General features: G+C 44.8%; 2 protein-coding genes across 2 annotated transcripts in view; one reads left to right on the forward strand and one right to left on the reverse strand.

Moving 5' to 3' along the window:
* Window positions 1-609, forward strand: part of LOC115322412 — a gene marked incomplete at its 5' end in the record, with an annotated part of 735 nt that extends 126 nt beyond the window's left edge. Inside the window, one exon of the mRNA XM_042291666.1 lies at window positions 1-609. This exon is cut by the window's left edge and continues 126 nt beyond it. Within this exon, the coding sequence (XP_042147600.1) occupies window positions 1-609 (609 nt within the window).
* A 19,455-nt stretch (window positions 610-20,064) lies between these two features.
* Window positions 20,065-24,279, reverse strand: LOC121046183. The gene is made up of 4 exons (XM_042291667.1): window positions 23,859-24,279; window positions 23,531-23,536; window positions 22,473-22,670; window positions 20,065-20,117 (listed from the first exon to the last, which is right to left on the reverse strand). Exons 1-4 carry the CDS (start codon window positions 24,277-24,279, stop codon window positions 20,065-20,067), a joined length of 678 nt encoding a protein of 225 aa, XP_042147601.1.
* Window positions 24,280-72,089: the final 47,810 nt, after the last annotated feature.

Raw genomic sequence — 72,089 nt, forward strand, 5'->3', positions numbered from 1 at the left:
TTTGTCCCCGGAAGAGCGCCCCTCTGCCTTCGATGTAAGAGAACAGGCCACATCCGCCGAGCATGTCGCATCCCTCGCTGTGATAAGTGCCATCGTTTTGGTCACGAACAAGAGGACTGCATCCGGACGTACGTTACTGTAATGCGACCGGCTCCCGAGGAAGACAACTCGGAATTCCTCATCGATGAAGAAAAAGCCTCGAAAATCGAAGACGGCACTGGGCACCCAACCACCACCCATACCCAAACACCTTCAGGTGCTGACAAACGGGGTACATCACAAGATGATGACATCACCGCATTAATTCTCGAAGCCGACAAGACAGCTGCCTGCGTCGGATATGGCGCAGACACCGACAGAGCCGCTCCAGGCTCCTCAAAAAGCCAGCGACAGAAGTCAGTCGACGGGAACGACCGCTCTGTAGACGATGCCTCCGAAGTTGACCCGGAAATGGACGACAGCTCCGATCCCTTCAAGCGACCGCTAGATCTTGTCGAAGAGGAAGACCCCGACCTCGAAGGGCCTGACTGGAGCAAGCCCCAAGGAAGAAAGAAACGCAAGTCCCGAGCTCCGCCCGAGGAGAGACGAGAGCAAACCTCGCTGCAGTAGGTGGATGGGTTCACATAAAGAACAGTTACCGTCAGTTTTTTTTTCCTTTATTCGAATGTTTATTCGTGGTTGTCGCCACAGCTATGAATTATGTAAGTTTTGCCTGAAGTTGTTGTAAACCGCTTTTCATTACAAACCTCTTTCTCCGCCCCAATAATGTCTGCATACAAAATTTCTAATTTCCCCACTATTGGCTTAACGCTGGTACACTCAATATCAGAGGTTTAAATTCTACTCGCAAACAGCTATTACGTTTGCTTCACTAAGAGCAACTAGACTTTCTAGACATACAAGAAACAAAAATGTCGGAGGAAGAGCAAGTTACGAAAGCTCTACAACCCTCTCTTACTTCGTATGAGGTGTGTGTAACGCATGCAATTGGCACGGGAGGAGGCTGTTTTTTGTTCCTTAAAAAATCTGACCCTCTCTTTGATGTAGATTTTATCACTGATGATCATGAACGCTTTATATTATGCGACTTTAATTTGTTTGACGCTCAATGGCGAATCATTTGTGTCTATGCCCCGTGTAAAGCCAATGAGCGAACCCTGTTTTTCCACGATATGTCGCATTACATCAAATCAAATCGGACCACTATATTTCTAGGAGACTATAATTGTGTATGCGATGCAGGTGATAGATTTCCAATAACGCGTAACACAGATGTTATTGCAAATCTGCTGAGTGAAATAATAGCAGAAAATAGCATGGAAGATGTTTTTCACATTTCGAGCGGAACTAAAAAAATTCAGTTTACACACTTTCAAGAATCTTCGCACGCACGCCTTGATCGTGTTTATGTTTCTGCTGACATTGTACATAACATCAACTCTTATTGTGTAAAACCAGTGTTTTTTAGTGACCACTACCTCGTAAAGGCCACAATTGGAGAAAATCAAACTCCCTAAACAAAGTTCAATTGGCGGCTGTGGAAGTTGAACAGCAGTCTGCTTAAAGACGAAACATTCGTAGCTACAGTAGATGACGTGCTGAAAAAAATGGCAGAGCACTATGAGACATTTCAATTGAAACGATGGGAGCGGTACAAGGAGCAAGTACAAATGTCAGCAATCGAAAGATCGAGCAGGCTGAAGTTTTACGCTCGGGCAGAAGAGCGAAAACTGCAGCAGGATTTACGTACTTTGTGTGAGGCTGAATGCGAATTCCCTGGTTGGGGAGCAAAGGACATCGCGAATGTCAAATCACGCCTCGAGAAATTCCAGAAAGAGCGATACGAAGGCGCTGCGGTACGTCCAAGAGCACAGCGGTTTGTCTGGGGTGAGAAACCCACCAAACACGCCTTGATAGCGGAAAGAAAGTATGCTTTGTCCAAAGAAATTCTCGAAATAGAGAGAAATGGTAACATAGCTACAGACAAAACAAGCATTGAGGAAGCCTTCGTGGAACATTATCGACAACTTTTTGAACTCCCATCAGAACGACAAGATGATAAAATTGACGAACTCTTGTCTATCATGCCGAAAATAGATGACGAAACAAAGGAATGGCTGGAGGGACCCATAAACCTAGAGGAAGTCGAAAAGACAATAGGCGACCTGCCCGGTAATAAAACGCCCGGCCTAGACGGGCTTTGCTCAAGTTTTTACAAGAAATTCAGAGAAGCACTCGCTCCCATTCTTCTCGCTGTCATAGAGGAATCTTATAAAAGAAAATCATTGCCACTGTCTTTTTCTAGAACCCACACTGTGTTAATTCCAAAATCAGAGGACGCCGACAAGTTAGGACGTGTAGACATTATCGACCAATAAGTCTATGTAATGTAGATTATAAGATATTAGCAAAAATGCTCAATGGAAGGCTACAGCACGTAATTTGCCAATTGGTGGGTGACCATCAAACGTGTGGCATAAACGGCAGGACGATCCAAACAAACGTTCACGTAGCCAGAAGCATTTTACAATGTTGTAGAGAAGAAGATCAGATTGCCATGCTTCAGATTGATTTAGAAAAAAACATTTGATCGCGTACGTCACAAATTTCTTTGGGCCATGCTGCGGCACATCAACATTGGAGATGTTATTTATGAAGGCATACGAATGGCATATAGTGGCTGTTCTACGCGACTAATTGTAAATCGTAGCGTAACTGTAAATCGTAGCGTAACGTCTGGGTTGCCCGCTCTCGCCGTTATTATTCGCTCTTTATCTTGAGCCTTTATGCTTGAGCGTTGCTAACAAAATACACGTCCATGGGTTTTCGCTGAACTCAATAGAAGTGAAGGTATTGGCGTATGCTGATAATGTAGCAGTTTTTTTGTAGAAACAAAACAAAAAGTGTAAGCAACGTTATTGATTTAGTTAAGCACTTTTGCGACATTACCGGTGCGGCTGTAAATTTAGAAAAATGTTCAGGTTTTTGGCATGGTACATGGGCCACAAAGCCCTCAGAGTTTGAAGGGGTCCCCAGTGGGGTTCAACACCTACGAAACACATCGGCGTACCACTTCAGCACATGCGTAATCCAAGTGTTTACTGGTCCGAAGCCACCACTGAAATGAAAAAATGGGTATCACGGTGACCAAACCGCGACTTATCAATTTTCGCTAGAGCAACGGCTTGCAACATATTTCTTGTTGCTAGGCTCATGTATGTGCTTCAAGTATTACATTGCGCTCAAAGTGTTATGAGGAAAGGTCATAGGATACGTGCTACATTCATCTGGAAATCAAACTGGGAGCCAATGAGAAGAAAATAACCTCTTCCGCCGTATTCCTTTGGGGTGATTAGGTTTATCGGATTTGTTTGTCCGGCAGCTTTTGTCGCGATTCATTTTCCTGCGGGATACTGAACAGCCTTTCGTACGCGCGGTATTTCAAACAAAACTGGCCGGGCACTGGCCTTTGTTTTTGGTCTCGAGTCATGGCGAGCAGCCAACAAGAATTGTTGGATCGCTAAAGGAGGTCGTTGAAGCATACCATTTTCTGGCGTTGCGCTATTCCAGAGAATATTTGTCTTGCATAACTAGAAAATATTTGTCCAGCGCCCTGTATGACCGGAGCCTTTTTATCGTGCATTGTACAACCAGGAAACCGGTCAGGATGTTCTTTGTCGCGTCAAGAGAATGGCAATCCAGCCACGTGCGAAAAGCTTTTTTTTCAAACTTCATACCTCGACGCTCCCCGTGAAGTGTGGCTTCACGAGAAAGGTATTTTTGTTCCTTGGACCACCAATTGCTTGCTGTGTAAAGCCCCCGAAAATATAGAGCACGTGTTTATTTTCTGTTGGGATGCCCTGTTGTTTTGCGATGTGTTGCTGAGAACTTTGAAAAAAGACCTACAAATTACAGCACATTCTATCCGTTTTCTTCCAATCAATTCCCAGGAACTTGTACCGTACGACCTTATAATGTTAGTAGGAGTATACGGCATCTGGTGTTCGCGGATGGCGGTGAGGCATGCGGACCTTAACCCGCTACCGGTTGAGGCATACTTTATAGAATTTGTGACTCAAATACGTAGTACATATGCACATCAGGATACTGTTCCTCAGTGGGTTGGGAAGTGTGAGAAACTCCTAAAGAGCCCCCAATATGTTTATTGAGACGTGCTAATCAAAAGACTGTACGTTTAGCCTGAACGTATCTCCGTTGTGTATGATGTAATAAAGATTAAAAAAAAAAGTCTTCTAGCGCACACCAGCTCGAAGCCCGTTGGGCGGAAGCTCGAGCTGCAGAACCCAGGGATCCTGGGTTCAATCCCCACTCCTTCCTGTTTTGATCTGGATGAGCATTGTACCGGCGTGTATCACTACTGCGTGGTGCGTGTTAAAGACCCCAGTCCAAGGGTTGTATTACACTGGCTAAATTTATACAGCTGGGAGACAAGTCGCCCGTTGAGGCAGACTAAGTTCTAGGTGGTACAAACATACACACAACCTAATTTCTTTTTTTTTTCTCCTTTAGAACACCAGTTCAGCCAACGCGAAATTAATTGTAAATGCGGTAAGCCAGAAAACTTCCGTGCGAAACCCCCAAACACAGCAATGAATGCGCCCTGAGACGCTTTTCATGCAGATGTTTCAGAATCCAGCAGAAGCCCATGCCGTCGTCTTCTGTTGTATTATTTTGACTTCGTGTAAGCCCAGGGTTATCTGCTGTAGAGAGCTCGCGTCGGAGCTTCGTCTCCAGAACTTAACCTGTCCTTCTTCAAAACGTACACGTACCAGAGAAAGAAGACAAGACCCTTCTTCGGGACGGAAAACTAGCTGTGCGAAGTCAGTGCCACCATCTTTATAGGTTCTCCATGCATTAAAACACTAAGAAGAATTGTTAAAAAATATAAATAAATGTGTTATTGTTGGTCTTCTGCGAAGGACGACGGTCTGGCGTCTTATGTAGAGCATAAAACATTGTTGAGCGGACATGGGCCGAAAAATTCAGGAAGACGAGGAGACGAGAGGGCGCGGGATGTCAGAACACCCAGCTCTGGTTGGAAGGATCAGTGTTTGAATCTCTAAAGCTAACAGCGTTCGTTTCCACCGCACCCGTTGAACGCATTAGAACGTGGAACGCCGGCGTCTGTCGTTTGACTCTCGCATTTGAACGCATTCGACGAGTGCTGTGGCACAAAGCCCGGCAGATCGCCACAAGAAGCGGCCGCCGAAATGGAAAAGGTGGAGCGGCAGACAACGGATGAGAGGGATGGATGGATGGATGAATCCGGCTGAGCCCTTTGGATCGGGCGGTAGCTTACGCCACCTAGCCATTTTGTTTTACCACTTAAGCTTAGAATATTTAAATGTGAAATCTATATTCACTCCGCACTGCAAAGAAAGTGGGGCTATAAACCCCCCTTGCCATCAGTTAATGAGAAAATACTTTGTTTTCTCTCGTTTTCTGCCACCATTCACTTAATCTTTGCTTGGTAATCTCTACAGTGTTGAAATCCACTCTCCCTTCGCTGTCTCTAAAACCCAATGACATTATTAAAAAAATGAAAGCCGTTTAACGCCGAATTAGAGCGCAGCTCTTGAGGAGGCGGAGGGAAGGGTATACTGGGGGTGGGGGGAAGAAGTCAGTTGACCTCGCAAGGGGGTGGGAGTGGGGTCACGTGACCTTGGGGGGGTCACGTGACCTGGGAGATCACCTGACCCACCCCAGGTCACGTGACGATGACGTCATTAGTGATGATGACGATGACGTCATCGGCATCCGCATCGGCATCGTCATAATCACTGATGACGTCACTGATGACGTCATCGTCACGTGACCCCCAGGTCACGTGACCCCCCCTAGGTCCTCCCGAAGGAACCCGAGGTCCTCCCGAGGTCCTCCCGAGGTCCTCCCGAAGGAGCCCGGGGTCCACCCGAGGTCCTCCCGAAGGAACCCGAAGTCCTCCCGAGGTCCTCCCGAAGGAACCCGAGGTCCTTCGAGAGGACCTCGGGTTCCTTCGGGAAAATTTATCCATAATGCACCGCGCGGTTACGCCGACAGCGACGGCGACGGCGACGCCGACGCCGACGCCGCTCAAGCCGGAAACGGGCGCCTAAGACCTGCGCTCTAAAAGGAGAGCCACGTGACTGGCGCTCGGCTGCGGCGAGACGCCGAAACACACTTCTCCCGAGCGAACAAGCGTGTTTCGGGTCCTCGCTGCTGCTAAAGCTGTGCGTTGACGTCCAGGTTCCCCAATAAATAGCACGTTGATGCTCCGTTCTACCAAATCTTCGCACTCCCAATCTGCGACAGGGCACTCTATGGCTTCGTCGACAAACTGCCAGGCTTTGTGAGTATAGCGGAGGCTATGGCAAAGAGATCTGACCTCACGGATAGATGTGACGTCACGGGTAAAGTATTGCCTATACCTGTTTTGTTGACCCGGTAATTGACATTTAACAAAAACCTAAACATATCAGCTAAAGAAAAAGCTAGTGTTGACCTAATAATTTCCATTTCACCAAAAGCTAAACATTTCTTCTGAGAAAAACGAAACAGAAAAGAAAAACAAACGTTTATATGTCTTTTTTTTTAATAAAAAAAAAAGGAAGAGCGGGACAACAGAAGATCCTTGCCAACCACAATGACGGTGCTTACGAGGTGCTTCAAGCACCTCAGTGACCAAGTTCACCGGGGATGTCCGGAGTATCACCTAGCTTACGTTCTGTGGTATTTGCACGAGAGCTTTTCGAAGAGGCTTACTCCACGTTGCGGATCCAGAGCCGCACTAAACCTTCGGGACTTAAACTGGATGCTCGGTCGTTGTTGGAGACCTGTCTTTGTGCGGAGTTATCAAAGTGCTTCCCGAAACATGTCCAGGGCGCGAAGGGAACCTCACCGCGCTTTTTGCAAACCTCACCGCAAGGTCCCACCAATCGACGCGTTCACTCTGTCATCAGTCCAGTTCGCTCGCCATATGCGTCTTTTTGTATAAATACACTTTGCTTTTAATCCCTCAGCAACCTATTTTCAACGAGTCCCAAACGTATACCCACACCGTTCCCCGCCGGACGCCCCCCGCCCCCCCCCCAACGTCGCGTAATTAGTCTCGTAGAACTGGTCTGACCTAGTTTGGGACTAATTGAGTATATTCTGTTCTTCCGGTTGGTTCGACCGAACTGCGCCAGAGCTATTCGCATATAGCGCCCGGCTTTGGCACGTCGCAGGATTATGTTTGTCAATATTGGGGCTCGGTGGGACCCCGAGACACGTCCGCTGGACGTTATAAACCTCGCCGGCGCCGCGTCCGCGCAGCCTTTTTTCCGCTGCCCTGAAGCCTGTGCTCGGTGAGGCAGATTTATGGTGTTTGCCATCTCGGCGATCCATGTCGCCTCACGAAGTCAGTCCTGGCGTTGTGCATGCTGTCCGAACAAACCGCTTTACTTATGCTATTTGTTTGCTACGGTCCGAACTTCGGCAGGGACGAGTGTCGGTGCTGTTCGAGTGTCGGTGAAGGTTTTTTTTTTTTTTTTTTCCACTCGTAGACTTTACGGTGCTATATCGATCTGTCTGGTCTGCCAAATGGATCATTCATTTTCATTCGAACTAATGTTCTGGAGAAAAATACCGGTCAGGTCCTTTTAATAATGGCAAGTGCTGTTATTACCGGTCTTGTTAATCAGGAGTTTAGTTCTAGGTTAAAGAACGAGCCTATTTCTAGGGTTTTATGAGGAGAACAGTTACGATAGGAGAGAACCGACCACTTCGATATGAAAATCTTATTCATGAATTGCTTTGTGCATTATTTGGTTTATTCAGTACTTTGTGCTGATTCATTCGTTAATTCATTTAAACCACACCCGATCCTTTTCGCAAATGCATCAAATAAATAAAAATTATGCCTTCCGTCTTGCCTTTGCTGCGGGTGCTCACAGTACACCAAAATGTTCTCGGCGGAACTTTTGCTCCATTCGTAATCTGTTATCGGCCTTAATGTGTTGTATTAATCGAAAGCTATGGCGTCGTTTGTGCATGCAGGATTGTTTTCATTTTCGATTGACACAATCGTTAATTTATATAAGTAATATCCACGATTCTTCGCAGCATAGCTTACTCTGAAAAAGAAAATTAATCTAAGCAGTCAGTGACCAGAGTTTCCCATGGGAATAGCTGCCACAATAATGACAGTGTGCGCAGCGCACCTCAGTCGAAACGACAAAAAACGATCGCAATACAAAAAACGCAAAAATATTTAATCGGAGGTTTTTTTATGTGTGTGCGTGGTTAACTTATTTGCAAATGCGCATGTAAGAATGGTAAGAAACTGAAGAAGAGAAAATGATACTTACCGGGAGCACTTCGAACGACAGACCCAACGAAAGGACCAGAAAAGCTCGCGCGCGTTTTTAGCTGATTAAAACGGAAACTGGATGGCGCAGCGTTGGCGGCGTCTTTTGCGTCCTAGCCTAGAGTTCCCACGAATTGTGACCCTCTGAACTCAACGTCATGCGCTCACCATTAACAACTGCCCTTTCACCGTTTCCATGAATCGGACGATCGAATCGAGGTGAGCGTTGGCATGGTAGACCAAAAGCCTCGGCTTTTGGGTCTACCATGCCAATGCTCACCTCGACTATTTAATTGGTCCATCATGATCACGGTCACGCTGCACACTATTTAATTGGTCGATCATGATCACGGCCACGCTGGATTGCTTCAAGAGATAATGGCCAAGAGCACAAACACGCTCAGGTCACGCACGCTCGACCGAGACGCCAATGTCGTTCTACATGCATGCAGCTGTGCTTTTACAGGGCTAAATAGATATCTTAAATCACGGGATGTTCGCTGCTAGGGGTCTGTTAAGCGAGACACTTTTTTCGCCAAGATATATTTAATAAAAGGAAACTAAATAAAAAAAGTAACTAAAAAGTGATTAGTCGTTTTAGTTGTTTATACAGAGGAAGGTCAGTCTGACTAACCATGGTGACATTGCTAACCCCGAGGATGAGAAATTTAGACAGTACAGTACAACTGCTATCCTAGGGTTTTTAACGTGCAACACACAGTAGCGATACGTGACCGCAAGCCCTGTTCGATGCTCGTTCAGCACGAAACGGGCAGGGGTGGGGATTGAACCCAGGATCCCTGGGTTCTGCAGCGCGAGCTTTCGCTCCAGCCAATGCAGCAATCACGAGAACAAGGGATCACGACATTGAAACATTCTTTCGCAGAACGCGCTCTCGCGCTAGAAAGGCATGTTTGAAAACCAGGAGTATGGGCTAGCTCGCGCTTGTAGATTTGGCTACTGCCTGACCAGGAAATGATTTTTAGAGCGCACCTCTTAAAGGGCCCGTTTCCGGCTTGAGCGGCGTCGGCGTCGCCGTCGGCGTAACCGCGAAGTCACGTGACCCCCCCGAGGTCACGTGACTCACCCAGGTGACGAGACCCCCTTAGGTAACGTTACCCCCTCAGGTCACGTGACCCCCAGAAGTCACGTGACCCCCTGAGGTCACGTGACCCCCTTGAGGTCACGTGACCTCAAGGAGTCACCTATCCCTCAGTACGCTTCCATCTTCCTCCTCAAGAGCTGCGCTCTAACCGGCGTTACAGGGAATTGTAAACGGCTTTCATTTTTTTTTCAACTTCTTCCTCCTTAGGTTTGATTCTCAACTCAAAAGTGAAATGATAAATCACGTGGTTGTGACGTGCTTTGGCACCAGAGGCGAGGACTCCAAGCTTCCACCGTGCTTCTTTAGCACACTCTGAGACTTGTCCTTCTCAAATGATGATAAGTTTCGTCAGGGCAGTCATCGGCCACGAACGCCAATTCAAATATTCGTCGACGGATCGATCGTTGGCGAGCGCATACGTCCGAGTGACGCAGTGCTCTTGTTTATTGCGTGAGCTGCGTTCGGTTGACATGTTTGGGCACCACATATGCACTACCGTGAAAAGGCGGAGAATTTTCGAGGGAAAGAGTGTACGAAATAGTCCCCTATATTTTCAAAGTTTCGTACCGAAAGCATTCTTTAGGTTTTGTAAGCTCGTGGACTAGTTTTATTTTGGCGCACTGAACGATTTGCGATTAGTAAAATCCCAATTTATTCCAGCCGGAAACTAATTTCATGGTCCCTCGAAAGGGATTGGAGGTACACAAGTAAACAGTGCTGGCACAATTTCTAGCGACATTAGTAATCATACTCCATTTTTTTTTCTGTCTGTAATTTAAACATAAAAACTAAAATAAAAAAGTTCTTCTTTCGAACACGTATCTGAACAAAATTTACTGTCGTTTAGAAACGAGATTGCAGACATAGATTCGACGTCAGTTACGTTACAAGCAAACATTGGTGACTCCTACAATAAGTTCCTTAGCACTTAAAAAAAAAAAAAAGTCTCTCACGGATGCTTTTCTTATAAAACAATTACTGCGTCAAAAAATCTGAAAAACTTGGAAACCTTAAAAAAGTCAAGCATAAAAATCGATTGCTCAGAATTTTCGTTTCTACAAGGGACCCCAATAAATTGATAGCATTTAAAAAATACCGTAATGCTCTGACATCGGAACTCAAAAAGGTCAAATATAATTACTACAAAACTTTATTCAGTGAATGTTCAAAAAAAGTCCAGATGTAGTCTGGAAATCAATAAATGATATTCTCCAGCGGGGTAGACAACATATTATTTTAGGGGAACTCTAGGTAAATGGTTGTTTACTGTCTGGAGCCTGGCTGGCTGAGTGTTTTAACTCTCACTTTGTGAATCTGGCTCCGAGTTCATACTGCGGTGCTGCAGTAAATGGCATTTTTCAAACGATTAGTGAATCCCTGTTTTTTAATCCAACAAGCGAACATGAAATGTTTCACGTATTTATGGGCCTAAAAAATTGCAAAACTTGTGATATTGACGATCTTCCAATAAAACCGATTAAATTATTCTTGATATAATTACACGATGCCTGGTAAATGTTTTTAATTTGTGTTTTTCGTGCGGAAAATAATCACAAAAATTGAAACTTGCCAAAGTGTCTGTGATATATAAGGGTGGCGATAAAAATGTCCTTTCCAAATTATAGACCAATATCCGTTTTGCCTGTTTTTTCAAGTGGACTTGAAAATATTTTTTTTGTCGTCTTTATAGTTTTCTCAAGAAACATTTTGTAATTACAAAATCCCAGTTTGGCTTCAGAAAAAGAAAATCTACTAAATCCACACTTCTTTTACAGAAAGAGATTATATTAGAGAATATAGAAAGCAAACTTTTGACACTTCTCATTTTTCTTGATTTCAGTAAAACGTTTGATTGTCTCAATTATAACATACTTATTGACAAACTAAGCAGATATGGTACACGTGGTACATCACTTTCACTTTCATCCTCATACTTAAATGAACATAGGCAATCTGTAATAATCGATGGTCATTTCTCATCACTGTTACAGATAAAGTACGGCGTGCCACAAGCTAGCATTTTGGGTCTATTGATTTTATATTTATATCAATGATCTGGTGAATATTTCCGAAAATGTCCTTTTTGTCTTGTATTCCGACGACACAAGTCTGTTCCTCACTGACGCGAATGCGGATAACCTGATAACCAAAGCAAATTTTATACTGTTTAGAGTTTTTTGTGGTCGCAGACAAATGGCTTGTATATTAGTGGCGCAAAAACAAAGGCAATTTTAGTCAAACCTTTCAGTAAACACGTAAATATAAATGAAACTCTTCATTTTCAATTCATTCGGATTGAATTAGTGAAATAACATGAAACATTAGGAATTATATATTCAGAAAACTTACAATGGGATAAACACGTAAACCCGGTCGTCAATAAATTATGCAGAATTGTTGGTGTACTTGCACGCTGTAGAGCCATTCTCCCCCCCCCCCCCTCAAAAAAAAAAAAAAAAAATAAAAAAATAAAACTACAAATATATCGTGCGTTATTTAAATTCCAAATAGCTTATTGTTTTTTTCTTTTGGGGAACGACCACAGGGACAAATCTGTCCCTGTGGACAGATTATTAGTACAAAAAGAGTTTTGCGCTTTGTTGGAAACGTCAATTTCTTAGCCCACAGAGAAGCTCCATTTTCACGATGTAAAATTATAAATGTACACCAATTTTATGAGTACCTTTTGTTTCGGTCATTTCGTTTTTCTTCCCCCCAATTTATTAGTTTTCTAAAACAAACATCAGGATTGGTCAAAAACATGCCCGCCATCCGCACCCGCGCTACTCCGAGGAATGGAACGTGTTTGCGTTTCGTACGAACTATAGTTACTAGTCTTTAGAACATTATTGTCATAAACCAAGACTCCGGAGCCAACAAGACAAAATGGAAACGTGTAGCGGTTTCAGAACACCGCAGTCTTCTTCTTTATTTTTCACGCGGATCCATCTGTCGCGAGGACCCACTCCGTAAATATTATAGATCTCGCGACATCGACTAGTATATAACATTCCTTTCTCCTTAACATTGAAAGCGCTGTACCGGCTTCCGCACGCGAGTGGAGTGTCGTTGGGGTGCACTTTCACAGACTTCACTCGAGGTCTCCGGTGGTTGTTGTGGGCTGCAGTCACCATGCACCTTCGACTTGGCTGATGGGCCTGGTGACGATCGTGCCGGGATGACCTCGTTGTTGTTTGGCGGCAGTTTACGTAGTTGGTCCGCATGGCGTGTTATCACTTTGGACGGAGTTTCGACGGTTGCCATGCGTGCTCCCGTTGTCGCCGTGGCTTTTCCAGGAATCCACTTGTTTCCAGTCCCATAGCGTCTGGCGTACACCGGGTCCCAAGGTTGGATCGTCCAGTCTGTGTCTTGGGCAGATGCTGTGGAGTGTGATGGGAAACATGAATCAAGTCGCGAGCGAATTTGATATCCTAGCAGCAGTTCAGATGGCGACTTCCCCGAGCTTGATGGTGACCATCTATAAATAAAAAGAAGCCTTGCCAGGCTGGTTGTAATGTCATCATTCTGTATTTTCTTCAACCCATCTTTTATATTGAATTAAAACTTGTGTTTGGGCGAGTTGGTTCATACGGATTTAAAAGGTTAAAAAGCGCAACACAACAAGGACAATAAAGACACGAAGACGACAGGACTGGCGCTAACTCACAACTGATTTTATTAGAAACAACACTGTCACTTTTATACACAAGATCGTATGCCAAACCCACACTGCAACCAATCACCGCTCTCACATGCAACTATCTAGAAACATTACTTTTTTCTGAAGCAAAAAGAGAGAAGGCGCGCTAACGCATTTGTCATCTTTCTTTTTGATATAAAACGCCTATATAATCTCTCTCTCGGTCTTATCTTTTTATTTCTTTAAAAATTTTGTTTCGGCCAAAATAGGCTTACAGTCAGCACATCACCTGCAGTGGTCTGCCAGGTGTCCCCCCGCGTTGTTCTGCACAGAAAGATTATGCTCGCGTGCCCTATCGTTAAAACAGCGCCCGGTTTGTCCAATATAAACTTTTCCACATCTTAATGGAATCTCATAGACAACATTGGTCACACATTCAGTGTACTGTACAGCGTGCTTTTTTGAACAAAGTGCTTTTTTCTGCCGTGTAAGCATCGGACAGATTTTTGAGAGCTTGCAAGGGGCTGAAAAAACAACATTTACTTCGTATCTACTAGCTATCTTTTTAATGTTGTGAGACACTTTATGCCAATAAGGAATCACATGTACACGTCTTTTAACTTTATTTGTCTGGCCGCCCCCTTGTAAGTTAGTTCTTTTTATTTTTTGAAGTAGGCTCTCACAGCAGCTCGAAATTAGGTTAGGTGGGTACCCTACGTTTTTTAGCCTTTTTACTTGCTGAGCAAAACTGATGTCCATCTGATGTTTGCAACTTTTTGCAAGGGCTGCCTGAAGACATGTTAACGCGATTCCTCCTTTTGACCAGTTTGGAATGTGCACTTTTGTAAGAAACAAGGCCATTGTGTCTGAGAGGAACAGGTGGCAGTTTATGGTTAGCCGCTATCTACAGCGCAGCCTGGCAACCTTGGCTTTGAGGGACCCTTTTCTTGTACGAAACTCGGATGAAGTGATTGACGTGTTTAGAGAGGGGTGTAAAAATGCCCTCTCGGCTTTCTCTGTAGATGTTGAGGACCTCTATTATTCTGTGCCTCACGACGGGTTACTCCGAGCTGTTCGGGATAAGATAGACGATTCGGGAGAGGTAAACTTTCAAAGTGTCGCGGGCGTTAGTAGCGAACATTTTTTAGAGTTGTTGATCTTTTACCTCCAGTCCACTGCTGTCAGTTACAATGAGCGTTTCTTTGTACAGAAATCTGGTGTTTGCATTGGCTCGTCGGTTGCCCCTGTTTTATGTAACATATTTTTAGCGTCATTGGACAGACGCATTTTGGAATGCCTACCTGAATTGCATGTAGTTAAAGTCTTTAGATATGTTGACGATTGTCTTGTAATTTTAGACACAAATTTGGGTTTGGATGAGGTTGTTGCGGGGATCGTTAAAGCTTTTAAAGAAGCGTCAGGTGGACTTAAGTTTACATGGGAAATGCCCGTGCTGAACTGCATTCGGTTTTTGGACCTTATGGTCATGTTTTCCAACGACCATGTTTCTTGGAGGTATAGCCCGCGTTCTAAGAAAAGCCTTGTTTCTTACAAAAGTGCACATTCCAAACTGGTCAAAAGAGGAATCGCGTTAACATGTCTTCAGGCAGCCCTTGCAAAAAGTTGCAAACATCAGATGGACATCAGTTTTGCTCAGCAAGTAAAAAGGCTAAAAAAAACGTAGGGTACCCACCTAACCTAATTTCGAGCTGCTGTGAGAGCCTACTTCAAAAAATAAAAAGAACTAACTTACATGGGGGCGGCCAGACAAATAAAGTTAAAAGACGTGTACATGTGATTCCTTATTGGCATAAAGTGTCTCACAACATTAAAAAAATAGCTAGTAGATACGATGTAAATGTTGTTTTTTCAGCCCCTTGCAAGCTCTCAAAAATCTGTCCGATGCTTACACGGCAGAAAAAAGCACTTTGTTCAAAAAAGCACGCTGTACAGTACACTGAATGTGTGACCAATGTTGTCTATGAGATTCCATTAAGATGTGGAAAAGTTTATATTGGACAAACCGGACGCTGTTTTAACGATAGGGCACGCGAGCATAATCTTTCTGTGCAGAACAACGCGGGGGGACACCTGGCAGACCACTGCAGGCGATGTGCTGACTGTAAGCCTCTTTTGGCTAAACAAACTTTTTAAAGAAATCAAAAGATAAGACCGAGAGAGAGATTATAGAGGCGTTTTATATCAAAAAGAAAGATGACAAATGCGTTAGCGCGCCTTCTCTCTTTTTGCTTCAGAAAGAAGTAATGTTTCTAGATAGTTGCTTGTGAGAGCGGTGATTGGTTGCAGTGTGGGTTTGGCATACGATCTGGTGTATAAAAGTGACAGTGTTGTTTCTAATAAAATCAGTTGTGAGTTAACGCCCGTCCTGTCGTCTTCGTGTCTTTATTGTCCTTGTTGTGTTGCGCTTTTTAACCTTTCAAATCATCTTTTATAGTTCTCACCGCGCGTTCCGCCAAACCATTTGACTGAGGGTGAAATGGTGCGGTCCTGATGTGTGTTATGTTGTTTTTCGACGTGAACTTCAAGAGCTCGGTACTGGTGAATGGTGTACCATTATCAGAGACCAATGTGCGGGGTATCCCCGAAGTGGCTAAACACATCTCGCAAACACGACACAGTATTTGCGCTTGTGGCCTGTTTCATAGGAACGGCCTCGATCCACTTACTGTGTGCGTCGACCACTACCAAGATCATTTTTTCTCTAAAACTTTCTACAAAAAAAAAGTACAAGGTTTTAGGGTTTATCTAATAAACGTCCACGTCATCTACATGATATTTGTTGAGCAATGTGGGTAGATAATTGTTATATACTAGTCGATGTCGCGAGGTCTATAATATTTCACGCGGCTCCATCTGTCGCGAGGACCCACTCCGTAAATATTATGGATCTCGCGACATCGACTAGTATATAACAATTATCTATCCACATTGCTCAACAAATATCATGTAGATGACGTGGACATTTAAAATATAAACCCTAAATCATTGTACTTATTTTTTTTTGTAGAATTTTTTGTGTAGACTTGTGAAACCTAGCTTTTTTTATGTATGCATTTTACTTGTTGCCGGTTGCCATAATCTCTGCAGTTATTTTTTGTATCTCCGTAGCTGTCTGCCAAAGTTCACGGGGCCCGGACCTCGCCAAGTCAAGATTAGTTGACTTTTTGTCCGTGGCTTCGGCGTCTCTAACCTGTACACATGCAAAAATAAAAATTATTATATTATTAGTATGTATTCGGAGTGCTCCGTCGGCTGCCATATTCCCATTGAAAAATAAAAAAAAAGGATATTTTACTTTTTCTTAAACTGTTAGTTTTAAAACTTTGGCATCTGTTTCGGGCCTCTAGAGCTACATTTGGGCGGAGAATAAGCGTGCAGCGTTCCGTAATTCCTTTTGCGCTAAAAAAACAAACAAACAAACATGTAATTTTTTTTTGCTTTGTTTTCTTTAGGGGGAGGGGAATATTTATAATATTTGACCATATTCAGTTCTGTAAAAAAAATTGTTTCATGACGCTTCAGTAAAGTCAGAGTGCAGCCGATGCCACAAACTGATGGGACGAATCAAGCGGTGCTGAAAAGAAAACGTAACGACACTCGTAAATTTTTTTTTGTGCATGTCAGTGCGCGTGACCTTGTGTTTTTAATCTACGCGTATGCATATTCGTAGTGACTTCTAGGCGTCATCTTTGTACAGTACTCTGACTTGGAATAGAAGCCATAAATCCGAGACAGAACAATAATAAAAATTGAATGAACTTCTGGGCTCCTTTAGTTGTTTACTAAAATACATCAGGAAAGAATGAATACACTCAAATTATGGATTACATGTTCAGAGTTGCGGTTTAAAAAAAACTCCCAAGAGTGTCCAAAATGTCAAGCAATCACTTGGAACTATTCAGTCCGGTTTCAATTTGGAACCATTTTGTCCAGGGCCATTTCGTCCGGGGCCATTTTGTCCAGGACCATTACTGTCCAACAGCCTTTGGCTACACAAGCGTTAAACGAGGGAGTGACAAAAACGCCTATCTTTGTTCCGTCGCCCACTTATTCTCGGGTATGTTAGCATCGGACACCATAAGCTGTATTATGGTTACAAAATTTCCATTATTCCCCACTTTCGTATGAGACATCAAACCATTTATTCGTGTTTGAATTTGAACACACAAACAAAAATATCATGTAGTCAATTGTTTCGTGCTGTTGATACTCCAGTTGCCATTCGGAGCCCGAAAACCAACAAGCCTGTGGTTTTTAAAGCTGCTCCCATTGTGCGTCCTTGCACGCAGCATAAACATCTTGTTTGGGTATTGAGATCGCGCTAGTAAACTTGGTACTGCTCTGCAGTAAAAAGAAAAAAGGAAGCTTCAACGAAAAAAATAAAATAAAATAAAAAAGGAAGTAAAGCAAGAGCAAGCGAGCTGGTTCAATATTGACATGGTGACCTCGGGGAGATAACGGAACGGACAACAGAAAGCTTCAAAGCGCTGTGCCTGATCAATGTAGCAGTTGTTACAGGGGGGGAGTTACGGTGGCCGAGTGGGCTAGCGCAACGGGCTAGCGCACACCAGCTCAGAGCACGTGGGGTGAAAGCTCGCGCTGCAGAACCCAGGGCATAGAGTAATAAAGTAACCGTAAAGAGACGAGTCGCGACCCAGATAGCGCGTTTATTGCCCTCCGCTACGTGGCGCTTTTTTGTAATTTGATTAAAATTAATTAGAGCTCTTTCCGTGAGGAGTGTTTGCTTTAAATTGTTTTGCTTTATAACTATTTAAAGTACTTAAAACGACTAATTAGTTCTAATCTAATACGTCACACAAACAACGTTATGAATGGTGTCTGGTTGAAGTTGAAGACGACAAAGATGCAGTTGAAGACGATAAATGACAGGCATAGAATTTCGGAAAAAAAGTTGCGAGACGCGGTATTAAATTTAGACTTTTAATAAAGTTCCCAAGCAGCATATAGATCCTATGGACGTCCAAGGGGCATCCAGGACATCCATTAAACTTGTGGTCCCAGAGCTCGCGCTGCCTGTATTTATTTATTTATTTATACAGTACCTACATCGCCCAGAGGGCATTACAGTAGGGGGGTTAAATACATAAAAGATGGTTGCATCACACTTGTTAAACGCAAGTAAAACATAGTGTTTGAAAGCACCAATACACACAAAAAAAAATGCAAAAAACATCAAAGATCTGTTGCAAGAAAAAAGGAATACAATTAGCAAGCACATTACAAATCAATAACCTAACAGAAAACACGATACAAGTATAACTAATAAACACAATAAAGGATATTGCATACTGAGGGAGTTTTATAGGTCCGATAGGAGAGAAGAAAAGCTGGCATCTGAGGTTTCTGTCACCACAAGTTCAGGAAGGGCATTCCACTCATGAATGCTCTTTGGAAAAAAGGAATGTTTAAACAGTTCTGTTCTACATCTAATTTCTTTTATTTTAAGCGAATGATCTACCGTTGAGGAAACGTAATCAGGACTATGAAGATACTTATCCTTGTTAATGCGTGTGTTTTGTAGGAAAATACTTCTAAAAAGCTTTAATCCCAAACACTTTCGTCGTGAAGATAGCAAGTGCCAGCCAAGTTGCTCTTTATGTTTGGTGACGCTTGACCGAAAGGCGTAGGTATTTGTAACAAATTCCTAACTGTAACCGGAGGCAGGAAAAGAAAACTCAAGAAAATGCACGTCATAGACTCCAGAAAACTAATTTTACTACACCACCGCACGCAGTGAATTCCTCGGGCGCAGTAAAACAGCGCTACGCGGACTCATTCACCACTGTCACGTGGAGTTGAGCGAGCTCGACTATGGGATGGCGCCACTGCTTAGAGCCCCCCAAAAAGCGCAAACTTCTTCAATTTATTTCGTAAGAGGAAATCCCGAGGAAATCGATTAGCAGATATAGATTCACAAATACATTTTACACTGCAACGCGGTACTACCCATTGTATTTATTCTTTAATTTCATTTCTGGGATGCTTAAAAGTAGAAGCTGAAAACATTGTTTTTTTTTTTTCTTCCAGAATTCGAGGCCCCGTAAAACAATAATTAAGAAAAAGAAAGTGATATCGAGAAGTTGTTAAGTTTTTGTTATCTTTCAAATACAACCGTTCCGATGCCAGCAGGTTCAGTACTTGCTATGAATAAGCAGCGAAATTCGCCATAGGATGTGCATGGGATTTTCTACTGTGATATCCTCTTAAAAAAGCCTCTACATTTACTGCAGCGCCAAACTTTATCCGGTTCATCGATTTTCTGCCGTCAGGAAAATGCCGTCAGGTTGTTTGGAATTCGATGCTCGTCTGTTGTAAAGTTCAAGATGTGCTTTTCCAAGAACTTGCTGGGGCAGAAATCGATCGTGTAAGGGTAGTTTCTTATTATTTTTTAAGTTTATAAAACTAATTAGCGACTTTCTCCCCGAAGTCCATCGGCGTGGACAGATCTAAGAGAGTGACAAGCAACGATCGACATACAGTAAACAAAAACACGAAAACAACGAGTTTGAGACGCTTACTTAGAATTTGCATTAGCTCAATAAGGCCCCGGGAAATCGATGAAAGATAATAAGTATATCAATAAAAAAAAAGAAAGAAGGAAACGTTGTTTATAGTTGTATTAAGAATCTGCGTCTTTAGAGAAGTCGATATAGAGGCTTCTTAACGTCCTTTTCACTTTAGTCCAGCGCTACCTCCTCCGCTCCAATAACCGACCTTAGAATTATCATGACTTCAACAAAAAAAGTTGAATGATTGATTACGTTTGTCAATGACTCAATGCTCCACCGAAGGATTTCCACAACAAAAGCTCTTTGTGGTTCGCTCTACCCCCGAAACACGCTTTAAAATGGTTTATTTTTCTGTGAGTGCAAGAAAGGATCTTAAGAAACATTCTTTTGTGACTGCGGTCGATCACAAAAGAAATGCATCTCAATAAGTATTGTAAAGTAATGCCATTTTTATTTTTGTTTTGACTCTCTTAACTGAAGCCAAATTCTTGTTTTCATTAACCCTTCAGCTCGACTTTTCTGCGCATACAATGAAGACTGCGACGTCGCTTCATTTGAGATATTTTTTGCAGTTATGCTTGTCTGTGAGCAAGATTTACAAAATACCGCCTTAGAAGGCGAAACCACCTCAGTAATTACGTTCGCTTTAAAAGGCACTACACAATGTGAGTATACTATCATTGTACATAGATTGATGTACGTATATGGGTAGAAAACGATACTTCAAGTTACAGTCCGCTCTTAGTTGGCGAAGGTTTCAAGCTTCTGAGTTTGAAAGCAAAAGTTTGAAGTATGTTTAAAATTTAAAAGTCATAGAGGAAGGGTGTTTTAAATACTATATAAATGAAGGAATTGCAGTTTCGTGCCATAATTAAAAACCCAACGACATCATCAAAAAGAAAGAAAACTGCAATATGGTCCGAAATTTCAAATAAAGACAGGTGAAAACGCATTAATAAGCGTGGTTTTTTCAAGATATTCTCTCTAAAATGGCGGCGTTTTTTGCGGGCTTTGAATGTGATTTAGTTGGGAAATGATGTTGGTGATGAATGGGTATTTTTTATGTGTGTGGGTATCGCAGATGGGATGATGTGCACCCGGACTGCGCAATGGACAACGGAGATGTAGGAGTAAGAGCGCCAGGTGAAGATTTCGAATCGATATATGCGGTTTACTTACGTACGTTCACAAACTGAGTTGCCGATTTCAAGTTACTGTGTCGCAGAAGCCACCGCGTGCGGCGTGATGAAACCAGAAGAACAGTTGGTGGTAGCGTATCAACGTCTTTTTTCGGTTGCGTCCGCAATATACAGTTTTCTGAGTGGGAGGAAGGATACTGAAAGGGTGAGGCAGAAAGGGGGGGGGGGGGGGGTGGAGGAGGAACGACGGGTACCGACTATCTCTTGTGTCGGCGAACAGAATAAACGAAGCCAGCATGCGGGACAATGACAATGCATAAATAAAAAGCTAGTGACAATACAACGATTTCTCTCCCCTTAATAGTGTAACCGATCTACTGGCTTACGAAGTCTCGTCGACCGCCGGGTCGCTGGTTGAGCTCCACCTGCGTCCGTCGTTGTGGTAGAGATTGGGGGCGTAGTCGGGTCATCTAGCCGCTGGTCCCTGTCGGGAGATAGCTGAGCGGAAGGCCCCACAGCCGCTTCGGCGGCTTGGGAAGGCTGTGCTCGACCTGAGGCCTCTGTAGCGTTCGATGCGTGGCTATCTGGCAGACTCTGCAAGCTTGCGTCGTGGCGGGGGCGTATTTGGTCGGTGTGCCGCCGAATAACCGCTGCAGGGGTTTCCAGGGTCGCCGTCCGGGTTCCTGTCGTGGTCTTGACGCGCCCGGGTGTCCATTTTTCACCGGCGCCGTAATTGCGCACATAGACGCTGCTGTCCGGTTGTACCGCCCAGTCATCACGGCCCTGTGGCGGCTTTGCGACAGTTTGAGGAAAACATGCGTCTAAACGAGAACGCATTTGGTAACCCAGCAGCAACTCGGAAGGAGATCTTCCCGTGCGCTGAGGAGTCCTCCTATAGTTGAATAGCAACCTCGACAGTCTGTCTTCCAATGTCCCCTCTTTCATTTTACGAAGGCCTTCTTTTACTGTTCGGACTGCCCTTTCGGCTGCTCCGTTCGACTGAGGGTGAAAAGGGGCTGTGCGGAGGTTAGTGATGAAGTTTCTGTTTACGAATGTGGCAAATTTTTGGCTAGTGAACTGCGTTCCGTTGTCAGAAACTATTGTACGTGGCACGCCGAAATGGCTGAAAATGTTGCGTATTCAGCTCATCGTACTCGCTGTGGTAGCATGTTTCATGGGTACAGCTTCGATCCTTTTTGAATGGCAGTCCACCACTACGAGTACCAGCTTCCCAGCTAGCGGTCCTGCAACATTTATGTGTAGCCGAGACCACTTCTTTAGGGTCTTTGGCTAAGGCGCCGGGGGTGCTGCTGTCGGCATGGGCAAGTTTATTATGCCGTTGTGGCACTTAGCTGATAGTCTTTCGATATCGCGGACTAGTCCTGGCCACCAAAACAACGACCGGGCAACCGACTTCATAGCCGAGGAACCTTGGTGTGTTTCATGCAGGAGCTGCAGCATTCTCGACTCTGCTTTGACCGGTATGATCTCTCGATTACCCTAGTATTCTAATTCGTGTGCCACCGACAACTCTAGCTTGCGGTCATAAAATGGCAGCAAAGAAGGCACACGAGCTAAGGTGGAATCAGCGGCCGTAAGATCTTTTAGCTCACGCGTTGTCACCACGCCGTCATCCAAGGTCTCCAAGGAGAGAACATACTCTGGGGCTCACCGTCATCTTCCGGCTCCATTGACAGCATCGGCAATCTGCTGAGGGCGTCCGAGTTCAGCAACTGCTTTCCTTGTACGTAGTGCAGCTGGTAACGGTAGCTACCCAGGTAAAGCGCCCAGCGTTGAATCCGGGCGGCGGCCATTGCCGGAGTCAGACGGTCAGCTCTCAAATGGCCCAGGAGTGGCTGGTGGTCGGTAACCAAGGTAAACTCTCGACCTAGGAGATAATCCTGAAACTTTGTCACACCAAACACAAGTGCGTGGGCCTCTCGCTCAAGCTGAGAATAGTTCCGTTCTGCTCGTGTTAAGGTCCTAGAGCGGAACCCGATGGGCTTGTGAACGTTGCCCGAGGTGTGGAACAGGACTGCTCCCACGCCATACGGCGATGCGTCGCATTCTAGCTTTAGCTCCTTAAACGGGTTGAAATGCAACAAAACTTTGGCTTCCTTAAGGCATTGCTTGGCCCTGTTGAAAGAAATTTCCTGTGGTTGTTTCCACTGCCATCGTGAATCTTTCACTAATAGTCGATATAGCGGAGCGAGGAGGGTTGACATGCTTGGCAGAAACTTAGCATAAAACGTCAATATTCCCAGGAATGAACGGAGTTCACTTATGTTACGTGGACTGGGTGCCTGTGTGATTGCGTCCACGTTTTTTTCAGTCGGGTGAAGGTCTTGCTTGTCTTTTATTTGTTTATTTTTTTTATTTGAAATATTGTGGGACCTGTCGGTCTACACAGGAGGGTAAAAAAAAAAACATACAGAAAATAAGTAACTCAATCAGTAACTTGTCTCGGTCATCTATGCGATGACCAAGACAAGTGACGGCCGGTTGACGAAAAGTGCACTTGTCATACCTTAGTTTAACGCCGTGTTCGCGAAACCGCTCCAGCGCGCTTTTCAGTCGCTCCCCGTTATCGCCCTTTTTTTCGGACACGAGCACGTCGTCAAGATAGGCTTGCACACCCGGCAGGCCCGCAAGTATCACGTCCATTTTTCTTTGAAAAATTGCCGGGGCAGAGGCAATGCCAAATGGAAGCCTATTATAACAAAACAAGCCTCTGTGAGTGTTGATAACAAAAAGCTTCCGAGCGGCTTCATCCAATGGCAGCTGATTATACGCGTCTCGTAAGTCCAAGGTGCTGAAACTTTCGCCACCATATAAGCGTGCAAGAATATCCTCAATAACAGGCATCAAATGTTGTTCAACTGCGCAGGCGGGGTTCAATGTGGCTTTGAAATCACCACAAATTCGTAAATTGCCGTCTTTCTTAAGTTCTGGGACTATGGGGGTTGCCCATTCCGAGTGCTTTACAGGTGATAGCACACCGAGAAATACTAGCTGGTCAGGCTCTAACGACACCTTATCGCGAAGCGCATAAGGAATGGGTCTCGCCTTAGAGAACTTGGGAAAACTCCGTCCTTCAGTTGTAGGCTGGCTGGAGGTCCCTTGATTACGCCCAGGTCTCTGGAGAAGACATCCTGGTAGTCACTGAAAATGTTATTGACTGATGAGCTGCATTTTTGGTTTGGCGCTGCAGAGTCGTGTCCGGCCCACTGCAGAATAGACATCCCGGCACCCTTCAGCTTGGCGAGCAGGTCCCGGCCGCAGGGGCTTGGTCCCGAACAATCCAATACAGTCAGGGAGTAATCGACGTCCACACCTTTGTAGCACACATGAAGTTGAAGCTCACCCAACAGTGGAATACGACCTGTGTAGCATGACAGCTTAACACGTGACGGCTTCAAGCACGGCCACACCTTGCGATGTTTCTCAAAAATTTGCCGTGATATGACACAAACAGGAGATCCGGTGTCGACTTCCATTAGTAGTTCCACTACCTCTCCCCTTCCCCCCCTCCCCCCCCCCCTCCCCCCGTTAACGTGCGGCGAATCGGCGGTTCGAGAAAGTTCTTTCTGAAACCAAAGTCCAGATGTGTGTTTCATCACTGCCTTCCGCGTCTGACGTAGCTTCAGCAAGAGCCAAGGTCGTTGCGTGAGCCGACTTAGTCACTTGGCTTTTGCGGGCAGCAGCGTTCCGACATTTCTTTGCCAAGTGACCATGCCGTCCACAACGGTAACAACGAAACTTGGCCCAGCCACAACTGTTGTCATCATGCTTTGTGCTCCCGCACCTGCTGCACTCTCGCGGGGCATCGCGCTTGACGTTATCTTGTGCTGAAGAATGACGACGCGCTTGCACTTGCAGTAGTGACGCTGGCTCCGAAGACAATTTTTTGGAGTCGTTTTCGGCTCTTTTCGCCGAAACCGCTAACGCTTCGGCTTCCTCTAGTGTTAGTTTCTCTTTTTGCAAGCAGCTGCTTTTGTAAGGTACTTGAGCGCACTCCGCAAACAATTCTGTCCCTGAGCATGCGGTTCAACATGCTGCCAAAGTTGCAATTGTCTGCTATCCGGCGCATTTCAACCAGAAACGCATGGACAGACTCGCCTTCCATTTGACAATGGTTGAAGAACTTGTAACTTTCCGTTATTTCGTGCCGCTTGGGGTCGTAGTACTCATTCAGGGCTTGTACAACTTGTTCATAAGTCAAAGAATTAGGCGTGCGGGGGGCTACTCTTCCTGTAGTACCTGTACGGTCTTCGTGCTCTGTGCCGCCACTAGCAGCGCTCTTTTTTTTTTTTTTTTGCAGAGTTTGTGACGGTGTTGGCCTCAAAGTAGGCTTCGACCTTAATGAGAAAAGGTTTCCAGTTATCTTTGTCTTCGTCGAATTCAGGTAGCTGCTGGTGGGCCATAGGTGTCCTCGGCACGCCGCTGAGCTGTATGGCTGCGTCCGGGGCTTTCTTGTCCGCTTGGGCGAGGTCCGGACTCGTCGCTACTGCTGTGTCGCATAAGCCACCGCGTGCGGCGTGAAGAAACCAGACGAACAGCTGGTGGCAGCGTATCAACATCTTTATTTGGTTGCGTCCGCAATATACAGTTTTCTGAACGGGAGGAGGATACTGAAAGGGTGAGGCAAAGTGGGGAGGAGGAACGACGGGGTACCGACTATCTCTTGTATCGGCGAATAGAATAAACGAAGCCAGCATGCGCAGGAATGACAATGGAGAAATAAAAAACTGGTGACAATACAACACAAGTCCTCTTGGAGACCTCTTGGATTTGCGGCTCCTCTTGCAGTCTTGTATAGCGTGTCACTCCCCTCGCGCCACGAAGTTTCCCGGGAACACGAAAAACGTTTCTCGACACTTTGCTCGGTTGGTTCCGATTGCCTTCCCTCGCCCTTTCCGACTTGGTGTCAGGCTCCGTGGATCCCACATACGACTTGTCTCTGGCTCTCGAGCTATGCGTTCTCTCTGAAACGCTCTAGCTGAAAGTCGGTCCAGCGAGTACCGCCCCTGTAAACAGTCTGGACACCCAACACCTTCCCAGCCGCTCAAAGGTCCAAAGAAAATACCTGAAATCAATCACACGAATATTTTTAAAGCAAACATATGAAATGTTGCTGTTTTTTTCTTCTTTGTGATTGATTTTTATGTTCCAGTAGATATGAAATAAAGCGACGAGAAGGCCCATTTCGGAGGGATACATATAATCATGGCTAATGTATCCAACGTTCCAACAATACTGTATTTTCGACACGACAGATCACGATGTTATTCATGCACGTGTCGCCTTCAAATATCTTCTCCATTGAAAGAACAACAACATAAACTTAGGATGGGTATAAGGTTTAGATCAAGAGACAGCCAGTGGCATTAGCAGACCAGCAACAAGCTGCCAGGCGGATGACTTTTTTTGAGGGAAAGAAGTAAATGAAACGAATGTACTGAGCAGGGAGTACAACCTAGTTTAACGAATTCGCCAGCTAAAACCTAGTAAATAAAATATTGCGGAAATCGCCCATGTACATTTCCAAGATATTTACAGTGGTTCACCTTTCTCACGGGACTTACTTATGGGCCAGCACACTCCACAGAAACTGCGAGGCAGAACAACAAGTCATGACAGAAAGAGGGCGTTGGGATAAATTGGCAACAAGAAACACTCGAATAGCCCTCTTCCCTATGTTTTTCACTTGATGACAGAAATGTTGAAAGTAAAGCTACGAAAGTAACGGATTACGTTTTGTTTGTAGCGGTCACTTAATTTTAGAGAAGGGTAACTGCAATTGTAATTGCAATTAATTACAATTTAGCATTCCAAATTGTAAATTAAATTTTTTACTTTTTTTTTTAGCAACGTGTACAAATATGCACAGGAGGCAGACATGAGCGCGTCGGCTTTAAGACCTAGAAGTATACCTCCAGGGGAAAAAAAAAAGGAGAAGCGGTTGACGACAGACAAAGTTGCAGGCCCTTCGAGAGTGGAGGTTTTCGACGCTGTGTAAATAAGCGATGTGAGCATGAAAAGGCAGCAGCAAAGTGTGTGCGTGACTGTCTGTGTGTGTGTGAGCGGGGGGGGGGGTGGTGTTGAGGGAACGTAACTTCTAGAACAGTCGTTTGAAGGAATTCGGAAATGTGAACATCTGCGCGTACAAGGAGACTGCATAAGAACACCCTTAGAAGCACGTACCGGGTAGCGATGGCGCCCATCCTTGGCTCACTACTTTGCATAACAAAAGGCAGGCGTGTTCGATCGGTATCCTGGAAACACACGCACCTCTAGGCTGAACATGCCGAGACACGCGTCTCCGCCTCGAGTACCGTGCCTTTACTCCGTTTTACCTCACAAAGGAGCGCAGAGGATGCTGCGAACCATTTCAGCCAATCGAACGTCGTGAATGTAACGGAAGGCTACGCACGTCTCAGCGTCCCTTCGCCCAGTGCGCATACACTATTGGCCCCCCCCCCCCCCCCCCCCCCCAACTACATTCACAACGCTTTCTCTCTCTCTCTCAGCGCCTCCCTCCGAGTGTCACGTGGCACTCACGCGGCACTGGAGTGGTTTCGATAACCCGAACCGTCCTCTGTGGTCCATCGATAAAGTTCTAGAGAGTAGAGCTCGGGGCTCTGGATTTGCATGTGCCGCGGAGGCCGACTGGGACTTAACGCGGGGCCGGGCCCTGTCCCTGGCGGGATTAGGGGCAATGCGTTGAGATGTCGCCGGAAGTCACTCGCGCCCTTTCGGGGCTCCGACCTAGATCCGAGTGGGCTGGAGACCTTGCCCTTTGGCCCGGGTAAGCCGCATCGTGTTCGCCTACCAATGCGGGAGACTCCCCAGGCGGCTTTGGGAACGTGCGTTTTCCCGATCTGTTTACGTCAATACACTCCTTCCAGGGAAATTGCCAAGTCACTCGCGCCCTTTCGGGGCTCCGACCTAGATCCCAGTGGGCTGGAGACCTTGCCCTTTGGCCCGGCTAAGCCGCATCGTGTTCGCCTACCAATGCGGGAGACTCCCCAGGCGGCTTTGGGAACGCGCGTTTTCCCGATCTGTTTACGTCAATACACTCCTTCCAGGGAAATTGCCTATTTGACAAAACCTCAGGTGCATAGCGGATTGGTGGCAGTAACTTAAAGAGACGAATAAGCACAAAAGAGTACAATCATTTCACACTGACAGCACTGGTAAAGAAACAAAACAGACGAGGTAAACCAAATTCGAAGAGTTTTAGACTTATTTTGCTATCGTACCTTATCGAATAAAACGGCCCTGGAATAGAAAATTTTACCCGGCTTCGAGAAACGAAAGTAATCATAGGCACCATGTGCACAACTCTTTGAAGTCTGGACGCACCGCACACACACACACACACACATATACACACACACGCACGCACATGCGCACGCGCACACCCACACGTACACGCACACGCACATACAAAGAAAAAAGAAATTTCGTTGCAATTTCGGCTTTAAAATACAGAGATTAGTTTTTATATTCAAGCGAAAGTAATAGAGTTCGAGTTTATTACCTTCAGAGCGAAGCGATATGCACATGTCTCTTCAGCTCAGGTGGAACGAGCTTCTGCATTTTGAGCATAGTTTTTGATAGAAAGTTGGCTGATTGGTATATCAACGTGTAGAAGAAAAAAATGTAGCGCAGGTCAACAACCTCGTATACTTATTAATCTATTTCAGACGTTACCAGTCCCTGGAACTTTGTGAGAAGGAATATAAATTCTAAGATGAATTATCAACGGTATCATTACTTGGCAAAATCTATATACCTTGCCCAATTATTCGTCATAGGATGCATAGGCACATGAAAAGTTGGTTATGAAAGAAAAGAAAAAAAAAACATAAATTACGTTCTGTTTCTTCTAAACCTGGTTACCATAAAACAAATCTAACCATATAAAATTTTGATGTGAGATTTCAGACTGTCAACCGAAGCAATCACTAGATAAAAACAAAGTTAAACAAAACGAAGGTGCGTTTGTGGCCGTATTATGTACTCTGCAATAAACCAGAGCAGAAGTGACGTGTCTTGTGTCTTTCCAATAAACATTCAGTTGGTAGTCAGCGCTTGGTCCTGTCAGTTCTTGTAATTCATCCAATGTTTTTTCGCGCCGTTTCTTTTTTTGATTATGCTACCGTACTAACTATAGCCCAACTTTCCATCTTAAGTATATTCGAAACAAGTGGTTTGCTGATATTTCGGTCGGTCGCAACCGCCGAATCCCAACGTCTTGCACAGAAGGTACTCCACCAATTGAACAAATTGAAAATGCAATCTCGTACTCGCTCGAGCCACTGCGTCTTCGCGTCGTTCTTGAGCTGATATCGAGTATACGGGGTCTGCGCCAGCAGAAATTTTAATGAGATCCCAAGGCGGCTTGTCACGCGGAAAGGATCTTGTCCTTTGAAACCTTACACAGCCTTCTTACCTAAAGAGTTAAAGAAAGACAACAACAACAACAAGAACATCAACGACAAAACGCAACTAAATTTTAAGACCACCAGACAGCAATAATCCTCACTTTTGCTTTTAGTCTTCTTTCGCTCAACCTAGCCTTGTGTAGAGGGTCTCGTGGCGCGCAGAGAGCGGCTGCGTCGACGCAGCACTTCCAGCTTCTCTAATCCCGCTACACGCCTTTAATCCGGTCCGCAGAGTGCTCGATAATCTTGCCGAAACGAGTTCGTTCAACGGCGATGGAGCGGGAGTGCCATCTGTGAGGCAGCTGGACTAGTCAACTGCTCTCAGCAAATCGAGCAATCTCCAAAGTGCTGCAGCCACCGGGTGCGGAAATTGGGTCCAATAGATATTTGGGCTGATGGACTACGAAACTTCTATAACTGCAATACGTGTAATACGTTTCTGTTCGAATGTTTTAAACGCTGATTAACCATTTACGCCAATTCGACACAAAACAACACAGGACAAAACAGCATAGCCAAGTGTCACACGTGTCTTCCATCCATTTACAGTTGGCGAGTAAGGCGAGATATGTGTAGAATTCTAACGAACATTTGCAGAAGTTATCCGCTTTTTATTGATCCAAACGTCCCTATGTTTATACTGCTCATGAACAAGATTACTACGTGCCGTAATGTATACTTAATATGTTCTGTTCGAAGATTATACGTGATACTAAAATAAACTTGTCGGGGTCCGATGTTTCCTTGGCAGTTACCAAAGCCGTTCTAAATGCACACCTTCGCTCACATTAGAACGTCTTTGCTTACCACTGTCTCTCGCGCACATTCCACACCGCACCGAACGGGTTGCCCGTGAACTGGCGCTTGAATTACCAGTCGACCGCCGTGTGATGGCAACTGACTTCTTCCTGTTTCGACTGGGTTGTCTTTTCGTAGCCGCGTGCCTTGCGCCCAGACATGTGCATGTTACTCAAGAAAAGTAATTAAGTTAAGTTACTGAGTATTAGCCTCAAAAGTAATTTGAGTAGAGTAGAAATTACTCGAATAGAAAATATTTGTGTAAATTACTAACTGCCGTAGGAAAGTAGCGAATTTGAAGTTACTTTTATATTTTATATAGTAACAAGAAAGTGTTTGAATGTTTCGATTCGTTAGTGAAATTATGCTAGCCAAATATAAAGCGGCTCCTGTTTTCACATAGAAGTTTTAATGGCTGGTTCCGCCTCTGTGTGATTAATTGTTTTGTACTTTTTGTTTTCTGGTCAGTGATGTACTGCGGATGTATCATTTGTGCTTTGAGGTTTAGCACTGCCTGAGCTTGATTTTGCAGACAGTGTTTGCTTTTTTACAGTGTTGCGTAAAGTACATATAAAAATACTTAATGTAAAGTACAAAGTCAATTAGAGGTTATGTACTTCAAGTATAGTGAGTATACCGGGTGCAATGTATATACTTCAAGTAAAGTACTAGAAATACAGCGTACTTTTAAAGCAAAGTACAAGTACTAAAGATGCCCTATGAAAGGGCATCTTTCATGATGCCCTTTCATACCCTATATTTTTACTTTATTTTATCTGGTATGCATTACTCCAGGGGTAATCAGAGAAGCATCAGTTTTTCTCGCAAATGACGGCAAGTATTAGATAAAGTCAAGTCGCCACGGAGTGGCCGTTTTACTCTCCCTGACAAACTATTTAGCACAATACACTTATAAGGTGCTTATTTTTATCGGTCTTATAGCCGCCATTACTTCACTCAGAGAGATGACCAGATGACGTAGCGACAGACGATAGCGCGTTTTCACATGACGATACGCCATTTTCGTTTCCAAACTTTGGGAATATACTTTAAAGTCGGGAATTTTACTTTCTTCAGAAAATACCAGAAAATACGAGAAAAAAAAAAAAAAAACTTTCGTGAAGCACAAGTGCATGCTCAAAGAATGTACTTCAAGTAAAGTAAAAGTTTCCTCATCCCACTTGAAATAATACTTTAAGTACCATGTTGTTAAAATACTTCCAAATTCAACTTGTTTTTTTTTTTTATTTTTTATTCAAAAACGTTGGGAGATTTATAAAGCTTTTCGAACGATCTTCGAATCTTGGACGATATGCATATGCCGAGTTTTGAGAGGAAAGGTAACGAAAAGAGGTCACCTTTGCGTTGCCCTTAGCACGCGATCCTTCATGTACAGCACAAACTACGGGAAACCAGATGGGCTTCAGAGCGGGTGCTGCATTTTGTTGATTTTTTTGAGTGAGGCTGCATTGTGTACACCTCCTGTTGTGGGTGAAAGTTCCTACTTTCAGGAGAAGCGGGAACAATTCCTTTCTTTAAATCTCCCTGAGCTTCGGGACACACAGAAATGCCAGTCTTCGGTGCTAATCCCGCATTTTCTGGGCCTCAATTGTGACGTGGCTGCCCGCATACCCGCGCCTCGTAACAAGATTGTTTCGGTGGGGTGCTCAGGAACATTTTAGAAGGTTTCAAACCCCCAAACCACTCCCCCCCCCCCCCTTTTTCTATGGCACATGCTTCCGCCCTCCCTGAAAATATCAGCTGATCTTCCAACATCTTATATATTTTTGTGCAGGAACGTTTGTTGACCGGCAAACCTACCACTTAAACTCGGAAGTAATTTGTAATTTGAGTAGAAGTTACGCGAAAAGAGTAGTTAAAGTAAACTTCTAATTACCCAAATAGAAATGTAATTGAAAGTTACTAAACTACTCAGAAAAGTAGTTAAATTACAGTAACTTCAGCAGAGCAGTTGAACTACGTACAAGACTTCTTGCTCCTCCCTCGTCACCTTGCTGCGCCCGCCGAGTGCACGCTCTGTCGAGGCCAGGGATGTACAAGTTACTAAAAAGTAGTTAAGCTAAGTTACTAAGTGTCGGCGTCCAAAGTAATTTGAGTAGAGCGCAAATTACAGAACTACAAAGCAATTGATTAAACTTCTAACTTCCATTAAAAAAGTGGCGCGCTACCTTCGATGTTACTTTTATATTAGTAGCAAAAAGAGACAGACGTTTTGATCTATGAGCGAAATTCCGTTAGCCTAATACAGTATTTTCGTTTTTGCTTCTGTGTCTTACTAACCTGCTTCATCAGCTCGAAAACGTCATTGAGCCTCGAAGTTATTGCCTGAAGGTTCTGCTTCCACTTGCCTTTTTGTTATGTTCTTTTTGTGTAGAGGACATATACACAGAGGCTCCTACTTTTTTGGCTTACATTGCGGATGTGCTGTTTCTACTTTCACTTTTTGCTCTGCCCGGACTAGGTTTTGCAGACTTATGTGCTTGCTTGTTTATCGTTATTTACGTAAAACGTTGGCGGGAATTTTCAAGGTTTCTCAAACGATCTTCGAACCTAGGAAGACCCACATGTCCTGACTTCCGGAGGAAAAGGGCAACGCAGAAGAGTTCCCCTGGCTCTGCCGCGCGGCCGCCAACTTGTTTCCTTCGGTCTCCCTCCCTTCACCACTACTGTCCAAAATTTTGCGAACACTGCGTCTCGGAGGGAGGTCCCCAGTTCGTCCTTTCTCACGGTTTTCTCGCATAAACAAAAAAAAAAAAAGAAGAAAAAAACAACAACAAAAAAACAACAACAACAACAACGGAATCCTTAAACTAAAACAAAAAACAATATAAAAAGAAAGAAAAAAAATAATAGTACGCTATTCTTTTAGTAAAGCACAAAACACGGTGAATGGTGTTTAGTGCATAGTGCAAACTCGAAGAGCACCGCACGAGCTAGAGACCGGGGTTGCAATATTTTGTTCATCTATTGAATGTATACCCTCAGGGCCGGAACATTATAGGGCCGGGGGGGGGGGGGGGGGGGGGGAGAGAGAGAGAGAGAGAGAGAGAGAGAGAGAGAGAGAGAGAGGGAGGTGATGCAAAATATAGGTGGCAAAATTGTAACAAAATAACAATACTAATAATCTGACAACAAACAAGCAATCAAACAGGTCATACAAAAGTTGTTTGTGAGAGCATATCGGAACATGTTAGGGTCAGTGATGATAGCAATCAAATTGGGTGGGTGGTCCCATTCTTGTGCTATGCGAGGAATGAAGGTTGAGTGGAATGTTGTTAATGAGCTTGAGGCTCCAACTTTATGCCGATGGTGCACACAGGACGAGATGTAAAAGGAGAGTTTTCAATTGATCACATAAGATCAAATTATACAAATAAGTTATATATATAGATATATTATATATAATACCACGCGCTCAAAGTATTTTAAAAAAATATTGATTTAGTTCTTTCGGATGACGCTCAGCAAGTTTCTAATTCGAACCATATGTCTATTTTCACCAATTAAAAAGTGAATTAACAAATCTTACTTAATTAGCTGACTGATCGTTATGATTGGTCCACATACTATGTCCTCCTGGCCTTATAACTCACCTGCACAAAGCGCATAAGTGTAGCTTTCGCGGCATTTTTAAAAAGAAATCTGTAAAGCTTAAAAAAAAAATACTCTGCAAATATACATGGTAAAGATAAACTAATTTTTGTTAAGGGGTTCATGAAAATATATTGGGTTGAAATGTTCATGTCTTTGCAGAGGCGTACTTGCCCTAGTCTGGCCCAAGTATACTCGCACAGACCACCACTGATTCAGAAGCTTCTTTGTCGCGTTGAAATTGCGAAAACAAAAAAAGCATATATTAAAAAAAAAAAAAACAACAACATGAGACGACAGACGAAGAAGGGAACCAACAAAAAACGTCTCAAACGAAGTCATTTTTTTTCAGTCCTGCCTTCGCAAAGTTTGAAGACGTATTTGTGGAGTCAAAACCACCCGAATGACGACAATCGAGCTCTGCTCATGGGTTGAACACGAGAACTGCGTGAGCACCTGACTTTGGCTCGTAACAATCAATGCCTCGGCGGACACTCGGGTAGTGGCCCGTGTCCAACCACTGCGGTGATGAGTATAGTCGAACTCTAACAATGGCTGGAGCTCAGCGCGTGTTTTCTACGTGGCTATGATTAACGTTGACAGCGTGTTGACCAGCAAGCGGCCAGGCCACGTGGCCGCTTGTTCTGGCTCCAAGATAAGGGTATAAAGAATGCTCATATTTCTCGATTGTTTTTAGGGGTGGGGGGTGGGGGGGTTGGGGGGGGGGGGGGGAGGAGACTGACATTGACTGGAAAGAAAAGCTAAAACGAGTTTATTCGGTTGTTAACGTTAGGTAGTGATTTTAAGTAGAATTTAGCGAAAGTAGAAACATCGTTTCATGGCCCCTTTAATATGACGCCAACAGTAATATAATAGTTCGATAAAAAAAAAATCTAAAAAAAAGCCTCAGGAGGCGAATACACTCTACTTCTCTCATTTTCATGAGACAGCGCTCCTACAACACCAGATCCTCGCCTAGCGATGTGGGCACTCCGACGCGTGCGCATCGCGCTGCCCACGCTGTCGAGCTTTCGGGCTGAGCCAAGGGGGAGGGCTGCCGCCGCCGCCGCTCTGAGATACCGGATTCTCCGAGGCAGCAGAGACGGCTGTCTCTACTGTCTCGATGGGTGTCTACGACGATAAATGGCTGCAGCCGCCCCTCCCGATTCAAAGGGGAAATACCCGAGGTCGCGCGCCAATCCGTTCCAACTAGGCAATGTTGGTGCCAAGGCCATTCACGGAGTAAGATGTATTCCATAGTAACGTATTTTGTTTAGTGCCAGCCAGGGATGGCCAAATTACTTTCACAAATATATCCAAACACAATTACAAAATACTTCGACCAAAATGTATTTAATTACAAGCCCAATTACAATTTTCAGAAAAGTATTTAAATACAAGATAAAAATACGAGAGTATTTGATCATCTTCAAATAGTTTTACAGATACATTTTGCTCCCATAATCTTACATCTTAAACTTAAATTTAACCCCAGGTAAAAAAAAAAAGAAGACTGTGCCCCAATAAAGAATGAACGTACAACAACAATCAAGCGCTTAAAATAAAAGTTGCAGCTCTAGAAATAGAAGTTGTTTGTCGTAAGATAGTGAATACAACATGAAGAAACAAAGTATTTAGTACGAGTTTAATTTTAAAGGCTAAATTGAATCAATAAAGCATTCTCCAACAACATGTGATTAATGCGACATCTTTTCAGTTGACATCAGTCAACCAAAAAGTCGATAGTTGTTCCCATCCTGTTCATTCTATGTCCTAATTTCCGTTCTTTTTCCGCTTTTGCGTTTTTTATGAGTAAAGCGCAGCAAGTTAATGCTCTTTGCGTATGACTCCCACCGTGAAGTGGGAATAGTATTGCATCTGGTTGCGAAAAAACAGCGCCCAAAATACAATTGGCAAATACATTCGCCGATATGTAATAAAATACGATATACGAAATACTCAAAGTATTATAAATACGTATTTAAAATACTGCCCATCCCTGGTGCCAACGCTTCCCCGCTCTCTCTGAGGTACTTTGTGGCCGGCCTCTTGTGTCACAAACGCGTATTTTGTTCCCAGGCCGCTTACGCTATTTCTGGCCAGTCATCGCTCGCCTTCTCGTATTTCTTTGTGTGCATAAGGGATAAAAGAAGACGGCCGGCGTATCGACCTGGTTTCGCGCCGGTGTTTGAGCATCGACGGGTGGGCAAAATCAATCTGATTATCACTCTTCGAGGGAAAACACCGGGGCCTGCGAATGGCTCTATCATGCAAGCCTCTCCTTATTCACTTTTTGCATTTGGTTCGTCCGTCGTACTCCCTAGGCGCTCAGCTTATCGCCCTTTCAGGGTTCGTGACTCGCCTGTCCTCACAAACGATGATCCGATCACGTTGTGTCTTGAATTTATTACTGCTTCATTCGAGCCTCGCGTATTTTTTTAACTATTTTTTTTGAGCGGAAACCACTTGACCTAGCACGTCCACCGCCTCGATAACGACACGCTAAATTTGGGTGCTTTTCAATTTGTTTTTTTGTTTTTTATGCTATCAAATTGGACGGTATTTTACCATTTACAGCGGCCGCTGTTAGTGCCTCTTTCGGCAAAATTCGGCGGCGTTCGTTTGTTAAAAAAAAAACTCTCGTGATCATGGGAAGAGAGTGAGAGTGCCGCCGCGTTATCACTCTCTCCCCATCGCCATCGTTCTTCGCACAACCACGTCATTACGTTCTATAACAAGACGCGTTATCTCTCCTTCTGTGAAATTCACTGGTGCGTCTGCAAAATAATAGGCGCGGCTCGCTCAATTGCACCCCCCCCCCCCCCCCCTCCTTCGCCTACATGGTCGAGCTACGCAAGATTCGCTCTACGCCTGGGTAGCGAAGAATGGCAAGCGCGCCGCGCTGATCAGAATGGAAGGAGGGCCGCAGTGGCACGAGAACTGCGAAGAGGCACAGATCGCCTATCACACATGACAGGCCGCGGCTAAGCGTCTTTCGCACACTTTCTAAACCCCATCTCCGACAACTATTCTACTAAAAGCAGAGATCCTAAAGCACACCAGCTAAAGGACATCTTTGAACGACGTAAAAGCTCGCGCTTTCAATCACTGCGCACTTTGTGTGGTCGTTTGCAATTTTTTTTTTTAAATGTTCGTTCCCTGTTTTTTGTGTCGACTATAAGAAGGTTGTGCGCGAATATAATACAAAAAAAAAGGGAAACTACTGAGAGGACACGCGAGGAAGACAGATTGCCACGCAATCATGGTTCTTTTGCCAGTGCCCAAAACGGGCTATCACAAACGCGTCCCGCGTTTAAATAAGCTCCGAGTCACGGGCGTACAATTATACGTTTTTTTAAATCTAAATATTTTTTTTATTTAGTTTTTGGGGTAGTTTATTTTGATATGCTATAATTTCAATTCAACGCATGCAAAAGTGATTCCTTTTTGCGTGTTTGTTTGTCAAATGCAACTAGACGAAGAAGATTTTATCTGAGCTTGCGAGGTGATATTGAAAAAGAAATGACTTTTTAAATCTAGTTATTAATGTGTGTTCGCAATATTGCTTTTTGTTTAATTCAGAAACGACTTTGAGGGCTGTATGTTTTTTTTTATTGTGACAACAAAATGGAAACCGCGAGTAAAGTGAAAACAATTTTATTTATTTTTTTCCTCACGATTGTTACAATAGTAAGAGAGGTTTGAAGCTGACGGAGCGTACCCGGTTTTCATAAAACGTCGACTGCATCACACTCTCCGACCCACTTGCTGGGCCTCACAGCGGACGAAAAGTGGAAAGTGTCGGATTTCTGGGTCGGGATGCCCGCAACAGCTGTGAAATGAGCGACCACTCAGCCCAAGCTCCCAGACGGAAAAGGGCATTTATCTCGTGTTCTTTTTCACGAGTGCCCACGGGTCTTGCACCAGTTGCGTTTTACCTGGGTCACTCAACAATCACCAAAGAAAGCGCTACAGCAGCGGAAAAAATTTGGATGCTTCATGTTCACTTTATATCCAATACATATTAATTGGCTCAAATAACAAACAGTTGTTCATGCATACATCTGTAAGAATAGTTTTAAACTGATTGCCGAAACAGTTTGGTCCGTTAGATTCTATATTAATGATATACTAGTATATCATTAATTTTGTGCCGAAGACAGTGAGCGGGGATCTTATTGCTAAGGCGTTTTAGCTTAACCACATTTCGAGAGTATTCCTGGCAATCTACCATAGAGTGCGGGGTGGTAGTGGTACGTGGTGGTGTTTGCATGATGTAAACGGTGAGCCTGCTCTAGTGTCTCGTAAGGGCAACTAGCTAACGCGACCTAGCCGACAGTCAGCCTAAAGGCCGGGAGCGCTGAGACAATTCACCACCACCACGAAAAATAAAGCAAAATTCAGACAAACCGCAGCGCGGTTTGTTTGAATTTTGCTTTATTTTTTTTTGTGTGTAAGGAGTGAGTGTTGTTTGCAATAGTGCGCTGTAGTGAGTGTAAAAATGAGCAACCAACTCGCCCAAGCTGCTACCTAACATTAACATCGCCACCTAGAATAATCAAAGCCCGTAGACAGCCCCCTCTAAAGCCCCGGGGGTGGGGGGCGGGAACCAACCAAGCTGCCACGGACCCACCATCAACCACGAGCCCTTTCTTAGAGCATCTACGCGCCCACGATCCACAAGACTGCGGAGACATCGCCAGTGCGAGAACTCGTGAGCGGGGCCCTTATGACTAAACCTGACATTCTAATGTATATAACGTGTGCACTTTGACGCGAATTCAGTGCCCCGTCTTATAGATAAGATTGTTGTTTCATCTGCAACCACCATTATAGAATCCCGAGTCCCTTTTTTAATCTTGCCATCACAGCAGCTTCATCAAATGCCGTTTCATTAAAGCCGTTTCATCAAAGCCGTTTCTTCGAACGCCGCCTAGTTTGAGCAGTAAGAATTCTGGACCTAGGAAGTGTATAGTTTACTTTTAGCGTCCGGAGGACAGGAGTGTTATCCTCCTGTTATCAGAGGGTGCAGTGATAAAGGCACGCCCCTTCAAGCGCGCATCCTCGTCCTTCAAGTATCGCATTGTGTTATCAGCACGAAACTGTCCTTGAAGCAATAATCTCTCTTTGTGAAACAAAAAGAAAAAAACAAACAAAAAAACTTATATCTTCACTTAGTTCATTTTTCGCAATCGGCAGGGCTATGAATATGCCGGCTTTTTTACCTATGTTTTTAAAAATGTAGCTCCCAGGATAGAATGAAAATAGGAGTTAACACACAAATACATAGTAATTAAAAAGGGGCCGAGGAAGACAGCTGCCTCGCTTTTCAATAAGTACCTTTTATACGTGAAAAAAATAGAGGGAGGAGGAGGGAAAAACGTGTGTGGTAGAGACCAGCTGCTTATCTTACCAGAAAAAAGTGGGTCGTCTGTTCACTCAAGTTTTGTTATGTTGTTACTTTATGTGATGTGGTAGTCCAAATTTCGGTGAAGGGGTGTCCAGGGCAGAAATTCTATTTTTGGTTATTCGACCGGTGTCAATAAACGACTAAAACAAAAGAGAAACACGTACGTTCATTCAACCAAACGTGATGGAATCCGTTTATAGTGCACGGAATATAGTGCACGGGCTCTGATTATTCTCGGTGGCGTTGGCCAAAAGATTCAAAATGAAAGACGTTTACGGTTCTCTGTAATGTCGAATTAGAGCGCAGCTCTTATAGAAGAGGAGGGGAGGGTACTGAGGGGATGGCATGCCCCTCCTCCCCTCCGTACCCTCCCCTCCTTCTCTCCGGCTCCCCTCTCATTTAGCAAGAAATTTTCGCTACATTCCCCACTAAATTTAGCGGGGAAACTTAACCCTCTAAATTTAGTGGACATATTTCCCCGGTAAATTTAGCAGGAAGTTCTGCTGAATTTCCCTGCTTTTTCCTAAATTACCTCGCTAACTTTCGCGGGGAAACGTCCCATAATGCAACGCGCGGTTACGCCGACGGCGACGCCGCTCTACCCTGAGATGGGCGCCTAAGAGCTACGCTCTAAAACACCAATACCTACACAGGTAGCTACGTTATATGTTTGTTTTGTGCAAGCAACCACAGGAACCGTCACTGAAGCTTTGTAGTTTAACTCCTCTCGTTGCGACAAGTTGAGAGTTGTGCGTTTTGCATCTTCGCTTTGTCGGTCCACGAGTGTGTAGGGGATCTGCTGTTTTGAAACGCGTGAAATGAAATATCGGGCTACAGTACCCAGGGAGGGCACCATTTACAAACCCTGCAGGTTTTGTTCGATACGAACGGTACTTGTATACCAACGTAAGCTTGCGATATAACTACCGCCTGATGCACGTTAAAGACGCCCGGCTAGCGGTCGTAATAATCTGGTTAAATTTCCGCTGTACAGCGAAAAGACAAGTTGCCTCACTTGAGGGCAACTTGCCCTCAATTTTTCGCATAACCTAAAACAAGTGTCCAGCAGGTATGGTGTGCCCGTTGTACTATCAGCCTAAGAAACTGCGACAAATTTGTTCTAAGGTTCGTTAAAAGGCGGAAAAATTATCCAAAAACACGTGCCACAAGAAACATGTGCGGCCATTTGTTCCCTGTTCATCGGGCGTTGTTTATAGCATCCCTCTTTCATGTGGAAGATGCTATGTTGGTCAGACGGGACGGTGTCTGAATGACCGGCTACGAGAGCATAAACTTTCTTTAACATCTAATGTAGGAGGTCACCTTTCGGTGCACTGTAAAACCTGTATGTGTACACCATCTTTAGAAAAAAAACATCAATCATTGGCCGCTTCAAAGAAAAACAAACGCGCGAGGTGCTCGAGGCGTTCACCATCTTGAGCCTGAGCGATCGCTGCGTCAGCCAGCCGTCGGTTGCTTTGAGTGAAAAAGAAGTTGCCTTCTTGCGATCATTTGACTGCGGATGATCTGTTTCCCCCTGGTGACGTTGTCCCCTGTAAAAAATAATGCTTCATCTTTCTCTTCTTCACTTAATATACCAGAGTTGTGAGTGCGCGCCTGTCTGTGTTCTGTGTTCCTTCCTCGTTTGTCCTCGTCTCTTTGTGCGCGATTTTAACCATGTTCACTTGAGGGCGAATGTAATTAACATTGTCTAATTATTCGCGCCGATTTTAATTACCGCCGTTAGGGAATCTGACTGGCAAGGAAGCGGAAATCGGATTAGCAGAATGATGAGTTCGTAAGGGTCATTTAGGGATGAAATGTTTCCCGTCTCGTTTCGAAGTTATGGTGACCCGATTACCGCTAAACGAATTTGATTCCCGTACGAAAATCGGGGCATGTCATTGTAAGGATTAAATGGTCGCTTGGAGGTTCACTAACGAGAACTTAGGCCTTGCATAACAAGTATTTGAAAGTTTAATCTGGCAAAATCGTCATACGTAGATTACGTCTATGATCCAGTAAATCTCGGCGTGACCGTTTGTGGGCCGAGACTCATTCGCATGACTTCCGACGAGAACGCCATTGGTTGTTGCTTTGGTCACGTGATCGCTTGCGCTATTCGATGGGAGTGACTGAGTACTGTTGAGGCGGTGACACTGTATGCAGCGGGCGTTTATTTTTTGCCAATTTTACAAATTTCTTAAGAAAAAAAAGTGAAAACTACACTAATGCGGTCTGTGCGGGCAAGTTGTATACGGCTAGGAAGACACAATATTGGGCCCAAATTGACAAGATAAATAAATTAACTAAAAATTGTTCTCTAGATCAATAACTAAACTTAACTAAAATTGTTCTCTAGATCACTAAGGGCCGGTTGCACCAACGTCGCTTAACGCAAAGCGGAGCTTAGCCGGGAACTTAAGCTTAGTTTCGGTTTCGTTCGGTTGCACCAAACTCGCTTATCGCTAAACCTAGCACTAAACTACGCTTAACTTGAGCGCTCAACACTGGGCGCTTTGCTTCTGGTTGTTTCTTAATCCTGGATTAAAAACATGGCGGCTGGTTTGTCACGGTCGACGCGGTGGACGAAATTGGTTGTGCAAAGTGTTTTAGGCTACATCAGCGTGAAAGTCTCGACAAAATGACTTTCGATTGTGACAAGGATGCAAAATATTGTCGCGTGAAGTGTTTATCGACCCCTGTTTTCAAGTTGGCTCTCCACTTTCAGGGCGTGTTAGCCCTAACCGAGAAACGTACGGAGCTGTGGGGCTCACGTCTGTATTCCCGTTGGTTCTTCTGTCAACGAGCTTATTCGTATGTACTTACTAATTTTCGCATAGCTGTAACGTATTGTTATTTACCACCTTGTTTATTTACACTTGCAGCGCGTATCCTTCAATCTGATCAGCGCGTTGAATAGTGGCAGTACATGATCTCGGCGATCAGCTGATTGTCGACACCTCTGCCGTTTGCATTAGATTGCGGCGCTTTTAAGTAATAATACAGCGAAAATTCAATTTATTTCGTTTTCTGAGTTTTGAGACAATCTTCAGTGAATTTTCCTTATCTCGCGAGTAGAATCTTGGCTTCAGAAAACTGTATCGTTCCATAACTGTAACTTTTTTGGTGATCGCATTTTTTTAATATATACTTTGCTTTATATCTTTCATTCGTTTCCCGAGAACGAGATACTGTTGTTTCCGAGTTGTGCTCTGTGATGGTGTTTTCCCTTTACCTGTCGTTTGTTGTCATTGTGACGATGGTTGAGACTAGTGCCACTAAATAAGCTACGCTTCAGAGTAACGACACTTGGCCATATTGTGTCGTAAAATCATGGTTGCCAGTTATCTGAAGCTTTATCTGAAATCACAGGAAACGCCTTTCCGCCCTCCACAAATGTTTAAATAGTTCGTGACAGAGCAAAGCAATATTGCGTGACTTTTCCACAACCGAATCTAATGCTGAAGAAGTCGCACTTTTGAATCATGACGATCGGCAGTTGCGTCTGCTCTGCATACGAGCCAAAATGGCGGCGCCCACAACAATGCCGGGGAACGGAGTGCCAATACTCTAAGCGCAGCTCATTTAGTGGCTCTAGTTGAGACTATATACCGGAACACGTTTTCAATAAAATTCAGTTGAAAGTTGCGCCTTGTTGTGTCCTCCGTAACTTTTTTGGTGATCGCGATTTTTTAGGAATATTTTGCTTTATATCTTTCATTCGTGGCGACGACAAATCGTAACGACTACTATGTTAGATTCGTTCATTGCTGTATCGGGGCAGGCTGGGGCAGGTGATGCGAAGAGACGACCGTTCTTATCGGCACGATGTGATGTACTAGTGGGAGTTTTTTTTTTTTTTTTCTGAACTCGACAGTGTGAAACTGAAGTCCGTTTGAGGCTGCAGCGGATGTTCAACGACGGTACAGTGCAGTTCTGTCGCCTTGCTGATAGCAACGAGTACCGTCGATGCAAGGTCTCGTGACCTGACCTCTCGACGACTTCTATTCGACGATTTCCGGGCATTTTCGCAGCTGCCGTGGCGAGTTCGTCACTGTTTTGAACTTCGTCGGTCTCAGGCTTGACTTGGTTTTAGTAGTCATCTTACCTGCCTACTTATATCCATGATGTTTTGTCTTCAGCGATGTAGCGAGTAGAGTGTCCTTCCCGCGTTCGGTGAGATTTGGGGCCCCCGATGGCTCCTTCACCTCAAAATGTGAGCACGAAAACTACTACCACTGTCAAAATATCCTGTTATCAACCGATATTAAACACAATCACAGATGTAAAGAGCATTCGTGTTTATTTGAAGCTTTGACTTCTGTTATTGAAAGTTAAACAAAAAAATGATTGAATTTGGAGACCTTTAATTTGTTTTAAAAGGTTAAAAAGCGCAACACAACAAGGACAATGAAGACACGAAGACGACAGGACAGGCGCTAACTCACAACTGATTTTATTAGAAACAACACTGTCACTTTTATACACAAGATCGTATGCCAAACCCACACTGCAACCAATCACCGCTCTCACAAGCAACTATCTAGAAACATTACTTCTTTCTGAAGCAAAAAGAGAGAGGGCGCGCTAACGCATTTGTCATCTTTCTTTTTGATATAAAACGCCTCTATAATCTCTCTCTCGGTCTTATCTTTTGATTTCTTTAAAAATTTTGTTTCAGCCAAAAGAGGCTTACAGTCAGCACATCGCCTGCAGTGGTCTGCCAGGTGTCCCCCCGCGTTGTTCTGCACAGAAAGATTATGCTCGCGTGCCCTATCGTTAAAACAGCGCCCGGTTTGTCCAATATAAACTTTTCCACATCTTAATGGAATCTCATAGACAACATTGGTCACACATTCAGTGTAATGTACAGCGTGCTTTTTTGAACAAAGTGCTTTTTTCTGCCGTGTAAGCATCGGACAGATTTTTGAGAGCTTGCAAGGGGCTGAAAAAACAACATTTACATCGTATCTACTAGCTATCTTTTTAATGTTGTGAGACACTTTATGCCAATAAGGAATCACATGTACACGTCTTTTAACTTTATTTGTCTGGCCGCCCCCTTGTAAGTTAGTTCTTTTTATTTTTTGAAGTAGGCTCTCACAGCAGCTCGAAATTAGGTTAGGTGGGTACCCTACGTTTTTTAGCCTTTTTACTTGCTGAGCAAAACTGATGTCCATCTGATGTTTGCAACTTTTTGCAAGGGCTGCCTGAAGACATGTTAACGCGATTCCTCTCTTGACCAGTTTGGAATGTGCACTTTTGTAAGAAACAAGGCTTTTCTTAGAACGCGGGCTATACCTCCAACAAACATGGTCGTTGGAAAACATGACCATAAGGTCCAAAAACCGAATGCAGTTCAGCACGGGCATTTCCCATGTAAACTTAAGTCCACCTGACGCTTCTTTAAAAGCTTTAACGATCCCCGCAACAACCTCATCCAAACCCAAATTTGTGTCTAAAATTACAAGATAATCGTCAACATATCTAAAGACTTTAACTACATGCAATTCAGGTAGGCATTCCAAAATGCGTCTGTCCAATGACGCTAAAAATATGTTACATAAAACAGGGGCAACCGACGAGCCAATACAAACACCAGATTTCTGTACAAAGAAACGCTCATTGTAATTGACAGCAGTGGACTGGAGGTAAAAGACCAACAGCTCTAAAAAATGTTCGCTACTAACGCCCGCGACACTTTGAAAGTTTACCTCTCCCGACTCGTCTATCTTATCCCGAACAGCTCGGAGTAACCCGTCGTGAGGCACAGAATAATAGAGGTCCTCAACATCTACAGAGAAAGCCGAGAGGGCATTTTTACACCCCTCTCTAAACACGTCAATCACTTCATCCGAGTTTCGTACAAGAAAAGGGTCCCTCAAAGCCAAGGTTGCCAGGCTGCGCTGTAGATAACGGCTAACCATAAACTGCCACGTGTTCCTCTCAGACACAATGGCTCGGAAGGGACAATCAGGCTTATGCGTTTTTCCTGTGAAGAACACTTCCAAGAAATTACTTTCCGCTTTTTCGGCTGCTTTCCTCACACTTTCCAAATTTAAAACTTTTAGCATCTTAAGAGCCCGAGTTTTTTGCGACTTCGGATTGAACTTGATTTCCCTGAAATTCTTAGCAATCGCTGTCAACGCCCTTTCCTGGAAAAAACCTTTCGGCAAAACAACGAAACCGCCCTCCTTATCAGCCTGGACTAGGGATAGATCATTTTGTTTTAAAAAACCCACAACTTTTTCAAAAGGAGGCTTCGTCCTACGAAGGTGACTCACAGTGTCCTTGAGGAAGTCCACACCATCGCCAATCGCACGCTCTTTGTGCTGTTCACCGGCACGATCGGCCACTCGTCGAACCATGGCGAGCAGTTCTGGTCGCGTCGTAGATGGCTCGAAGCTGAACTTGGGGCCTTTTTGTAGAACTTCCTTGACTTCCGCTGGAAGAGTAGCACCTCCCAAAAGGGTGACGTTGTCTGTTGAACCCTCGGCTTTTCTCTCGCTTCGTGGTAACCTAAGTCGCGCCCTTTGCCACAAAAACTCTGTGGATTGTGCCGCCAATTTCTTGTACTCTGCGTACCGGCGTATGGCATTCCGCTCTTCCAATCTCTCCTGCACGACAACACGGAGCCAGTCTAAGTAGAGTCTGACCTGTCTCCAATATTCGGATTTCAAAATTTTGCACAGCCTTCTTGTGTGACCCCAAGAAGGTTCCACAACACCAAAGAGGCTCTGTACTTCCAAGGGCACAATCTTCACCTTCATGCAGTACGACATGATCCGGGCCTGGCAGGTCGAAATGGCGATGAGGTTTATGCAGGTTATGGCAGGATCTTGTTTTACATGATGAAAAAGGAAAGAGCCCAGAGTAGAAGAAATATGTTGAATTAAAACTTGTGTTTGGGCGAGTTGGTTCATACTGATTTAAAAGGTTAAAAAGCGCAACACAACAAGGACAATGAAGACACGAAGACGACAGGACAGGCGCTAACTCACAACTGATTTTATTAGAAACAACACTGTCACTTTTATACACAAGATCGTATGCCAAACCCACACTGCAACCAATCACCGCTCTCACAAGCAACTATCTAGAAACATTACTTCTTTCTGAAGCAAAAAGAGAGAGGGCGCGCTAACGCATTTGTCATCTTTCTTTTTGATATAAAACGCCTCTATAATCTCTCTCTCGGTCTTATCTTTTGATTTCTTTAAAAATTTTGTTTCAGCCAAAAGAGGCTTACAGTCAGCACATCGCCTGCAGTGGTCTGCCAGGTGTCCCCCCGTCCCCCCGTTCGGGGGGACACCTGGCAGACCACTGCAGGCGATGTGCTGACTGTAAGCCTCTTTTGGCTGAAACAAAATTTTTAAAGAAATCAAAAGATAAGACCGAGAGAGAGATTATAGAGGCGTTTTATATCAAAAAGAAAGATGACAAATGCGTTAGCGCGCCCTCTCTCTTTTTGCTTCAGAAAGAAGTAATGTTTCTAGATAGTTGCTTGTGAGAGCGGTGATTGGTTGCAGTGTGGGTTTGGCATACGATCTTGTGTATAAAAGTGACAGTGTTGTTTCTAATAAAATCAGTTGTGAGTTAGCGCCTGTCCTGTCGTCTTCGTGTCTTCATTGTCCTTGTTGTGTTGCGCTTTTTAACCTTTTAAATCAGTATGAACCAACTCGCCCAAACACAAGTTTTAATTTAATTTGTTACTCACCGAAGAAATGCAGCGAAAAGCAGACGCCGACGACAACTACTACGGTAGTTTTTTTTGTTTTTTTTACATCACGTGATTCCTCTCCGCCAATCGTATTCGTCGCTCTGAGCATTCCCTAGTTTGCTCTGTTTGTCCCTAGATTTCCTACGCAAATCCAGCGCTTAGCTAGGGGCGCGTCTGTAAAGCCGGCTTAACGTTGGTGCAACCGGAATTTAAACCCGTGCTTACCTAAGCTCGGTTTAGGGCGCTAAGCCGGCTTAGGAAAGCGCCGCTTTGGGTTAAGATAAGCGACGTTGGTGCAACCGGCCCTAAGTAGAACAATTAACTGAAAATTTTTCTACTTAGTGAAAATAAACATGGTTTTAATGCGAAACTTGCTGAGCGTTGTCGGAAACCACTAAATCAGAGACTTTTAGAAAAATCTGGAGCGCTTGAGAAGCGCCGTGGTGGCGTTAAACTTACCACTCCTGCAACAGACACAAGGCTTTTGGTGCAAAAACACGAATAGTAAGATTGCGTGGGTGCGTGCGTGCGTGCGCAGAGATTCTTCGTCTTCCACCGAACTCCTTTAAGCTGAAAATCTATGTTGACAAACACATGTCGCTTGACACCGCGACATTACGTGGTCACTGGACCACGTCGCCTCTCGACGTTACAGCATCACGTGACCTAGAACGTAACGTCACGGACGGAGCGTCCGTGGCGTTACGTTCTTTTCAGAATACCAGCCCGAGGTTCTTCAATATTTCTAAAAAAAAAAAAAAAGATAAAGAAAAGAAAATCAGATTCGCACTCAGCAGTTTCCTCGAATTCGCGCCGATCCAATCTTCCACGAGACTGAGGACGTCCAAGGTTCGCGAACGAGAAGTGCATGTGAGTGACCGTCAGGGACGAAACTAATTGCCGTAGCCTGCGGAAGACGACCAACCTTCCGCCAATGAACGAACGAATAGAGTTTAAAGCCGAACGACGGTGCCCTCGTTGTCGAGCCTCCGGAGATCATTGCCTCCGGCGACACCCTTGGGAACGCAGACATCAACGGAAGACTCCTCTGCCAAGTGTGTGGAGAGTGGACTAGTGTTTGGGAAGTTCGGTCGGCTGAACTTTTCCCAAATACTGTCCCAGACCCTTCGAATTCATACGAAAGCGCCTAAACAGTTTTGGCGGGAGAAAGAGGATTGCGTTAACGCCGAGGCCATGCCCTGCAGAATCGTCGCGAACGCTGCAAGTTCGGTAGGACAACATCTCAATGCGGCTGAGAGCTCGGTGTGGCCTGAAGGCTCTAGTTGGCGGAAAGCTTTGAACACGTAGTATAAAGTATTGCGTCTGTTTAAAGCTTTCGTTAGATTAGCTGTTCCTTATAAGTTATAAGCTTGACCGACCACTGATGCCGCAGAAAATGCTTGTGGAGAGCTTGAAAACGATGCCCTTTGTCTAGTTGGAAGTAGAAGTTTTATTATCATGGCTATCATTTTAGTACTGTTCGAGAGGACCCTTTGAAGTTTTTCTCATCACTTGTTACTAATTTTATCGCGAATGTTCCGCAGCATAACCTTGTTCAACAAGGTAACAAGTCCCGGCTTCCTGCTCCCCTCACCACTTACTATTACTATAGCAGGGTAACACGTGATGCTCTTTCTTTTAGTAGCCGACTTAATTTTTCCGGTAGTAACATCAGAGTTAGTTACTTAGAATTCTTGGTAGTAAAACCCGAGACTCAGGAAACACAGAATGGGACGAACACAACACAAGGTTGCAGTTTTTGTTTGTTTATTTATCTCAGTCATGCAATAGGTAATGATATCCGTGTTTGTCGTACTACTGGCCATTTTGGAAAGAGGTCACCAGCGCAACGAACGCTTATTGTGAACTTGAATTTTTATTGACCATTTCTGGGGGAATCTATCGAACGTTTTTTCTTCCTCTCTCTTTTTTTGTTTCCGCTTTCTTGCTAAGATGACTCGTCAAAAAGAACGCAGTATGTTAGAAATAAATAACTCAAACCAAATTAATCAATGACCTAACAAACCGTCCATACTAACCGAGGAGTTTGAGTGGTATTTTTATTTAAGAGGCACAATATGTTGTGAACGCTTATAAATATTTTATAAATTTCTTAAACCACCCGTGACTGGGTGGGGAATGAAAATTATCCGAAGTTGAATAGAAAAGAACAGAACGGACACAAGGAGACGTCTCCTTTGATATCGCTTTTGATGTCACCCGCGCCATCACTGTTTTATTATGAATAATTCCTTAATTTTATGCATTACTTATCATAGCCATGGATGTAAATCCTTCAGATATAATAGAAAAGTAAGGGCTCAAACTGGCCCGTGAAACATAGTACGTCTTAACACCCGAGTCGAGCTTGACAAAAGTGGGACAAACATAACAACTCCTTGGAGAATGTGGCGTCATTGTAACCTTTTCTGTCTTTTCTTCGGTTCAAAGTTTACTGCATTAATAGCACTTCAACGTTTTTCTCCTGCAAAGGAAGTACCGCAACGCCGTTTTACCGATACATCCATGGTTGAACCAAACCAAAATATATTTTTATTACATTCTATTAATGTGTGCATGTGCGAAGATTTTCCGTGAGGCTACTTTTCTGCTCAACATCACTTAATCGCGATGGACCGCAGCGGACCTTAGGAGCCATCCCAGTGGAGCGAGCACTGCGTACAAATCACGTGACTACATACCGCGCGAATTGCTCCGTCTCTCTCGAAGTTCACATGACATTAGGGAGTTTTCGTAGACCGTTTTCGCCATTCCGCAACGCCCCCCGCAACCCGCTACGATATCCGGAACTCTACAGTCAAGGCTATCGCCGCGCAGGCGCGGTAGCAACTTCTTCGTTGCGGAGGGCTTAGCGGAGGGGGAAACGCGGTCTACGAAAACTCCCTACTCACATGACATTCGAATGGCTCATAGCGTCCGCTGCTGTCCATCGTAAGGTGAAACAGAGTATATTCGGGTTTCGACGGTCTCGATCGGTCCCAGAAGGCCGGCTTGCTTTGGCGCGCGAAATGAGCAGCTCGTTTTGTGCGCGCAGGAAAACTCAATGGCGTCCGTTTCCTTCACAACCACGACTCGCGTCGTGTGACGCACCGCGCACCGCCACATCCGCTCCCCCGAGCCACGTAGCGCCTCCTCGCCCGATCGGTTCGAAAGTCACGTGACAACATGACCTTCGCGCCATCCGTGCTGCCATTGGCTGCGGCACTCCGAAAATCGGACAACGGTGCGGCGAATATCTAGCAAGTTGGTCGCATGCCAGCGCCGGACGGAGCCCCTTACCGACGCTCCGGTACGACGAAAACCCTCGCCTCCGAACGTCGTTCCGGCAGTTCGCACGTCGGATCGGACGGTTTCGTCGTACATGTGTTTCGCGCTGTACGGCGGCGCCGGACGAAGCCCACGTCCGACGCTCCGGTGCGACGAAAACCCTCGCCTCCGAACGTCGTTCCGGCAGTTCGCATGTCGGATTGGACAGCTTGCACGCGCATGTGTCTCGCGCTTTAGAGGGTTCGGTTTTATGAGAAAAGCGACACATTACATTCGACCGATAAGACTGACCGTTGCGCACGATCGTTACGCTTGACCAACAGACAGGTCAAGGTCATGTAAGCAGAATTGCCCTATACGGGCCATATTTGAGGACACGCCACCTGAGGTCCAAATACACGCCGGGGATGGACGGTACATGCCAGCTATGTGGCCAGCAGGAGGAGACAGCTGAACATATATCATAATGGAGTGCCGAGAGCTGAGACCGCTGATGCCACCAGATCTGGTGGATTATGCGGTTGCACTGGGTTTGAAAGGGTTGGACTTGGGACCGACACCATCGACAGGGCAGGGGCAGACGACGCAGACGACGTGCATCAATGAAGTGGGAAGTCGAGACCATGGTGGCCAGCGCAGTCAGGGGGGGGGGGGGATGTCGGCGGCCTCGGGGTGGTTGAAATCACAAAGCGAAGACTGGAGGACTGGTGGGGGAAAACTGTGAGGAGGGTGGGGGGCAATGGCAATCAAATTTAGGTGTTTTTTTTTCTTTCTGGCTAGATCCAGTTTTGTTAAAACTGTGATCGCCCGATACAAAGGGTTAAGCCACCATATCCATATCCATATCCATATCCATATCCATATTCTTGACATGGCCTTGAAGAGGTTGTCGCCTAACGCCTGGATGTCACTCACACCGTGACATAACGTTACATCAGGACGTCATGTGATGACGTCGCGTGACGTCATAGAGTCACGTGACATCACGCGCACACACAGCATGTGCCCAGCTCAATCGCCGCAACACAGTCTACGCGTCTAGTTCGTTATATATGATCAAGACACGCTTAAAGTTTATTATTTCTTTCGAACGATATTCGAGGTTGCTCCTGGGTGTAACAAGACTACAAGACCGGGCATTAACAGAAAGCGTGGCGAAAATTCGTTTACTGTAATCATATTTGCTACGCCGGTTTCGAGACCGTATATCTCTTAGTTATTCCGAGCTGGGTGCCGGAAAAACCCAGAGTATCATTACTTAAAGTTAACATGATTTTTATTTTTTTAAATCTTAGGTTGGAAGTTTTGTGAACGATCATGTTTCAGTGCCTATGGTTGGATAACGGCAAGGCACAACGGAATTTTATGTTACCGTATTTCCATTCACTCAACCCAATCGTTTGATATGTCAAAAGTACCTAAAAATATATATATAATTTAAATATTTCACAAAAGTATTAAAATAGTTAATTTGCAGACGAAACACACGACGCTCCCTGTTCAGTTAGTGCGATTTGAAGTTTTCTAATAATTTAACTCCAGGCATTCCGTTTTGGAAGAACTAATATCAAAGTTAAAACGAAGCTTTATATTAAAAACTTCAAAGGGAAAAGAAAAGCCCCGAAAAACACAACTTAATAAAATGTTTGTACCATATTTCTTTATCTTTGGAATAATAAGAGCTGAGTCTTTAAAAAAAAAAGAAAAAAAAGGTGCTTTAATTAGTATCCATTCTTTGTGTCCGTAATGAAAGAACCCATTTGGGCTTTGCAAGCCACGGTTATGTTCAGAGCTGCTCCTAAAAGGCTTCGCAGTTTTCCTGCAACCCCAATGTTGCTTTTTTACTTTGTTTCTGATATTTTATATTCTTCTGCATTTACGAGGAACAAAAAAATGTCATAGTGAGACCCCGCGAAAAAGGCTTTTAATGAGCCCAAAAGACACACTCGGAGGAACTGACTGTGAAGTGGTGCCATATGTGTAGATTCTGATTCGGGCATAACCATATTAATATTTAAAGAAAAAATTATTTTAAGCTGTTTTATTTGTTTCGAAACCGCCTAAGAATAATACAAGAATAATTGAGGGTTTGTAAAATGGGCGTTTCAGAACATTTTGTTTTGGGCTTTTTATTTATAGCGAGCCTCGCGTGCACGGCCGGGTTAAAGTTCGGGCTAAGGGGGTTGCAGCCCAGGGGCCCTGACCTTTTGAAAACCCCATACTATGACGTATGAAAAAAAAAAAAAAATAAAGCCAAAAATACATGATGAAAAAGATCACCGAGGAACAAAAAGAATTTTTCATAAAATAAAACAAAATATTTAGGAAAGTATTACAACTGCATTCGTGAGGAGAGTCATGACAAAGATAATGGTAGTGCAAGCGAAACCAAACATTCTGCGCGGCGGGTTTCTTTTCCTAATTTGTTTTCGGTTGGCATAGAAAAAGTCCCGATAAATCTGACGAGTGCTGTGCGTGGCCCCTTGCGCTACATCGCCGCCGCAATATTTCAAATAAAAAAAGAAGCTTTTAAGCAAAAAAAAAAAAAAAAAAAATCACCAAGGATGCGTTTTTTTGTTTTCTGGTGGTTCCCAGCCATTTTTAGAGAAAGGGAAGGGAAACATAACAGATGGCTTCTTCCTCTGTCCTACTCAGGGTCGTGCCTACTGTTATAACACGTGCAAGCACGCGTGGTCTTGAAGTGTGGCCTCCGAATCCGATGCGTCTCGGCGAAGGGGAAAGAGCTGTCGTTTCCGCGGCGGTCTCAGTGAAGTTTTTCCTGTACTAAAACTTTAAGGTGGGCTCGTTGGATATGCTTTTTATTTATTTCTAAAAAATAAATTTATTTCTAAAAAAAAAACTTTTTTTCTAATCGAAGCCAGACGGAAGGCCTAAACCTTTTTCCTTTTTATGCACCCCTTTTTCACGTCCGTTTTGGGAACGATAGTTCCTAAAACAGACGCGCCAAATCTCTGTTTACGACGAAGGATGCCCACATGGCTTTACTTGTCGTGTTGTTCACTGTTCCCAAGTTGGACCTTTTCGATAAGCGGGGACCTATGAGCAGCCTGGAGAACGTTTTCTTTATTACAATGCGTTTGAAATATTCCTGCCTATTACAATCTAGAAGAAATGTCTCCAGCCTTCCAGAAAAAGTTACACATGGGAGCACTTCTTACGATACGGCACAATACGATAAGAGTTTATTTTTCACCACAGATACATGTGGTGAATGGGAGGCCGGAGAAAAAAGCTGTAGAAATGCAGCTTGACTAAACTCCGTTCCCCTCATTCAGCAGCTACGACAGAGCACAGAGAGATCTATTTACAAAGTGTGTGAGTATGACATATTGGACAACATGCAAGGCTAAACGAACAGTTCAAGGATGGTTCAAGGAGACTACACTGCTAACAACAAATGGACGACATTCTTAGTTACTGAACTTCGTGTTACTGGGCTTCGGGTTTCGGGTTTGTTGAACCAGGGAAGGAAAGTTGAAGGTAGCTGACCAGATCACTCATTCGTCTGCCCCAGTCCTGTTGTAGTGCTTTGGTTTGAGTTACGAAAACTGGCAGTTTGAACGAGACCTCGCTTTTCAGGTGGCACTATACCTCTAAATATGGAGTCAAAAAACCAGGCTACAAGCATATCTAATTTGGGCGTCTATGTGAAAAGCACAGCTCAAAGAAGAAAGTGAGAAAAGCTATAAAAGTAGACTAAATATGTAACCAGCTGCCCTAAGACATTCAAAGAAAACTCTGCCGTCTGGATCGTCAAGAGGTCTAAACGCCGACTACCTGCCAAAAAGACTGGCCACAGATGCTGGTCTGTGTACTCTGTCCTTCCCGCTCACTGCTACGTGTGAGCGTCTGCCACGGGTCATCTAGTAATCCTTTATCATAACTGCGGAAAACCGTCTTAAGCAGCCCCTTCATCAGTGTCTAAAACAACTTTCCTCAGGGTCAGATATGGGGAACTATCCGCAGTCACCTGAATCTGAACCGTTTGCTATTTATGAAAGTAGGAGTGTCCCAGAAACAGTCGCATATTTTTTAAAAAAATTCTCAGAAGTGCATGGAATTGCCTCCGGAAACACTCGAGGTAAAACCCATCTGCGTTAAAAAGCGATCCGGCCAAATGGCCTGCCGCTGGAACTGGTAACTTTTAAACTCGGGGTGTAAAGAAAGTACCGGAATACTTTCAAAATGAATCGGACTATTTCCCTACTCTTCAAAGAGGACACCAACTTTTTTTGTTTTATAAAAAAAAGCCGCTGGTGTGAAGGTGTTCGAACCACGCAGCGTGATCCAAAGTCTTTGTGTTTTGCTTCGTGTGCAAATCGTTCGCTCTCGAAAACAGTAGAGTCCTTTTGGAAATCACAGGTTTTGTGCTTTAAGGCGCACTGGAAGAAAAAAAAAAAAGAGCCCAATAAGAGAGTATAGACTCTCAAGATGCGTTTATTGTGTGGCTAGCTCACTCTACTGCTCGAGCTACTACTATATTGACAGAGAGTTAGTTCGGCACTCTGACCCAGAGCGCTAACTGAAAAGAGAGTAGTGGCAGTCATAGATTACTACGTTCCGTTTGCCTTAGAATAATAATTTACTTAAAGTGATCAGAGAATTTCTTCCTCGTAGGGCGATAACATTGGTAAAAATTGTGACTCAAGGAGGTACAAAGTGGGGAAAAAGTTATAGTTAATTTAGGTTTCCCAAAATTCACTGTCATATCATCATAATTTCTTGTGTAATACTGTTTTGGGTTTTCAAGAAAAATAAAGGATGCTGATGACGCTGCTGCTGCTGCTGCTGATCATTGTCATCATTATTATCATCATGAAGGCATCAGGGGCAGCCTTATGATTAGGATATTTTGGGGCTCAGGGCCTCGAAATCTTTTAATTTGGCTGCGCTCACGTGAGCTTACCTTTCAGTCCCTTGTTAACGTATTTTTCTCTCGAATTTAGTTTTTTTTATATAAGAAATGTATAGTACGTCGTTTGTCCGGCAGGAATTTAAGATTTGTTAACTTATCAGCCTCAAGTACTTCGTTCGGGTGCCCTAAGTGTCCTTGTTAAAACATCTATCGCGTGACCTCTAAGAACGCGATCAAGAGGTAAGCTGCTTATTATGACCATCAAGACTAAATACTGTCTGTAAATTCTGTTCATTCATATGTCAAGGTTGAGTTCAAGGCGACATTTCAAATATTATAAAACCTTCATTAAGAGTCGAAACAGTTAATTACAAATATTTGCGTCACTGTTACAACATCACTAACTAAACACCCGCTAAATTAAACTAAAATGTTTATAATTCATTGCACTCCTCATAATTCACTCCTGAAAACTTTCTAGATTTTGAGCGCAAGCAGTAGCTGCATTAAACTGCTATTACAGTTATTTTAATACCGCAAGTAAGGGTAAAATGCATTTATTATATGCAAATAAACACAATCCTTAGTACTTTAGTGTAAGTTAAAAATACAACGATACCAGCCAACCAATGGGCTTCCAACATAAAGTTTATGGGTCCTCCATGCTGAACTATATGGAGCCCGGGCGGTATTTAAAACGGGGACCTGATGGAGCCCTAATTGGGAAGTCTTCTTGAACTAGCCTATAGTATAGGTGACAGGTTGTAAACTCAGTAGATGCTCCTGCGAGCGGAGAAGAAATCCTATCACATTTGAAAAAAAGTTGCCTCGAGTCATATACGACAATCTATTTTTCAATGTGAGTTTAGGCACTACATTGTACGACGATATAAAAATAGACGATTGTGATACACCATATGTATGTTTAAAATTATTACTAATTTCTTTCACTTCTTTCAAAATGTCCGCCAATTATGAGACTGAACATTACCAAGAACCAAGAGGTATGTAAAAAAAAATCTGTTCACCTGGCAAGAAACACGGTGCTGCGGTTGGTTAAAGTGCACTTAAGGGCCCTATGCTTTCAGATATTTTCACATTTAAGAACAGCATCACAACTTCCCGATCTCGCTTAAAACCTTAGCATGCTAAACAAAGGGTTATAAGATTGCATGCTTAATAAGAATAAAAAAAATAAAGTCGTGATATTGTATATCTATGTAACCAGTGCGGCGCAGTTAGCGCGAACATACCATCCAAGTTTTTTTGTTATTTTTTTTTCTATTACAGGTAATGTGTTATACATCTTTTGCACGTAACATCGTGCTAGGGAAGGACGGGGCTGCGCACCATGCTAGTGGCTGATTTCACACCGCTCGGATGCGCTTACCAAGGTGTAAGATGCGCTAACTGCCCGGACATGCGCTAACATGCCCCATATTTTCAACGAAGGTACCGATAGTTTTTTTTTTTACGTGAACTTGGGAAAAGGTGACGAGCTTCCGATGATGACGTTCAGCCAGAAGGTTCGGAATTTTTTCAGCGTTGTTGCGACTGCGCTACCAGCAGAAATTTCAGATATGCCACCGACGAAGTTTCGAAGCGAAGGGCTGTCGTGTCGGCAAAAAATATCTTCACTGCGCGCCCCAAAGTTTGCCGAGCGGCTTTAGGAGCCGCTTGTAGTAAAATTGTTACGATCTTGCGAAGTACCGGTTAACAACGCAAGGCTACCGTCATGATCTAAACCCTGAGTCAAGGATAAATAAAATAACGAACGAAACGACTCTCCTTGGCTCAGGGTTTAGATTATGATGTTTCCTAACCATCTCGCCTGTGTACTTTCCCTTCTTGCGAAGGCTAACGTGTCACCGACGGCACAAGCCTACGTCCCAGTGACGGCGTCTCGGCGAGCGTGCACACGTGACCGATCGGCGTCTGGCCGGGCTCGACACTATCGCCCTTACTCGGCAGGGAGCCACCCAAGGTGTGCCCGAGGCATGAAAACGGTGTGATGACACGAAAGGAAAAAAAGGCATCTATACACCTTTGCAAGTGGGATCCCGGCTTAACCTCGAACCGCGCGCCAAGGTGAGGTGGACCTACTCTCCAGCCAGGACGTTCGCTGCTTGTAGTACAATGTTGCCAAGCGTCTCTCGCCGAAGCGCACACCACTGAGCGCAGAAAGAAATTTAAAAAAATAACTATAAAACGTACACGTGTCGTCTTCGACCGCGAAAGAGCACGGATAATTAAATAAAATGCCTAAACCGGTAACAAATAGAAAAATTTCAAAAAGATCTAAAGTCTTAAGGCGCTCTTCAGAATCCGCCACAAGTCGCATGGCCTTTGCATCAACGATGGCTGCGCTCGAGGCAGCTCTGGCTTCCACAACATGCAGGAACAGAGGCTGCGATCGTTTTAGAGTCAGCTCCAACCCTTAAAGATGCCCCGTCCTACAATATGTGATGCTACGATTCTGTGTGGATACCTCCTCCTGCGTTCCGAGACAGTAAGTGTGCCGCTAACGTTAGCCATCGGCGATGCAGCAAACGGCACCATCTTGTCATCGCGCACCCCACTGACGTGCCCCTGGCGCACCCCAGCATGGCGGAAACGGTACGGGGCGCCAACATCGCTCAAAATGGCAGCACACAGGAGCCTTTCTTGCAAACGTGTATATATCACGAACGCTCAAAGCCGATGCAAATGCGCGCGCGAAGGTAAGCAACGGTAGACAAGTGCCGTCGCTCGCCGCTATAAAATGCGTCAATCAAACTCAGTAATGCTTGGCTGCATCCCTTCCATGCCACTCGTACTTTCTGTAGCTTGACGGCTACTCTGTAGCGGGGCATTCCGACGAAACGATCGTCGGAATACTCTACAGCCGAGCGGCGCACTTTATACCGTGGCTCTTGCTGCGAATGGTCGTCGACTCAACTGGACTCAACCACTTGCACGGTGGTTACCGGGGTTCGACGTCATCGTGTGACGTAGGTGCGAGGCATATATATGGTTGGTACTTGACCGTTCCCCGTTTCGCGAGTCTGTTACGAAAGACCGTCACACAAAGGCTGCGTACGTCCGCGTAAGGCTGAAACTCTGTTCCTCTCTGATTAAATACACGAACCCCTGCCGAACGCTGTAGCAAAACAGGATATGCGCCTTGCGCGGGCCTCCGATGTGTACCCTATAAAAGATACAGCACCGCGGCTTTGTTGAGGGCTTCCACACATCATCGCTTGTCTACGTTGCGTTGGCTGCTCTAAAAATAAATCTTGCTCAAGTAAATCCGAGTTACTGCCGCGGGTCACATCACGTGATGAAAAACAACGAAACGCTCTACTCCCAGCAGACGCCAAGCGAGCGAGCTGTGGACGTTTAGCGTCTCTGCCAAGTGCGGGCTCTTTTTTTTTATTTTGTCGCTTCTGCGGCGCGTTTCCGGAAATCAGACTTTCACGAAGAAGCCGCAGCACGGCGCGACTCTTCCATCTTCTCCGTTACGGTATGTCTCGTTCATGGAGTTGCCGCTTCGGCAGAAACCCCAACGCTGTAATTGCACATAGCATCACATTTTGTGTCACTATGCATGGCCTTTCTCACGAGAATGAGTGAAAGGAGTGATTTTTAAAATTTTTCTTCAAGCAGATAAATAGCATACTGTGTCACTTAAGTTTGGGTTTTATGAGTATATTCTATTACACTAGCATTTATCTGACGCCTATTTTGTTGTGATATAAATGCAGCGAAAAACTGAGGATTGCCACTTTTATTTCCTAACTGTTTCGTGCAAACTGTCGCTTCTGTAGTTATCAGAAACTTAAATTGCACTGTAATTGACTAAAGATGTTTAAAAGAAGTTATAATTTCCAACCAGGCCTGATTCCTGAACGGCCATCCGTTATTTTGCTCCTCAAAACCTTACGCGTCCTCTCTTTTCCCTTAAACACGACAAAGATCTGTCGAGCAAATAATAATTAAAGATTCAGATCATAAATCTAGACTAAGACAAGTCAACTCGATAATAGCGTGTCCTCATCAGAAAAATAAAGCAAAACAAGCAATCTTGCGTTTTCTTCGCCCTACTCCCTCCATCTCCGGCTCCTTCACCCTGTCCACTGGCTTTACCTTTGGGCTCCCGCCCACCTTTCCGTTAATAACGCTTCCCCTGTCCGCTTCATCCACAGGCGCCCGCTCATAAATAGACAGAGAAGCGAAAAAAGACAGCGCCGAATCGCAAACTCCATCCAGGCTGCGCCAGAAAGAGTGCACACCGTGCCGAGGAGGGAAGAACGCTGTGCCCCGGTGAATGTGCTTCCAAAAATAGCCCGACCTGCGGAATCCCGGAGTCTCGACCTGGTTTCGGCCTTCTCGCCCTCTGTGGCCCCTTCGCTCTCCGCCCCCCCGCCTTGGCCGCACAGCATCGGCGACCACCGATGCCATCCAGCGTCACGAGATCGGAGGTCACGTGGGCACAAGTCACGTCGGCGACACCGCCCGACCTGAGCTAACGCAGCCGCCCGAGCGCCCGGCACACCCGCCCCTAAGCTGACAGGGCGACGGGAACTACGCGCTTGCCGGACCAACAAACCACCTGCCTTTCGTCGCCTCACTTCGTCCTCTGAGAGTGGGTATACGTGGGAAACTGGTCACGTGATGAAACCTCGGCGTCCGACTGAACCAAGGAGCACGAGCCTTCTACCGTACTATCAGCTTAGAAGTTATTTTGTTGTGTTTCACATTCTTATTTATGCTTTGTTTTGTTAGGTTCAAAGAGCACCCCGCTCAAACAATGAGGTTCTTGCCGCACTGTTTCAGCGGTGTCCGCGCCGTCTGGGTACTATAACGTGATTTGGTTCGGAATGCTCGGTCGGAGAACAAAAGCTTTTAGTGGAAACGGAAGCCTTAGAAGAAGAATACAACCTTCAATAAAAGAGTATGTAGGCCTACTTGGGTTAGTTGGTGATTTGTCGTAGACGAATAAAAGCGCTGAAAACGCCGGACAAGTAGAAGAATCACGAACACAAAAAAACGCGCCGTCTGGTTTTCGTCATTTGTCTACCTGTGCGTCGTTTTTAGCGCTTTTATCCATCTATAACGAACCGCTTTCTTTTCCTACACGCAGCAGCCATAGCGGACAAAGTTTTTTACGACTGTATGAAGGAAGGCGAACGAAATTGCGGCCGCTCTCCCCCTCCGTCTTAGCTCGGCTCCCGCTTCCGTCTTCTCCGCTTAGCCCCCTTCTGCAGCCTTTCCCCGCAGTGGGTGGGTAACCTGTTGAGCAATCACCTGCGGCTCAGGTTCGAGGGGTCTCTAATGTGCAGTGCAGTAATCTATTTACTGCAGAAACACCCCTGCCGGTCGATCACATGTTTGTGTGGCAGGTTTTTGGTTCCCTGAAGCATGCATCTATTCCACAGCAAAGTGAAAGGAGCAGATCGTCTTACCTAATAGCGAAAAATAAAAAAAGGGGAAAAAAAAAAAAAAAAAACATTGTTTTTTGTTTGGTCAAAAAAACATAAAATTTGAAAGCACTGAATGATGTTTAATGAAACCCGCTATTCCACGAGTACGGCCGTCCGTCCTCGCATTTCCCACTAAATCTAGTGGGGAAATTGATGTTACGTGATGTTACCTGACGAGAGCTCGTTTGACGTGAATTTCCTCACTAAATTTAGCAAGAAAGTGAACATCAGGTGACACCGTGACGTCACGTGATCTGACGTCATGCCACGTGACGTTAACTGTCACGCTATATTCAGAGGAGTGAGTAATATCCAAAACTTCGAGGGAGCGTAAGCTTTATTTATTTATTTAATTATTGATACCCTTCAAGGCCCGAAGGCATTAAAAAAGGGGGGTGGGCATAGCGACAATATACGAACAAAACAAATATACCTAACTAGTAAGTGAAACAGGATACAAAATATAATTAGAAACAATACACACACACAAAAGAAATTCACTTAACAAGGGAATTATAGAGGATACAAAAAATAATTTTAAGCAGCAATTCGAAAATCGGAGCTCTCGGCAGTATCGACTACAGCTGCGGGAAGGCGATCCCAGTCCAATGACGTTTTGGGCAAAAAAGACTGAAAGAAACGTGATGTGGAACAGTGAGGAATGCCAGCTTTATATCGATGGTCGACGAGCGATGAGGCATAAGACGGCTATATTAACAAAAGCTGGCGCATTGACTTGTTAAGATAATAGATCCTGCGAAATAACCAAAAGCGTGATATTTTTTTGAGAAGGGAGAAATCAGGTAAGCACAGACTGGATTTCGTTGCTGATACGCCGGATGTGCGGTGATAGTTATGTAGTATGTATCGAGCAGAACAGTTTTGAATGACTTCAGCTGATGATGCAAGTGTTATACCAGGGCCCCAAATAGCTGCGGCATATTCAAGTTTACTTCGGACCAAAGACTTATAAAGAAGTAGTTTTACAAGGGTGGAAGCAAGAGAGAAGTTTCCTGTAAGATAGGCTAACATGGGATTTGCATTATTGATTACGTATAGAATGTGAGTATCCCAGGAGAGGTTATTTGTTATATGCACACTCAGATATTTATATGATAATACAGATTCCAGGACAACGCTGCAAATATTGTAAGAGTGGCATGTGTTAACGTTATGTGATACTCTCATGAATTTGCATTTGTTAATGTTAAGTTTTATATGCCATGTGTCTAACCACCCGGAAATGCTGTCAAGCTCTGACTGAACAGAATGAATATCAGAATCATTGGTTACTTGCCTGTAGATGACACAGTCATCTGCAAATAAACGGATGGATAAGAAGACATATGTAGGTAAATGATTAATATAAATGAGGAATAAAAGAGGACCTAGTACGGAACCTTGGGGGACGCCTCAACTTACTGGTGAATGGCCGTTAACATGGACAAATTGTAAGCGGTTAGTTAAATATGAATCAATCCATCAATCCATCAAACCATACATGGGGTTCTATGGTAAACACAGTGAGTTTATGAAAAAGCCTGTGTGAAATTTTGTCATATGCTTTTGAGAAATCTAAAAATACACAATCTACCACGGAAGGAGAAACAAGAGCGACATGATGATTGTAAGTGTTAACAATCGAGATTCCCGCAAGAATAGTTTCCTAAATACATGTGGAGCAGGGGGGAAAGAAGACCTAGAATTAAGAAAAGCAACAAGATGAGAGTAAATTATGCGTTCCAGAAGTTTGCAGGGGATGCTCGTTAATAAAGTCGGACGATAATTACTAAGGCTAGACTTATCGCCACTTTTATGAAGCGGAATCACTTTCCCCACCTTCCGGTCCTTAGGAAGAGTACCAAGATTGAGAGATTGCCGCAAAAGCTTAGTTAAAGTAAAGGAGAAGTACATTTTAGTGTTTTTTTTAATTTTGAGTTTATATTATCAGTGCCAGGTGATGAGGATAGTTTAAGGCCCTCATAAGTTTGACAATACCACCATACTTTAGAGCAATGGAATCCATACTACAAAAATTTGATGGGAGCAAGTCAGGACAGTAAAAAATGTTTGAATTGGAAAAGGAGCCGACGAACATTTTGCGCGGATGCACACTTACTCTCTGGTATCTCTTCCCCGTCAGAGTTGGTGAGCCTTACACCAGGTTTCTCGCAGTGGTTCATAACATTCCAAAATCGACGAGATTTGCTGAGCAACATTGCTCAGCAATGTTGCTGAGCAATATAAAGCAGCGACGGAGCGACATGCCGCCCAGAGTACATCCACAATTGATAAAGCGGATAGCGATAATAATCCCTGGAAAAGGGGAACAAGGGGGACAAAGGGCAAACAGAAATCCCCAAACACAGCTAGGTGACTGCTGCGCAACAGCAAAAGTCCGCCTGGTCCTGGTATTGAGCCAGGGACCCCCCCCCCCCCCCCCCCCTTTGTCCCCTTGTTCCCCTTCTAGGGATTATTATCGCCATTATTGTCCAGCTCGCTTGCCCCTTTGCATTCATTACATTATCATCGAAAGCTGATAACTTCGCAGAGCGAAACGGCCTTTTCTATTTGTTTGAATGCCTTCTGAGCACTCCGTTGCACCATTGGGGATCGAGCGAAAAAACGAAGAGTTTGCCCAGGGATATACATATTCGTAAGATAATTCACTTTGTTTCTAAATGAACCCCAATTAGCTTCACCGAAACGCTCGGAAAGGTTGCGCAGATATTCTGCCAAAAGACATGTCATATTGTTGTTGATGGCTGTAAAATCAGCCTGATCATAGTAAAATATGCGTTTGACACTTTTCGATGATTGACAGTTCGATACTTAAGGAGAAGAGCAACGAAGAATGATCGCAAAGACCGAGTAAAAAATAGTGGCTGTAGAATTAGTAACTTGCGTAGGCTGCACAACTGTATGCGAAAAGCTAAAATCTGTACAGAAGTTTAACAAATCGTTACTTTCTGTGGAAAATGGGTAAACGAAAGGGCTGTTACTTCTCCACAAAATGTTTGGGTGACTGAAGCCTCCCAAGAGTATTACAGGCACATTTTGGCAGCGGACATGAATCGCATTAACGACATCGTTAAGCCCGGCAAACAAAATTGGCGCTCATTGTGGAAGGGCGATAGCAGACACCCAAGACCTACTTGTTATAATTTATGCAAACAGAAACCCAAATTATCTCAAGGCTAGTGACCACATTAATACAGAATGACGAAATAAGAACCGCAATAATAACACCGCCTCCCCCCCCCCCCCCCCCCCCCCCCCCCAGCCCTACTCCCCCTACCTTGACAATATATATTGAAGTGTTTTTTTACAATGGAAAATTTCAGATTTACAGATTTTGCTTGTTAACCAGGTTTCGGTTAGAACAACTATATCAGCACTAGATGAGTCGATAATTGAACACAAGTCCTTCTTTTTGGGAACAACACTCCTGATATTGGTAAACAGAACGAAAACGTTATCGCAAAGGCAAAAGTTGAAGATCCCCCCCCCCCCCCCCCCCCCCCCACCCCATTCGGCGTGTTGTTGAAGATTTGTTACGAGCGAAGGATTTCTATTTACTTGGTAAGGGAAGACAGGTGCGATGGAATTAGTTTTAGTTGCTAATTAAACACTGTTGGTCAAGTGATCATAAATGTAGCACTCTCCATTGAGGAAAAGTTTGTTTTACCTTAGCCTGAAGGTTGAGTGTAGAGAGATACCAAATTCGACAAGATTGTTTTAGCCTGGGGCGTCGCGGGGCAGAAGTCTTCACTGATCGATGCCCCTGCACATTTTAGTTTTGAACGGAAGTCTAAAAGCGTTTTTTATCAGCTTATATGAAGAAAACTTCACAACGACAGGTCTACACCTTTCAACCGTGAAAGAGCCGAGTCTATGCGCTCGCTCAAAGTATCCTGGGTCAATTTGAAGGTTAACCGAATGTTGAGCTATTCCAACTACTTTATTTTTCGCTTCCGCTCATGTCTCTGACCTTGAATCGTCCACGCCATAGAACAGCAAGTTTTCATACGGTGATCTGTCCTCAAAGTCGTGAAACGGTCACGCAGGGAGGTGTTCTCTTGTTGTAAAGACGAAACCATTTCCGTGTTTCAACCAGTTCTTTTTGAGTTGACTCGGGGGCAGGTGTTTTTCATTCAACCACAAGTCTTTTACCGATATCTGCGATTTTATTTTCATTCGAGGCTTGGTTCAGCTTGATTTAATTAACTGTTAGGATAAGGTTAGACTGACCACTTTCAATTTTAACCGAACGCGTGGCTAGGTCTTCTAGCAAAGTCAACATTTCGTTAAATTGTTTCCTTTCAATTTCCGACATGGGTCTCGGGGGGATTAAGTTCCACAACACCTACCAACTCTAAGAGCACCATGCGAAAGGAATGAAGACAGTCGGCAAGTATACACAGAACTGTGCCGGGGCACGGCAGCACTATACTTCGTTCCAGCTTCGGTCCGAGCGCGGCCGATGTTATGAGCCGGAGGGTCAATCAAACAGCGAAAGAGGCACAACGTCATGGGGTGCTCTCTGCAGTTGATAGGACCAGCCGGTATTCGCCGTCTCTCTGTGCGCGCTCCTCCGCCGGATAGTCCTATCAAGCGCAGCGAGCACACCATGACGCTGCGCTTTTTGCGCTGTTTGATTGGCCCTTCGGCTCATAACATCGGCCACGCTCGGACCGAAGCTGAAACGAAGTATTAAAAAACAACATAATTTATCTTAAATACGTCTTTGAGATAGTATTTTTTACTAAGCTGCACGATAACAGAAAGAAGTTCAGCCGACATGCCACGGCTCAAGCTGCCGTGTCCACTGGTGAAGTCGTGATGGGCAGTTTCTTTTGTGGACGATGGCCATGGCGTCGATGTCACGAAGCCGAAGTGGGTGCAGTCCATGCGACGAAAGTGGTGTACTGCGCCGAATCCATGTTGTGCAGATGACGCATCAGGAAAGGAAGCGCGTCCGTCGGCAATCAGCAGTAGCTGCACAATAACAGGAAGAAGTTAAGCCGACATGCCACGGCCCTAGCTGCTGTGCCCACCCTTTGCATCTAAGAGAGGAACGCGATCGCGTTATCGTGCCCCTTTTGCATCGCCTTCTCATTCGTAGTGCAAGTGTGCATTGTGTGGCCTAGCCAGTAACGTGTCTGGCTCGCAACCGAAGGGTCGTGGGATTGAATCCCGCATAAAATTCTTCAAATGTTTATGTAAGGCAAATGAATTACTTTATAAAGTGAAATCCTCTGAGACATGCGGCGACCTTTAACTCGCGTTACCCATGTCGTGTTTTAATCACTTTCATTCCACGCGCTACATCACATTTCACGTGAGCGTTGTAGGTTCTTCGAAATTCCCGCGCGAGGCCATGTGGCTGTGACGTCATATCTTTATTGACCAATCAGGATTTTACCGTCACCCCATCGCCGCCAGCTTTTCTGCGACACGAGCTCCTTATTCAGCTAATATGTTGTTCACTCCCCGATACGACAGTTTCATGGATTCTAAGCAAGTTTAAACCGGCGCTATTTAAATACTGCTTTCAATGCATTATACGACTTTGGAGATAAAGGTCGTCTGTAATCTTTAAGGTGGTAACTTTATTGGTTCAGTGTTGTGTATTTGCTTATGCTAGCAGATGGCTGGACATACACCCGCGCGGGGACAACGCGCGATGGCAAAAAGCACGGGACATGAGATTCGGGACGCCATGACTACAGGGAATGGTGTGAACCTTTGACGGCTCCCAACTGAGGTTCTTTCCCGTGATACATAACAGCCAAAAAACCACAGAGCCCCGTAAGCACAAAATGTATAGGTAGGTCGGTTAGTTTCCATAACCGCTAAAGAGTCTTGGGGAAAAGAAAGCGACAACCAGCGCCAGGGATTGAACCCCGGGCACCGACGTGGAAGCCGAGTGCGCTGCTGACTGGGCTAAGACCCCAACATGCTAGAACGGGAGGACCAGAAGCAGGTGGTGCGAAAAAAGCGCGCGTAGTGGAGAGAAAAGGAAAGGGCAAAACAAAAGAGGCTGAGAAACGGGTGCTGTAAACAGAGCGCGCAGAACGAGAAGTGAAAGGACGGAAAAGCGCGCTTCCTTTATCTCGGTGAACCAGATAATTTAGCGCAAAAGGCTTTGTATTCGGCTGGTGCCAACGGGAAGCGCGCGCAGCGTCACAGAGATACAATGGTGTGACCTAATACGTTTCCATACAAAAACGCCAGCTGCCATAGGCAGCACTTGAACTGAGAACACCACCCACCCCAGGCTCTGGAAGACTAAGGGTTCTCCTGCCCAAGGCACCACCCACCCTATAAACCTTAGGCATTGAAACGCGTTTGGCAGAATGACCAAACACGTAGCCCATCTTCTTCGACAAAGCCACTGGACAATGTCCAACTCTAATGCCGCCTTCACGCTTCCAACATGTCTGCAGACAGTCCTTGTATGACCAATGTGACAGCTAGGACCGTCATACAATTCAGACATTGTCTCAAAAGGCTGTCTCTTGTAGATTGTATAAGCGTTGTGACGGTGGCTTTAGACGCCCGCTTTCCTCACCAGCGCGAACAAAGGCCCTCCCTCCTGGCCGCGCGCTCAATCCGCTCATTCGCGCGGGCGGCGACTCAAATTGGACGCGCGTCTCCGGGGAACGCTCTTCGCCGTCATCGTCGCTCGGCAGCGCACCTCATCGAGACCGACGCCCACGTAGGAGCAGGGGCTAAAGCCGGCCGCAATTACGGCGGGAACCTGCGCGCAATACGCGAGTTCGTATGTGCGCTGCTGTCAGTGAGAAAAGAAATTTCAGTAGCGATGTGATTTCCGACCTCCTTTCGCAGCTTCACGATTTGGCTGCCATCTGCTAAAAATTTCAGATGCGATAAAGAAAAATCTGTGCCTAGTTTGACACCTTTGCACTTTAGAGACAATGTGTTTAGGGGTTTTCATAGAGTTCTCTACCGACAATCTCAACACAACGTGCTAAAATGACAAACCAGCGCAGTCGCACTCGCAATTTTTGAAAGCGAAGAAAGTGTGTGTAACACTCGTACGAACGCTGACGCTGGCAATATAGCGAAACGGATTTTTGAGCTACGTATACAAATCGATGATCTGACACGGCTATCGCACGCTCCGTATAAATATTGAAATCACACGCACGTGCGTGCGTACACGTGTGTGCGCGCACGCGCTTGTACGGACGCACGCACGCGCACACCCGTTCACATGTACGCATGCACACGCGTATGCACGTACTCACGCACACCAGTGAACACGCACATGCACACGAATACGAACGCGCGCATGAACACGCACAAGCACACGCGCACGCGCACGAGAAAAAAAAAAGAGAAAGTTATATGTACCTTTTTATGCACGGACGTTTCGAATTTTCGATATACGAAATTGTTGGTGAGGGGTCGTTTTATCGTGATAGGAGACATTTATTTTTTGAATATAATTCCCGACAAAACGGATTCGCATCACGTAGGACATTTTATAGGTAGAGCCCTGCGTATCCGCGGATATCCGCAGAAAACTAGTGGATGCGGATAACAATAAATCAGATTTGGCGGATTGGATGCGGATCGGATGCGGATACCTCCGGGTCCGGATCTACAATTCTATCTAGGCGGCCCATAAACTTGTGCGACCGCAGAGTTAAACAAGTAAAATAGGAAGTGCATCATCGAATGTTTTGCGGGAGAAAATTACTCTCATAAGAAAAAAAGAAAGGTTCCAATCAGGGAGAAAATTTTTCTTGACGCCAAAAAAGACTTGATTCTCACGAAGATCACTTTAGAGTTTTTTTATCTCGCCAAATGTGAGGTCTCAAAAAAGAAAAGTGAAAGCCGTTTACAACTAGCTCCCTGTAACGCCGAATTAGAGCGCAGCTCTTGAGGAGGAGGGAAGGGTATTGAAGGGGGGTCATGTGACCTCGGTGGGGGGGGGGGGGGGGGCGGTCACGTGACCTCGGGAAGGGGAGGTCACCGGAGGTATCCAAGGTTCTCCCGAAGGAACCCGAGGTCCTCCCGAGGTCCTTGGAAGGGGGGGGGGGGGGGGGGGGGCACTCGCACCAGCCGGAAACGGGCGCCTAAGAGCTGCGCTCTAAAAAAATGTGCAGGGGCATCAATCCTCTTATGAAAGTGTCTTCTTATTTGGCAAGGAAAAAGCAGAAAACGTTCTTCGGGCAAAAAAAAAAAAAATTCAATATGTGCGAGCCACAAGAAAGTAGAATAAGTTTCATCGACAAGTGAAACTTGGCGTGTGTGTACGTGAGGTCTTTCTTTCAACAATTGGAAATTGTTGCTGCTAAGTATGTGATTCAGAGCACGCAGTTGCGGGTTCGTGTTTAAAACTGAAACGATTAGGAGGTGTTCCCATTATTAAATATTGCCCTATTTTCCTAGTGCTGTGCTCACGTCTTATAGGAAGTATTCACTGGGCGCCATATTTGTGGGTGCTGTCTAGAGCGCATGCTCAGAACGAGCTCACATCAATAGCCTGCTAAGACCGGCAACCTTGATGGTGCTAAATGCACGCTCCAAAAGGACTGCGGAAGCTCGCCTTTAGCACGCGCTCAGCAGCAGCGCACACAGATATGGCCGCCAGTGAATACTCCCTATACTGTGTTCACTTTTAAGCTGAGACTGCAGCCAAAGCTACATGCGAAAGCTGGCCCGCGCTCCTGGCTTTTATACATGCATTTCTAGCGCGTGCGCTCGTTCTTCGGAAGAACGCTTCAAAGCATCTACCTCAAGAGCTCTTGTGCTTTTGGCATTGGTTAAAGGCCAACCTACCCTTCGCGCTTTCCACTACACCAACTCATGTTTACAAACAAAGCGGAGCGCCCCTAGCGAACGCTACCGGCGCAAAGCATGCGCGATGGGGGTGTGGGCAAGAAACTCGCCGTCGCCCATAAACAGACCATTGGAATGCGATGTTGTCGGCGTCAGTGCGAGTTCCCCTGCTCTTTTTCGTCTTCGAATTGTTGATTCTACGTCTTCCTGGCGATGTATGACTACTTGAGCGGCGTCAGCGAAATTACCGAGGCTCGTTACACCACAAAACTTCGCGTGAAGAATGTGACATGTGGCGATTCATTCCGCGTGGACGCCACAGTATATACGCTAAAGAGTGATTCGCATGATAAGATTTCGCTCGCAATCCTCAGTCGCGATGCTGCTCGGGCTGCAAACGCGTGAACCGTAGCTGAGATGGTCGACGTCGATACTGAAAATCGCAAGCAGAATCGCACCAAGTGAATTAGGAATAACAAGTCGGTGATAGTCACTGGTAACAACGATCAACATCTCCTTGTATCTACTGTTTACATCGAGCCTGCAAACCAACCTTCAAATTTAAGTGTTCTGAGGCCTGCACTTATTTCTTATCGCAAGTACCGGGCCAAAATTTAATCTACGGGCCGGCGTCGTCTAAGAGAGTAGACGACAAGCAGAAACGTTTGAAAGAGCAGACGACAGTTCGAACGATCAGGCGGCCGTTTGAACTTGAAGACGCACCGAACGTAGTCCGCAGGTGGTCCGCGCAACTTGACGGTTTTCTGGCGTTCATGTTGGAACAAAACAAATAAATCTGATGACCACAAGTATCCGTGAATTCAACCCAAAGTGCTTCCCGCCCAAGCAATCGTTGTCCGACTGCGTCTGCTTTTCTCTTTTCACGGCACATATCCAGATTCTCGGACAAACCGAGAACGTGAAAACTGACCTTCAAACCTTTCTCGACACTTTTGGTACGGCCCCAGTCGCGACATTTTGACGAGAAGGCAGGTTTTTGTCTGGTTCCTTTCGAAACAACGCAGGAATACACGTCTGGCATGGGGGCTTCTGCCCCCAGCCCCAGACCGGAAGTGCGACTGACGCGCCACCACCGCGCCGTGGCGTCACAGAGTTGAGTTCGTGTATATTCCCTCTCCACTTTCTAGCTTGCCCCAACCTGGCTCCCCTCGCAGTTTAGGAGAGGGGGAGCGCTAAGACAATTATCTTCCTTGCAGAAAACCGAGGTTGTGCGTCGGCCCTTAAGGGTGAACGGAGTACAAAGGAATACTTCGGCGTAGTGAGTGACCGTCTTTCCTCTCCTTTCCTCTCCCATTTTTTACTGTTTGCCCTAAATAAAAGGACACAATGTTATTATTCTGTCTCATTATTTTTAACGGTTCGAAATAAAATACGCGTCTGCATAAAATAAGTGTTAACAAAATATTTCTTTTTTTTTTTCTTTTTTAGCGCATCTTTAGGGCAGAGTGTCGCGTACTCCCATGACGATATCATAACTGCAATAATCTTTCCAGCAACGCGAAGTGACTCCGGAAAAGCAATCGCATATAATATAAATACTTAAATACAAAATACGATCAAATGTCTTTCACCGTATTCTGACTTGAAGAGTTCTTTCTACAAACATAAACAAACGGCTTAATAGGTACCACCCAGACGCTTATTTTCTTCATTTACGCTCGATTGCATAATATGACATGAGTGCTCGGATTGCGGGACAGAGGGGGCTTCGAATTTAGCGGATGCGGATTCAAAGTCTGCGAATCCGGATTGGATCTGGATGATCAAACTGTTGATCAATGTATGAAGTCAAGGTAAAAAGTAAAGGAGCCGTGTCAAGAAAACTTGATGAGCCCTTGTGGATTTATTGAATATATCTTTACCATCTTTTTTGTCAGTTAGATTCCTTTTAAATTTGAGTTCAATTACTTCGCGTAAACACCCGAAGCTTTTTTTTTATTTTTTTTTTAACGGCGTAAAGCGAGTGTATGGTATGTCGAATGCTTATCGCTGAGAAGTCGTAGACTGTCTAGAATACATAAAAACATTAAATAAATAAATAAAAAGAAATAAACACCACTAAAAATAAAAAGTCGAACAAGGATGGGGCCACAAGTGCCGATACCAACGGCTCCCCCGGTTCCAAGCCACGAGGTGATACTAAGGCGAATGTGAGTGCAAGCGGAGCTTCCTGCAGTGTGCGCCGTTAGCCCCCTTACCGTCATTGTCTATTTACAGCAACCCGCATGCCTGCTCCCTGAAGACACAAGGTGCAAGGTTCTGGAAACATCTCGATCCTCTTTCGCCCTTTTATACTTTCGCGTTTTCTCGCCCCATTTAGTCGCCTTAGGACTCAAATGTGAAGCGAGTATCTCGGAGGCCACCTGAACAAACACCAAGCAACCGAGTACCCTTCTCACTTTGGCAACGTCTCTTTTCACCCTCGTAATGCATGGTCTTTTATTTGATGTTTTATTCTTGTTTCCCTCTGCTCTTCCTTAAAACCTGCCCCACCCCCTGCCCCCCCCTGCCCCCCCCTCCCCTTACCCCTTCCCGGAGAAGAGAGATCAAGGGCTAATGGGGCAAGCTAACGCGAGAACTCCAGCCCCCGCTACTAAAAAAACCGTAACAAAAAACAAAAACAAAAGCAGAGCGATTTGGGACGTGTAGTGACTCGTTTTCTAAAAGTTCGGAACAAAAAATCCGCCGACGTTTTGTGAGGCGTTATCAGTGCGCATTTGAAGGCAGTGTACCGTGACTGCGCATTCTGACCACTCACTGCCTATTATTTCAAGTACACTATTCAAGTTCCAAAATACGTTCCCCCAGTTTTATACAATCAGAGATTATTGGAATGCTCAAAAATCTTATGTA

The sequence above is a fragment of the Ixodes scapularis genome, unplaced genomic scaffold (assembly GCF_016920785.2).
Source record: "Ixodes scapularis isolate PalLabHiFi unplaced genomic scaffold, ASM1692078v2 PGA_scaffold0__279_contigs__length_252992795, whole genome shotgun sequence".
In the NCBI taxonomy this organism is placed as follows: Eukaryota; Metazoa; Arthropoda; class Arachnida; order Ixodida; family Ixodidae; genus Ixodes; species Ixodes scapularis.

Bases quoted from the DNA above. Each gene is read 5' to 3' on its own strand.
- LOC121046183 (XM_042291667.1), bottom strand. From the start codon at position 24,279: ATGGAAGTCGACACCGGATCTCCTGTTTGTGTCATATCACGGCAAATT. The intron at 20,118-22,472 runs TGGAGCCGGAAG...ATTTGGCTTCAG, and splicing joins CAGATTGCCGATGCTGTCAA to TTAAGAGAGTCAAAACAAAA.